A 72,089-nucleotide genomic window follows, 5' to 3' on the forward strand; every position below is an offset into this window, starting at 1 on the left:
GACGCCGAAGAGTCGGCATCATACCCAGAGGATCGATGGCCCGACCAAAAGAGAGGGCTTGTAGGTGAGTAAAGGCCACCTTGAGCGAAAGTCTCATTAATGGGCCCAATAATAGTGCCCACCTGCAAAAAGTCATTAGTGGCATCTTCAAAAGGGGGGGCAGAAATACTAAACCTTTCATTAACAATGTTGGCGATGTTGCGAAGTTCAACGGACTCATTTTCTTGTTCAAAGCCCACAGCCATCAGCATGTTATCTTCCTGAGGACTCGGCCTATCGTACCAGTTACTAGGCCCCGCCTTATCAAGCCCAGGAGGAGCCTTCATTGCCCAGCCCTGTGAAACCACCGCTTCCAGAGTACCTTCCACATGGGGCAGCCCAAGAGATAACATACTCTCGTGGGCATCCACTAAGCCTTGAATATCCTAGGCTGGGCTGCGTCGATACGACGAGCAAAAAGAGGCAGCTTTCCTCAAAGAACGATGGGCCAGGCCCCAAAACCCAACAAAGATAACAATCTTGCACTACCTTGTTTGGCCGGAGGGTCCTGACTCAACTATGGTGGTGTACTTGCTGGCAGTGGTAGATTAAGGTCCATACTACGAGGAGCTTGCAATGTCCGCCCAGCGGGAGGAGCCGCCGAGCCTTGGGAGGCATGTTCTGGATCATTTCTCGTGTTCCGTGAAGACGACTGATTAAGGCGATTCCTTAGCCATGATGGGGTGCAGTGCCTCATGGTAGAGTTGGAGAAATCAGGAGGCGGGTTAGTGTGGTGCTGCGAGTTGGAGTCAGAATACCTTAAAACGGCTGATGGAGTGGTGCGGGTGAGGCATCATGAAAGATCTCCCCCTCATGGACCGGTACCACTTGATTCCGAGTAAAATGATGTGGAAATAAATACGGATCTTGCCTCGACCCAAATAAAGGGGGCAAAATGTGACAGAGATTCAGGGGAGGATTACGATATACAAACCTATCATTCAAACCCTGAATCATGTTAGTATAAAAAGGAATACCTTCATTAGTGCGGAGAATGAACATGCCTTCCTCTTCCAAGTCGCGGACACGCCGTTGAATAAGATGATTCGCATCATAGGCTGAGAGAGCACATCGACCTGTATTGTGGCCTACGCACCCACACTCTTTACAAAATTTGTAAATGCCTTCATATCTAAACTAGACCCACGATACCCGACCTTTATCAAGCGGTAAGAAGCACCCGGGGATGAGAGGTTGGTTCAGGTCAAGCACCACGCGAGCCCGGAGGTACGGTTGAAGCGGAAGACCCGATCCATAAGTATCTACTTTCTCAACAAGCCCAATTTGGCTCAAGATACGCACCGTCCATTCCGGTTGGAGAAAGCTCCATGGTAAGTCGTGAATACGGATCCAGACCCGGGCAGTGTGGAAGTTAATCCTGGAAGGGATTTGGGTTGAGGAGCTGGATCTAAAAGTGATGGGTTTACCATCTATTATAGTAGTGCGAAGGTGAAGTAACGCCTCCCTATCAGTGAGATTTTGGCACTCAAAGACAAAGTATGGACCTGTACGGTAAATGCGGATCGGTTCCCGCGTGTCCCAATGGTTGTTGACAATATTTATAACAAAGCTGACATTGGGGGGCGAACTATCGAAGAAAACGACCACAACAACGTGGGACCAATTTATAAGGGGGGTGGATGATGAACTGGAGGCGGGTGAAGTAGAATACCCATGCGTTGAAATTGTGGATAGTGTGGTGGAAAAGGTGGGGACTGGGAATTTGTGGAATCTGAGATGAAGTCAGACATGTGAGCGAAGGAGAATAAATGCAAATATGGGAATCCTTAGTAGCTGTGAGGATTTACAGGGTGCGGTAAAGATGATGGATCGTTAATAAAGATGAAAGAGAATAATTTATAGAACTTAAACTGTAAAAGTCGGCTGGGGCAAAGGAGATCGCGCTCGCATGAACACCACTTGGCAGACGAAGGGTGAAAACCTAGACAAGGATAAAGACGAACAGACGGGGGCGTTGCTCTGATTGGCTGAAGTGAAGGTGCCTTGGGCGACGCAAAAGTTCACTTTTCAGTGACGACTCTTCGAGATAGAACATTCCCTACCTTTAGGGTTTTTTTGCTTCACACTATCTCTAATGTGATAAAGAAGAAGTTAGGATTAGAGAAGGGTCAAAACAACTAATACCATGAAGGAAATCAATCCCATGATGCTTTTATTGAAATTTCAAACATCTATACAAAGTTAAAAAGTTACAGTAGTAATGTTGGGCTACAAATAATTAGCCAACTAATCTGCTACAAATGAGGTTACTAATAAACTAAATATATACTAACTAATAAAGATATATACTATAAAGTTGAATATATGCATATATTTTAGAAATAACTAACATACAACCTTTCAACGCATATAAACTTGAAGAGTGGCATATTACTAAAAACAATTACAGATCGACGAAAAACAATGAGTCCATCAGCAAGAAGTCCATGATGCCAAAGCTTGTTGCTATACTAAAAAGTATGGCTCGTCTTTGTAATAGATAACTAAACCTTATATTGATCAAGTGTCCATCCAACCTCTTCTTCCATAACAAATATTAATAAAGTTACTAAGTTAATTACCACTTGTGATATAGCTGTGCATCAAAAATTTGAATAGAATTACTAAGAATGAAAGCCAAAAATCACGTGAAGAAAATTTAAGGTAGCCGGATATAGGGGAAGGTGTTTAGGATTTATGCATTTTGATGTTGTAGTGCAATACAAATATGATTAGGGTATTTATAGTGCAAAATTCAATTTGGTTTTTTTACTCGTTTTATTGAAAAAAAATTAATAACCTTATTGAAAATCAAGAAGTTATATGTAAAGATTGATTGAATCAATCCCTAAAATCAAGTTTTGCAATTTAGGAATGATTGAGATTTAGGTGATCAACTTGCACATGATTTAATTAAGATTGTGATTGATAGACAAAAGCATGATTTAAGGAGGGTTAATTCCTAAACTTATAAAATATCTAAAATTCCTTCTTAAATTTTGGTTTAATCAATCCCTAAAATCAAGTCTTCTAATTTATGAATGATTTTGATTTAGATGATCAACTTGCACATGATTGAAGATTCTGATTGATTATATTTCGAATCATTTAGGGAAGTCATTAAAAATTTCGGACAAAATATGTAGGAAATGCATGACACGTGGCGAGTAATCCTAGTTGGACAATGTTTTTAGAGAAAAAATTGCCACGTGTCATTAATCACATAGATACGATTTCTTCTAAGAAATTCGGATAGTAAGGTTAATTGGTAATTCAAAATTTGAAATCATAATTGATTGGCAATTAACATCCACATAGGCATAAATCAAGGATGATTGAGAAATTATTTTCATTACCATATTTCACTTATCAAGAAATCCGAAAATCAACCAATATGGGATTGATTGCCAATTAACATAAATCATGCATGATTGATATATTAATTTCATTACCATATATGAATTACAAAGGAAATCCGAAATTATAACAATATGGGAGTGAATATTTTTCGGCTAAATTTATATGGGATTGGAGATCATGATATAACTTGCCTTTTTTATTCCATAATTAACGCAAATCATCCATAATTAACGGAAATCATTTCCGAAAACTTTTAAATTTCGGATTCACCAAAAGCTAAATGCTACGTGGACACCCTAGATGAGAGTTTTACATTCCTCGGTGATTGTGAGCTTGACACATAGGATTTTTCATTTTGCTTTAGATAATAATATAAATAGTGCGATCTAACAAATTTTATTACAATCACGACAAAAATAAAGATGACAAATAATGTTAAACATTGTTCAAAAAACTCTAATGCAATCCCGTGCAAAAATAGTATGTAGTGAATATTCAAAATACAATTAGTACTCGAAATTATGTGATTCTACATTAGTTTGTAAACTAAACTAATTTTCACGTTGATTTTATGGCTTTAATTGGTAAATTAACTTAAAAAGTAAAGGAAAATATTAGGAAAGAAATCAATCAAAATTCGAGATCACCTCTTTTTTTATATAACAATTATGGGGATGTAATAATAATAATAAAAAGCTGTAAATTCCTTAGCTTCCTAATATGTCGTTTAGACTATTTCATACAAATTAACTATGACCATAATATCTTTCCAAAAAAATAAAACTATGACCATAATATTATATGTATATATAAATATAAAGAATGATATAGAGGAAACCAATGACAAATTGTATTACAATCACGACAAAAATAAGATGACAAATAATGTTACACTGTTACAAAAAACTCTAATGCAATCCTATGCAAAAATGTTAAGCAACTACGTGAGATATGATACACTATTTCATTCACGCAAGCCATGAATAACGAATTGATATTCCCATTTGATGTTGAGACAAATTCACCTTCTACAGAAAATTGGATGTTATTGCAAACCGTGAATGATGCTTGACATATTTTTTTTTCTCAAATGATGTATGAAAATGTGTTTAGGGTTTATGAATTTTGATGTTGTAGTGCAATGCAAATATGATTAGGGTATTTATAGTGCAAAATAAAGATTGTTTTTTACTCGATTTTTTTAAAAAAATTAATAAAATATCATTAAATCACGAATTTTCATATTAAAGCTTAATTGAATCAATCCCTAAAATCATGTCATTCAAATTAGGAATGATTTTGATTTAGGTGATCAACTTGCACATGATTGAAGATTGTAATTGCTTGTTTCCATATGGAGTGAATCTCCAAAATTTTCGGCCAAATTTAAACATGATTGAATATAAAACTAACCATGCCTTTTTTATTCCACAACTTACGCTAATCATAAATAATTACCTCAAATCACCTGTAATTAAGGCAATTTAATTTTTTGAAATATTATAATTTTTGGATTCCACCCAGGCAAATCCTACGTGGACACCCTAGATGAGAGTTTTACATTCCTCATGCTCTAGAATTGCTCGGTGAATGTGTGCTTGACACGTAGGATTTATCATTTTGCTTTAGATAATGATATAGATTATCATTAACCTCCCCATTTACCTTCTCTCTCCTACTTTTCCATACCCCACCTCCTATTCTCTCTCCTACTTTCCATATCCCACCAATATCAATAAAATAATTTGATTCATCCCATTAATTTTAGATAATATTAATTAAATCGAAATATGGTAATTATAATTAAATAATTACCTTATAATTAATCGGATTAATTCATCAATACCTAGTTTCCAAACCCTGTAACACCCCCGCCGACCCGAACCCTTCTTTATTCGATAAAACTCGGGTTTTGGGGGAAAATAAATCCATGAGGGTTCGACTCGACAGGTGGCGCTACCGCCGCACTTATCTCCTTGGAAATAAATGCAAGGCTAAATTAAAAACAGACTAAACTCAAATTCATTAAACTTTACAACCAAGTAAATCGTTCATTAAACATTACTAATACTTAAGAGTTTCAAAGTTCCAATGGAAGCTAATCATATGCTAAGTGGATGACAACTCTAAATGATCTCCCTTTTTGTTCCCCCGATCGATCACCCACCTGCACAAATACATTGAAAAGAGACAAGAGAGACAAGCTCCCAAAAATTAGAAAAACTGAGTAATTCCAACTCCATCCCGTAAAATACTTAAGTTGAAAATACTTTGTAAAATAGTAGATTAATAGTTTTTGGAAGTCATAGCACATATACACATATATATACACTGAATAATCATATCATTAAGTCAATTAATCCAGTTATTCAAGGAGAGGAAAGAGAACGCCAGTAAGCCAGGGTCAATCCCATGTAACCACTTACTTCAACATTGTAGGCTGGGGCAAACCCCTATAACCACCTACTTGTAGGCCGGGGTGAACCCTGTAACCACCTACGGATATCATAATGGCCATAATAACAGAGTCCCTAGTGTGCACACCCCTTCTACTTGGATCACAACAAGATAGAAGGAAGACAGTAACAGAAGAATCAGCATAGTAACCAGAGAACCTGTAGGGACCGCTGAACCACTCATACAGGGCAACCTATTCATCATTTCCCTCCGATATTTCACTTTACGTGATTAGCATCTTTTAATCAAGTCATCACATAAATCACATACACATTTACGTCATCTTGTTCAATCCAGTGTGAACATATTCAATCCATCATAATCTCACTCCATTCATAGAGATTTCAATAAGTCATTTCATAAACATAACCATCACTTGAGTTCATTTATCACTTCAAATTCATAATCATATCATAAACACAACCGTCATTTGAGTTCATTTATCACTTTGGATTCATAATCATTTTATTATCACAAGTTCATAAAATCTCAATATTAATAACAAATATAATATTCATGATAATCCATAATGATATATAGTAATAATAATAAATATAATAATCATAATAATACTTATAATAATAATAATAATATAATAATAATAATAATAATATTCATAATATTATTAAATGATATTAATCGATTTTAATAACGTTATAATAAACATCGTTGTCATATCGTACATCGTCCATCATCATTATTCATAATTCATAATCGAAATCCATAGTCATTGTCCATTTTTTCATTCATATTCATAATCCGCATTAAGTCGATAATCCATAATTATAGTCCATACTCATAAATTTTATAAGCACATAATAATCACATAATCAATTCGTTTTATGCTAATGGGATCTATGTTTAGATGGAATCGGAGATTACCTCGTGACGCGTGCCCAAAAGTTAAGTTCACCGAACGGATTAGCACTCTTGATATTCCTCGTCTACGAAATAAATCGGAATCTACAATAGATGTTAACGAGATTTAAGTTAGTTCCGAAATAACCCCTTTTTATATACATATATAAACATTTTAAATAATCCAAATAACTTAAAGAAATTCTTAATGATTTTAAGAGAGTTATAAATCAAAGTAAATCATTTATGAAATCATTTTTAAGTACTCCCAAAATTATTTCAACTTAACTTTCATTAACTTAAACAATTATTTTAAACATAGAAAACTAACTTTATTATACTGCTTATTTTATTTTACAAAATCAAGAAACATTTTCAAGTTATAAAAGATTAAGTGAAATTAAAACATACTAACTTAATTAATGTAAGCTAGTTTATGAAGTTTATGGATTTTGGCTTTAAAAGTAAACTAAATAAAAATAATTGAAACTAATTAAACTTAAAAGAAAAGGAAAAGAGATTGGTTTTTAAAAGAAAACACTCAGTTACTCAAAATGAGAGAATAAGGAGGAACGAAAGAAGGAAGAACAGGGGAGGCCGAAGCAGGGGAGAAGAAGGAGGAAAGGGTGGTGGCGATTTTGGCCGGCGCACGACGAGGCGGAGGGTGGCAGAATTCAGGTGGGGTTTCGCGGTGGCTGGCGCGGAAGCTGTAACGACAGCAGGGGCGTCGCGCGAGAGAGGTAAGTCTGGGCTGCGATGGGTTTTGGGGCTGGCAGTTGGCGGTGGTCGGCGGTCGAGTGATTTCTGGCGATGTGGTGGTTCGAAGGTGGTGCGGTGGTGAAGAGAAGCAGAGGAGTTGATAAAGCAGAGGAGTTGATAATGGTGGATTGAAACTTGTGTTTTTAATTTTCAAAACAAAATTCAGAAATTAAGGAAAAAAGAAATGAATTGAAGCAAACCTTTTGAGACCGTTTGCTTGAGTAATTTGATGAGAGTAAATCAGTATTTATAGGAGAGTTTGGTCAGAAATTTGGAGCTTTGGTCAAGTTTCATTGATGGAGGAAGTGAGGTGTGAGGGCTATGGTGTTTAGCCTTTGAAAATTTGGCCCTAAAATCTGATATTTGTGGACTAAAATTCAATTCGCACTCACAAGGCTGAATTTTGGGTTGAAATAGCTTCTTTTGCTGCTGAATTTCAGACGTGAGAGGAGGGGGTGAGATGAAGAAATTAGTCTTCATCTTCATTCCTTTTTTTGTTTTTTGTTTTTGTTTTCCTTTTTCTTTTTGGCTAAAAGACATATCGGTTTGGTCTTGGCATTTGGGCTTTGGATTGCTGATATGGATTTCTCAAAATGGATGGACAATATGCACAAGACTACAAGGATACCCACAACCAAATTTAAAGAGTTTAATTAATTAGAAATAATGAAATGTACAATATAACAAGTAAATGCTTTTAATTGAAACTTGTTAAATAAATCAAAACTAAATGAATTCATTATTTTAATAAACATAGTTATCAAATAAAATTGTATTATCATAAAATAAATTTTAAATGGAAATAATATTAAATCTTAATAAATAATAAAATAATCTTTGAAAATTCGGGGTATTACATACCCCACCAATATCTATTTCTATAATTAGGATGATTTGGATCCATAATTATTAAATAAGATTTAAGAAGTACTTAGTGAGAAATAATGAATTTTTTGAAGTGTTGAAAATATATCAAGATTGGTCTCTATTTATAGAGGATAAAAAATATGGTCGTTGGTACAATTTCTTTTATTATTCATTGTATATAAAAAGTTATGGCAGTTTTAATAACGGTAATATCACCGTTCGTAATATAACACATGGCGCGCAGCAATTCGTTCGGGGAAAGGGGATTGCAGAGCATGACACATTGTCGCGCTCTGATTAGTGCGTTGTAGCTTTTTTTTTAAAAAAAAAGAAAAACTCATACGCTGCACATTGATACTTCAGGTGGGATTTGTATTCCCAAAATGATGTACAATTGGCGCTCTTTCATTCGTCCTCAATATTAGAGGGTTTTCTAATTATGGGTGTTCCCCATTTTTTCTCCATTATGAGCAACATACCTCCATTGGTGGGAAGGTTCCCATTTTCAATTTTTTACAAAGGAACTTCATTTACCTACCAATGTAGGTGCTCTAAATAGTGCATAGCACTATTGGAGTTGTTCTTAGCCAAAATGTTGGATTCCACACAACGACTAGCTTTTCTTTTTTTTTTTTTTTGACGGTGACTAGCTTTTCAATAAGTGATAATTTATATATATAAAAAAGATAAAAAGGTGATTGTAGGATCTACTTAAGTAACAAATAATTTAGCTAAATCTGTAAGTATAATTATACTTAACATGTTCATAAATAATTTGAATTGAACATGAATTGCATGGGCGGAAGCTTTAAAGTAGATGAGAATTACCTTCAGCATTGCTAACTTGTTGTCTGCTTCTTCTTGCACGAACTAGTGTACCCAATTGATTGTGATTTTCTGAATTTCGGTGCCAAACCCTCACTCTCTCTGTATAGATGGTGTTCTTTTATTTTTTAGAGAGTATATTTAGTGACCTTTATTTTCAGAATAAAACACCTATTTTTATATTAGAGTCTTGCCATCAAAGAGCCCTAAGAAAATGGTGAACGTTATGAGTGGTTAGCAGAAGTGGGGAGAGAATCATGGGGTTCCTTGATCATGGGTAACTATCCACATAAAATGGACCACTAAATATTTTGAAAACTAAATATTAATTAACAAAATATATTTAATTTTTTCAAACTTTCCAACATTCTCCCACTTGGTCCATTTTAACGAGAAAAACTTCATATATGAATCATGGCGATAAAATTCCCTGTAGAACGAGAATCTATCTTCCATGTATCACAAAATACTTTGTCTTTCACCACTCTTACTAATTAATGAGTAACTTATGTTTACGCAAGGTCAAACATAATGACATTTCCTCAAATAACAAAAACAACATGTACGTACATAACTTGAAAGAGAAATATCCAACTGAATGAAAAGTTACAACATAACTCAAATAGTGTTTTAAATGATAGGACCAAGTCCCATGCTCTCTACATGACCCTTGAAAACTTTAATTTGCATGCCTTTTGTCAAGGGGTCAGCAATCATTAATCTAGTGTTAATATGTTCTATGATCACTTTCTTTTCTTGAACACGTTCTTTTATGGCTCGAAACTTAATGTCGATGTGCTTACTTCGACTTCCACTCTTATTGTTCTTAGCCATAAAAACAGCAGCTGAATTATCACAAAACATTATTATCGGCCGACAAATAGAGTCAACGACTCTAAGTCCAGATATGAAACTTTTCAACCATACACCATGTGAGGTAGCCTCAAAATGAGAGACGAACTCATCCTCCATAGTTGAAGTAGCAGTTAAGGTATGTTTTGCACTCCTCCAAGAAACGGCACCATGTGCTAACATAAACACATATCTAGAGGTGGATTTTCTTGAGTCAATGTAGCCACCGTAATCGGAGTCTGAATAACCAACTACTTGGAGATTATCAGTCCGTCTATACATAAGCATGTAGTCCTTAGTACCCTGAAGATATCTCAACACTTTCTTTGCAGCCTTCTAGTGATCAGGACTTGGATTACTCTGATATCTTCCCCTTATACTCCAACAGCATATGCAATGTCAGGTCTAGTGCAAACCTGAGCATACATAATGCTTCCAACAACTGAAGCATAAGGAACATTTTTCATCTCCCTCTCAATATCATTCATGGGGCACTAGTCTAAACTAAACCGGTCACCTTTCACAATGGGTGCTACACTTGGTGAACAATTTTTCATATGAAATCTATCAAGTACTGTAATACTCCGTATTTTTATACTAATTTCGTACTAATTAAGAAAATATAAAAGAATTAATAAAAAGGTATTTTAATTTATTTACAAATTAATAGGAATAAATTATTAGTAATATGAATTTGTTAGGAATTTCCGGAATTTTAAAAGAGTAACCTAATCGACCTAGGGTTACTACCTTTTGGAAGGGAGTATAAAAAGAAAAGGAGAGGGAATTTCAGAAAACCCTAAACCCTTCTTTCTCCCTCTCCTCAGCCGACATTTTCTTCTTCTCTCTCTCCTTGGCCGATCTTCCCTTGTCTTCTCTCTCTCGAATTTTTCAGCCAATCTCTCTCTCAGATTTTTCTCTCTCTCGAATTCTCTCTCAATCTCTCGCTGCTATTCCTCTCGCCTCCTCCCTCCCGTCGCGTTTTGTGCGTGAGTGGTAGTGGTGCGAGACGGAGTTCCGTCGAGGTCTTGGGCGAGTGGTTCGAGGGCTGTGTGCGTAGCCGTGTGTGTGAGTTCGAGAGTTTTTGTGCGAAGAGTGTCGTGGTTCGTGCGAGTGTTGCGCGAAGAGGTTCGAGGGTTGTGCGAGGGTTGTGCGAAGGACGTTCGAGGGTGTCGTGCGAGTGTAGCCGCGCGACAAAGCCGAAGTGGTGCGAAGAGTTGTGCGGTGTTCGAGGGAGTCGTGCGTGTGTTGTTGTGCGTAGGTCGAGAGCGAGCGAAGGGTGCGTCGCTGCTGTGCGCGCCAGCGAACCGAAGAGGGCTCGAGTGGGGCTGTGTGGCGAGCGAAGGCCACCGGAGTTCCGTCGCCGGAATTTTGTGCCGGCGAAAGTCAGTGGTATAATTTTGTACTTAACTTAGTATGTCAGTTTATTAACTATTCTTATATTTACTGTTTTCGTAGTTAAGAAAGGTTTGTAAATTATAATTAATAATTAGAGTGTTTAGTAATTTATTAGATTGTTAACTAGTTAAGTTATTGTTCTGTTTTTAGTATAAATTCTGGTTAGGTTTGTAATTGGAATAAGTTGGAAGTAGGAAAATTGTGTCTTATTATTAGTTACAGTTATTATTGTTTCATGAGTAATCTGTTTCATGAAATCTGACTTTGGACATGGAACTTACCTTTTGGACATGGAACTTACTCTTGGACATATGACTTACTTTGGACATATGACTTACCTTGGACATATGACGTGACTTTTGGACATAAGACAGGCTGGACTTATGACATTTTGGATTGGTAAAATAGTGGACTAATGTTACTAAATAATTTAGTTATTCACTAATTCTGACTTCTAAAAGACGTTAAATTCACTAGATTAGAATTATAACGAAAGTTCAGAATAAGGTTTTAACTATTGCGTAATTCGAATCGATAGATCGTTATGGTCTTAGTACGTAGTAGTTGTTAGTGTTATCAAGGACGTAACACTAAAGCTTTGTTTTAACGATTTAGGTCCCAATTTCATAAGCGGTCGTTCTATTAAGTCAGCGAAAATTCTCCGTTCAAGGTACGTACGCGTACCAGTTTACTTTCAAAGCTTAGTATCATGTTTAGGTTGCAGTTCATGTTATTGGAACCTAGTACCATGATAGGGAACATTTGATTGTGATTGTTTGGTTAGACGTTTATAACGTGAAATCAATATGATGCATTGAAATATGTTGCATTGAAATGCGAAGTTCTATCGTAGTGTAACATCAGCATTATTATCTGATCTATAGAGTAACAAGAGTGTTACTAGGGATAAGATTGAGTTTGGTAATTAAGAGAGTATGTAAATGACTCCTTAAAGTTATAAAAGAATGATTGGTAATAAAAGAAGATTATGGCGATACTTGTAGTTGGACTCCCTACAAGTATAGAACAATGGGGGGAGTGTAGGACTTGTCCTACACTCCTACGCAGGCCTACTGTGACGACAGTAGTGTCCTTATATTTTGATAACTCAAGTAGGCGGAAGGTTCCGTTCGATCTTGGGGTATGCATACTAAGGTGATGGGTGTGAGACGGAACAAAACCGTATTTACTTTCATCTAATAGACCAAGTCTCTATTAAGGATTCAGTAGCCCGTATGATTCTAGTAAGATGACGGTGCCCGTTCGATGCCAAATAATGAAAGATTAAAGGATGTGAGATAACGTAGGTTCATGTAACAGTTGTAATGTATGCATCATTTATGTTCATATAGTTTCATGGTTCATTACGTACTCAGCATAGCTGACCCTGTGTGTTATTATGTGTTTGTTGTCCTGTGATGAACTATTGATACTTCAATGGGGAGCAGACTAGGTGAGCTGGTGCTGCTGCATGACATCAAGCATATGGGGGCTAGACTGTAGTTTGAAGTTAACTTTTGGTTTGATCATTAATGAATTTTATAGAACATTATTACATAGTTTGAGTTTGATAAAGAGGGGTCTACTATGATTCCCGAGTTGTATTTACATTTTCTATTCCGCTGCAATTTGGTTTTGAGACAATGAATTTGAGTTACCGTATTTCTAATTATGCCTTGCGTTCCATCGCGGCGGTAACACTCCCAAAGTCGATGCGACGTAGCTTTAGACGTGTATGGATTTTGGGGGTGTTACAAAACTGGATTCAGAGCCAGAAGCTCCTATTTTCAAAGACGTTTTCGAAACGATTTCAAAACGGGTAGTATGGGCTAGGAGCATATAGATCATGTCATGTGCATTAAGTCATAGGCATGTTATCATTGCACTTTGTTTGTATCTCGAACTTGTATGTGCTCTCTGTGTAATTGAAATGGTGAAAGATTCTTGAAATCTTCAAATGTGACTAGATTAAGAGAGTGTACAAAGATAGGTCTAAATTGATTAGACTCAAAACTTATTTAAGTATAAAAACTATTTTATTGATCGAATGAGCTTGATTTCACTTGTGGATTTCAAAGTTAAAATGAGCATTTACCTCTTTACAAAAACTTAGACTATTCTATTTTGTTTTTACTTTCACAGATGGTTCACGACATAGGCTGTAGGGACTTTTTGATGAAACAAGTAGGGGAAGACTGGGATATGTGGTTCTTTAAAATGAAGTCTGCTATGGATTACAGAATTATCAAGGGGAACAGTGGTTACGATCTGAGGGCTCTAGGATACACTTCATGCTTCGTTATGTTCCAGATATAGAGCCATATAGATTTGTTCATCGTAGGTATGGGGATATGTGGACTCCAGAAGGGTATTTCAATAGGAATAAGCATACCTACGGATTCAGAACCTGCCTTCCGAAAAGCACTTCCTCACTGACCTTAAATACTGCGAGAATGAGTGGAGGGTTCGTAGACCAGGGGTCAAAACCCTTCTACTTCATCTGAAAGGGAAAGTTCGAGCAATAGGGCCATAGATGGGAATTCTGAGAACCCAGGGGTCATACCTGAACCGCCATCAGCACCTGTGGCAAAGAGGCCAAGATACCAGCCATTTGAGGATGAGTTAGTGCCGATGACTTTCAGAATCTTAGGACAGTCACTTACGTCTCTGATGATGAAAGGAACAATAGGACCTTCATTATAGTGTTGGGTGGGGTCCAGGTTGTACCAGGGTTACATGGGGAGGATGATGATGATGAGCCACCTCCACTAGAGGATATACCAGTTGAGGAGGAGGACCCTGCTGAGAATGAAGACCCTGTTGAGGATGAGAATCCTGTTCAGGAAGAGGATCCCATTGAGGCGGAGGATCCCATTGAGGCGGAGGATCCCATTGAGGAGGAGGATCCCATTGAGGAGGAGGATCCCATTGAGGAGGAGGATCCCATCGAGGAAGAAGATCCCGAGGAAGACCTAGGACCCATACTAGAGGATATATTCTTTGAGGACGGCGAGCCTGAGGCAGATGAGATTGACCTTGATGGAGGGATGGAGGATTCTGGATCAGAGGATGAAGCTCACCGTCTTGGCCCATAGTTCTTTTGAACATATATGTAGGATTAGGATTTTTGTTTTATTTTGATCGTTTTTGTTCATTTGTTATGTTAGGGATAATAAGGCTTGCATGCCGATTAGGGAGTAACATTATTTGATTATATATATATATATAGTATTTCTTTACAATATTACATTCCCATTTTAATAATAGTGCATAGTATTATCTTCTATTGTTAATTATGGCATCTTATTTTGGATGATTGTAATGCAAGTCAGTACAGACTTAAAGGTGTTCACAATATATGCTTACATGTTAAATGTGTATTCGTTGAATAAGTTAAAACAAAAATTATGTGTAAGTCACTGAAATAGCTACTATGTTAATTTCAGCGCAGAATGGTTCGATCGGGAGGCGCCCCTGACACCTCTCTTAACATCGAGCAATCGATACGTGACCTAGTACAGATTACAGCCAACTTAGCCCAAGGTCACAGCCGGGATGTGACCTATCTGAAAAAGTGGCCCGTAGGAACCCACCTATACTAAATGGAAAAGGGGGACCTGAAGAGTTGGAAAACTGGGTTGGGGAATTTGATAAGCTTTTCTTCACCCTAACCTGTCCTGACGAGAAAACAGTGCCCTTAGCTAGTTACTATCTGCAGGGGGATGCCCATTTCTGGTGGACCCAGGCTAAGGACAACCTTCAAGCCAACCGGGTTTCGGGTGGGAAACTTTTAAAAAGGCCCTAAGAGACAAGTACTACCCTCCGTATCTTAAGAAAAAAAGCCCAAGAGTTCATGATGCTGGAACAAGGGACCATGTCGGTAGAGGAATATTACCGAAAATTTATTGAACTGATGAGGTTTGCCCCAGAGATTGCCCCTACTGAGGAGGCTAAAGCCTCACGTTTTGAATTGGGACTTACCCTTGACCTGCAGGGTAGACTGGGGGGAGATACATTCACCTCTCTGGACCATGTGTTTGGCAAAGCTGCCCACCTTTATGCTATCAGGAAAAGGGAGGAAGGGGGTAAGCTGGGCGAGAAACGTAAGGATAACCCAAACCCTGAGGGTCAAAAGTTTGAGAAAAAGCACAACGGGAACCAGAATAATCAAAACCCTCAGAGAAATTTTGGTAAGGGACCCAATAATAACCATAATCCCAACAACAACAACAACAACAACAACAACAACAACAACAACAACAACAACAACCGCAGCAATAACACCAATAACCGCAGACCTGAGCGTGTATATCGGTGTAGAAAGTGCCCGAACAACCACCCTGGTAAGGATTGTGAGGGTAACAAGGTTGAATGCCGGGAATGTGGGAAGATGGGGCATAGAGCCTATGAATGCTATTCGAAAAACAAGCTAAACCCCAATGGCCAAAGGAAGGGGAACTATGGGGATAAGCCCCGAAACGGAAATGGTAACGGGAATGGTAACGGGGGAGGTAATTACAATGGGAATTCTAACTATTCCAAGCCCGCTGCCAATACCAGCAACCAAGTCTCTAATGTTAACAATGCAACTAGTTCCCAAGATAAGGGCAAAGGGAAGCTGTACATGATGACGGCTAGTGAAGAAGAGGCTCGTAGAGACGTTGTCACGGGTACATTTTCTATCAACTCCACTCCTGTTAAAGTTTTATTTGATTCTGGAGCATCCTTGTCATTTATTGCCCATGCAACTGTTAGAAATTTAACATTGGTCGAGTCTGAGTCGATTTCTATGCCTATAGTCATTCCATCTGGGGAGACTGTTAATTGTTCTAAAAGATTCCTAAAAGTGCCATTAAAGATAGGTGAGGGATACTTTCCCTCTGATCTGATAGAGTTTAACTTATCAAACCTAGATATCATTCTGGGGATGGATTGGCTTGGGAAGTACAGGCTAAGATAGATTGCGATGCGCAAAAAGTGGAACTAAAGGACCCTTGGGGAAAAGAGTGTCATATAGGAGGATACCTCGAGAACCAGGAATTAAAGTTATCAATGCGTTACAACTTAAGAACTACGTAGACAAGGGTTGGCCCCTATTTATGTGTTCAGTGAGAAGAGTGGAGGATGATCCGTTAAGGCCTGAAGATGTGCCCATAGTCCGGAATTCCAGGATGTCTTTCCTGAGGAAATACCTGGTATGCCTCCAAGGAGAGATGTAGAGTTCACCGTTGACCTAGTACCTGGGACTGGACCCATTTCGAAAGCCCCGTATCGGATGGCTCCGGCAGAAATGAATGAGTTAAAGAACCTTAGAGGAACTTCTAGACAAAGGGATATTAGACCTAGCATGTCGCCATGGGGAGCACCCGTCTTATTTGTGAAAAAGAAGGATGGTAGCTTGAGGTTATGTATAGACTACCGGGAGTTGAACAATGTCACCGTGAAAAACAAGTATCCATTACCTAGGATTGATGATTTGTTCGACCAACTTCAGGGTGCGGGGATGTTCTCCAAAATTGACTTAAGGTCTGGTTACCATCAGTTGAGGATTGTTGATCATGATATCCTAAGACTGCCTTTCGAACCAGATATGGCCACTATGAGTTTACGGTTATGCCTTTTGGGTTAACAAATGCAGTTTTCATGGACCTTATGAATAGAATTTTCCGACCCTACCTAGACAAATTCGTCGTAGTATTCATAGACGATATCCTGATCTATTCTAAGAACAAGGAGGAACATGAGGATCATTTGAGGGTCATTTTGCAGACACTTAGGGACAACCAACTATATGCAAAGTTTTCGAAATGTGAATTTTGGTTGGAAAGAGTGTCATTTTTGGGTCATTTTATCTCTAAGGAGGGTGTATCAGTCGATCCTGCGAAAATCAAAGCCGTGAGTGAATGGCCTACTCCAAAGAATGTCACGGATATACGAAGTTTCTTGGGTTTAGCCGGTTACTATAGGAGATTTGTGAAAGACTTCTCCAAAATAGCAAAACCTATGACAAACCTGATGAAGAAGGATTGTAGGTTTACCTGGAATGAGGACAGTGAGAAGGCCTTCCAAACACTCAAGAGAGGTTAACCTCAGCCCCTGTCCTAACCTTGCCTAATGGGAACGAAGGATATGATGTGTATAGTGATGCATCCAAAAATGGGTTGGGTTGTGTTCTGATGCAAAACGGGAAAGTTATAGCTTATGCGTCCCGACAGTTGAAGCCATATGAAGTCAATTACCCAACACATGACCTAGAATGGCCGCCATAGTATTTGCACTCAAAATCTGGAGACACTACCTCTATGGGTAACCTGCCGTATCTTCACCGATCACAAAAGCCTTAAATATATCTTCACCCAGAAAGACCTCAACATGAGGCAGCGCAGATGGTTAGAGCTCATCAAGGACTATGACTTAGACATCCAATACCATGAGGGTAAAGCCAACGTTGTTGCTGATGCGTTAAGTCGCAAGTCTAGCCATAGCCTGAATACATTAGTCGTTGCCGACAAACTTTGTGAGGAATTCTCTAGACTTCAGATAGAAGTTGTTCATGAAGGGGAGGTAGAAAGATTGCTGAGTGCCCTAACCATCGAACCTAACTTCCTAGAAGAAATAAGGGAGAGTCAACCTGGGGATGTGAAACTTGAGCGAGTCAAGGCAAAGCTTAAGGAGGGCAAAGCAGAGGGGTTTGCGATCCATGAGGATGGAAGCATACGATATAAGGGTAGGTGGTGCGTGCCACAAAAGTGTGAAGAGCTGAAACAAAAGATAATGAGCGAGGGTCATAACACGACGTATTCTGTCCACCCAGGGGGAGATAAGTTGTATAAGGACCTCAAGAAGATGTTTTGGTGGCCTGGTATGAAGAGAGCAGTAGCTGAGTTTGTTTCCAAATGCTTAACATGCCAGAAAGTCAAAAGTGAACACAAGAGACCTCAGGGAAAGATTCAACCCTTAGACATTCCGACATGGAAATGGGACTCGATATCCATGGACTTCGTTGTCGCCTTACCTAGGAGTCGGGGAGGCAATAATACCATTTGGGTGATAGTGGATAGACTAACCAAGACAGCAAGGTTCATACCTATGAAAGATACGTGGAGTATGGAAGCCTTAGCCAAGGCTTATGTGAAAAATGTCATTCGATTGCATGGAGTACCCACAAGTATAGTATCAGATCGAGACTCTCGATTCCTGTCGAATTTCTGGAAAAAGGTCCAGGAAGCATTTGGTAGTGAGCTATTAATGAGTACAGCCTTTCACCCAGCTACCGATGGTCAAACAGAACGAACTATTCAGACCTTAGAGGACATGTTGCGAGCATGTGCTTTAGAATACCAAGGGTCATGGGAAGACCATTTGGACCTCATAGAATTCTCATACAACAACAGCTACCATGCTAGTATTAAGATGGCACCATTTGAAGCGTTGTACGGGAGAAAGTGTCGTAGCCCTTTGTGTTGGAACGACATCAGTGAGACTGTAGTGTTAGGACCTGATATGATTCAAGAGACGATGGATCAAGTGCGAGTCATTCAAGAAAAGATTAAGACTGCACAGGACAGGCAAAAATCCTATGCGGACCAGAAGCGAAGGGACGAAAATTTCGAAGTTGGGGAAAAAGTGTTGCTTAAGGTGTCCCCAATGAAAGGAGTGATGCGATTCGGGAAAAAGGGGAAGCTAAGCCCTAAGTTCATAGGACCCTATGAGATACTGGCGAGGGTAGGGAAAGTTGCTTATCGCCTGGATTTACCCAACGACTTAGAAAGGGTCCATAACGTGTTTCACGTACCCAACTCCGGAGATACGTACCTGATGCGTCACATGTCCTTGAACCTGAAAACGTAGAATAGACGAAACTTTGTCCTATGAGGAGAAACCTGTCCAGATCCTAGACCGCAAAGTGCGAAGTACGAGGAATAAGGACGTCAGAATTGTCAAGAGTGTTGTGGAGAAATCAAACTACCGAGGAAGCCACATGGGAAGCCGAAGATGCAATGCGTCTGAAGTACCCTGAGCTTTTCCAAGAGGTACGTGAGTTACGGGGACGTAACTTTTCTTTTAAGGGGGGAAGAATGCGATAGAATTTCGCGCTTTCACCCTAAAGTATGTTAATTATGTTGATTAGTTAGTTATATGCTAGTTATGTGTGAAAATGCTTATCTATTGTGTGAACGTTAGAAAACGCTTGTGAAATTTGGGACTTAGAAGTGCAAAAGATCGTCGTTAAGACGGGCTACCTCAAAGTTTCGGGACGAAACTTCTTTTAAGGGGGAAGCCTGTAATACTCCGTATTTTTATACTAATTTCGTACTAATTAAGAAAATATAAAAGAATTAATAAAAAGGTATTTTAATTTATTTACAAATTAATAGGAATAAATTATTAGTAATAGAATTTGTTAGGAATTTCGGATTTTAAAAGAGTAACCTAATCGACCTAGGGTTACTACCTTTTGAAGGGAGTATAAAAAGAAAAGGAGAGGGAATTTCAAAAAACCCTAAACCCTTCTTTCTCCCTCTCCTCAGCCGACATTTTCTTCTTCTCTTCTCCTTGGCCGATCTTCCCTTGTCTTCTCTCTCTCGAATTTTTCAGCCAATCTCTCTCTCAGATTTTTTCTCTCTCGAATTCTCTCTCAATCTCTCGCTGCTATTCCTCTCGCCTCCTCCCTCCCGTCGCGTTTTGTGCGTGAGTGGTAGTGGTGCGAGACCGGAGTTCCGTCGAGGTCTTGGGCGAGTGGTTCGAGGGCTGTGTGCGTAGCCGTGTGTGTGAGTTCGAGAGTTTTTGTGCGAAGAGTGTCGTGGTTCGTGCGAGTGTTGCGCGAAGAGTTCGAGGGTTGTGCGAGGGTTGTGCGAAGGACGTTCGAGGGTGTCGTGCGAGTGTAGCCGCGCGACAAAGCCGAAGTGATGCGAAGAGTTGTGCGGTGTTCGAGGGAGTCGTGCGTGTGTTGTTGTGCGTAGGTCGAGAGCGAGCGAAGGGTGCGTCGCTGCTGTGCGCGCCAGCGAACCGAAGAGGGCTCGAGTGGGGCTGTGTGGCGAGCGAAGGCCACCGGAGTTCCGTCGCCGGAATTTTGTGCCGGCGAAAGTCAGTGGTATAATTTTGTACTTAACTTAGTATGTCAGTTTATTAACTATTCTTATATTTACTGTTTTCGTAGTTAAGAAAGGTTTGTAAATTATAATTAATAATTAGAGTGTTTAGTAATTTATTAGATTGTTAACTAGTTAAGTTATTGTTCTGTTTTTAGTATAAATTCTGGTTAGGTTTGTAATTGGAATAAGTTGGAAGTAGGAAAATTGTGTCTTATTATTAGTTACAGTTATTATGTTTCATGAGTAATCTGTTTCATGAAATCTGACTTTGGACATGGAACTTACCTTTTGGACATGGAACTTACTCTTGGACATATGACTTACTTTGGACATATGACTTACCTTGGACATATGACTTGACTTTTGGACATAAGACAGGCTGGACTTATGACATTTTGGATTGGTAAAATAGTGGACTAATGTTACTAAATAATTTAGTTATTCACTAATTCTGACTTCTAAAAGACGTTAAATTCACTAGATTAGAATTATAACGAAAGTTCTAGAATAAGGTTTTAACTATTGCGTAATTCGAATCGATAGATCGTTATGGTCTTAGTACGTAGTAGTTGTTAGTGTTATCAAGGACGTAACACTAAAGCTTTGTTTTAACGATTTAGGTCCCAATTTCATAAGCGGTTCGTTCTATTAAGTCAGCGAAAATTCTCCGTTACAAGGTACGTACGCGTACCAGTTTACTTTCAAAGCTTAGTATCATGTTTAGGTTGCAGTTCATGTTATTGGAACCTAGTACCATGATAGGGAACATTTGATTGTGATTGTTTGGTTAGACGTTTATAACGTGAAATCAATATGATGCATTGAAATATGTTGCATTGAAATGCGAAGTTCTATCGTAGTGTAACATCAGCATTATTAATCTGATCTATAGAGTAACAAGAGTGTTACTAGGGATAAGATTGAGTTTGGTAATTAAGAGAGTATGTAAATGACTCCTTAAAGTTATAAAAGAATGATTGGTAATAAAAGAAGATTATGGCGATACTTGTAGTTGGACTCCCTACAAGTATAGAACAATGGGGGGAGTGTAGGACTTGTCCTACACTCCTACGCAGGCCTACTGTGACGACAGTAGTGTCCTTATATTTTGATAACTCAAGTAGGCGGAAGGTTCCGTTCGATCTTGGGGGTATGCATACTAAGGTGATGGGTGTGAGACGGAACAAAACCGTATTTCATTTCATCTAATAGACCAAGTTGTCTATTAAGGATTCAGTAGCCCGTATGATTCTAGTAAGATGACGGTGCCCGTTCGATGCCAAATAATGAAAGATTAAAGGATGTGAGATAACGTAGGTTCATATAACAGTTGTAATGTATGCATCATTTATGTTCATATAGTTTCATGGTTCATTACGTACTCAGCATAGCTGACCCTGTGTGTTATTATGTGTTTGTTGTCCTGTGATGAACTATTGATACTTCAATGGGGAGCAGACTAGGTGAGCTGGTGCTGCTGCATGACATCAAGCATATGGGGGCTAGACTGTAGTTTGAAGTTAACTTTTGGTTTGATCATTAATGAATTTTATAGAACATATTACATAGTTTGAGTTTGATAAAGAGGGGCTCTATGATTCCCGAGTTGTATTTACATTTTCTATTCCGCTGCAATTTGGTTTTGAGACAATGAATTTGAGTTACCGTATTTCTAATTATGCCTTGCGTTCCATCGCGGCGGTAACACTCCCAAAGTCGATGCGACGTAGCTTTAGACGTGTATGGATTTTGGGGGTGTTACAAGTACCTTGTTGATATAGGTCTCTTGAGACAAATCCAAAATGCCTCGGGATCTATCTCTATGGATCTTAATGACAATGACATAAGATGCCTCACCCATATCTTTCATATCAAAGTTACTTGAAAGAAATTGTTTCACTTCATATAACAACCCTTTATCATTGGTTGCTAGCAAAATATCATCCACATATAACACAAGGAAACAAATCTTACTCCCACTGACCTTATGGTATATACATTGATCCATGATGTTTTCTTCAAAACTGAATGAAGTTATAACTTGATGAAACTTCATATACCATTGGCGAGAAGCCTGTTTCAATCCGTATATGGATTTATTTAGTTTACAAACCAACTGCTCACCCTTTTTAGAGAAGAATCCTTCAGGTTGTTTCATGTAAACTTCTTCTTCTAAATCACCATTGAGAAATGCCGTTTTCACGTCCATTTGATGTATCTTATAGTCAAAATGAGCTACTAATGCCATAATAACTCGAAGGGTAACTCGAAGGGAATCTTTCTTTGATATAGGAGAAAAGGTCTCCGTGTAGTCGATTCCTTCCCTTTGAGTAAACCCTTTAGCGACGAGTCTAGCCTTATGTTTCTCGATATTGTCTGCTGAGTCTTTCTTTGTCTTAAAGACCTATCTACATCCAATGGCTTTAACACCATCAGGCAACTTGACGCGATCCCAAACTCTATTTGATGCCATAAAGTTTATCTCATCTTTCATGGCATTCATCCATAATTCAGAATCTCTTGAACTTGTGGCTTGTGAAAACGTAATTGGATCATTGTCAGCTTCATCATTACAATCCGATTCTTGCAAATACACCTCATACTCATCAAAAATGGTTGATTTCCTCATTCTAACAGATCTCCTTAAAGGAACTTGATCAATCTGTTGATCATCGAAATGTTCCTCATTCTCATTATGATCTATTAGATTATCATCAACATTTTGTGGAATTTCTGTCACTGGTTGTCTAACGCCTAGTTTATCTTGAGGAGCGTGAACAACAACCAGCCTATCACTTAAAATATCACTCAAGTCAAGGGGTGAAACTTTGTCGTGATCCTGTTCAGAAACAATGTCCCGAATTTGATCACTCCCATTAACTAAGTCATTTTCAATAAATTAACATTTCTTGATTCCACACATCTGGTGCTGTGAGACGGACACTATAATCTATAACCCTTAGATTTCTCGGGATATCCAATGAAATACCCACTAATAGTTATCGGGTCAAGCTTCTTTTCATATGGGTTGTAAACTCTTACTTCTGAAGGACATCCCCAAATGCGCATATGACGCAAACTTGGTTTCCATCCTTTGAATAACTCAAAAGGCGTCTTTGGGACTGCCTTGGAGGAACCTGGTTTAATATATACGCTGCCATCTTAACAGTTTCAATCCACAAAAATGATGGAAGTTTAGTGTTACTCTGCATACTTCTCACCATGTCCATTAGGGTCCTATTTCTTCTTTCTGCTACACCATTTTGGTCTGGAGAACCAGACATAGTGTATTGGGCAACAATCCCATTTTCTTGAAGAAATTTTGCAAATGGTCCTAATGCTTGTCCATTCTCGGTGTATTTACCATAGTACTCTCCACCTTTATCTGATCTCACGATATTAATGTCCTTACCACATTGTTTCTCTACTTCAGCCCTGAACAATTTAAAGGCATCTCAAGCTTCGTATTTGGAACGAAGTAAGTAGAGATACATATATCGTGAATAATCATCAATAAAGGTGATGAAGTATTTCAGATCTTTAGCGTTCATATCCGGACAACAAATATCCGTACGTATGGTCTCTAATAGGTCGGAGCTCCTCTTAGCACCTTTTTTAGATTTGTTAGTTTGCTTTCCCTTAATACAACCAACACAAGTCTCAAAATCAACAAAGTCTAGAGCATCAAGTACTCCTTCCTTTACCAATCTCTTGACTCTTTCAATGGAGATATGTCCAAATCTCCGGTGCCTCAACATAATGGATTCTTCATTCACAATACAACACTTCAAACCAGTATTAACATGCAAGGAACTATTAGTTATATTATTTTGCAATTCAAGACGATATAAACCATCACACAAAATACCATAACCAATAATTCAGAATCTTTAATTAAACTGAAACCATATTGTAGCTCAACTTAAGGACTTGGAAGTTACCACGAATACTAGCATTGATCTTAGTCTTTATGAACATAACAGAGAGGCGATTAGACCTCTCCCACTTTTCACAAAGATCAACTACACCTGGAGTGCTAGTCTCTGTAATGCCAAGCGGTTCGTCTTTCCTAATAGCATAGTCAACATCCATCCATCCCAACTGCAGTAGCACTCTCTCATTCCACACCTTATCACCCTTTAATTCAGGAATGTCACATTTGATATCAAAAATATTCCCATGTAAAACTACTGCAAAAATAAATTACAGTTAGAAATAATCATGCTTATTAATAAATTTGAGACCTTTAACACTAATCATGTTTTACCAATGTAAATCATGTAAAATATGAATCTAGTGACATAAAACTTACCCGTGGGCTAAAGTTTACTCAATTAGATTTATAGTAATAACCATATGGTGAAACTAATAAACTGTATCAATTTCTTAATTTATGTGGGATGCTTAAGAAACAAAATTTACATTTACCCCCAATTAATTATTCAAATACAATAAAATTCTTGTGGGTAAGTTTTATTCTATCATATATAATTAATTACAACAAAAATCTAATATCCACATGTGATTCCAAAAACAAAATTTTAATAATTAGAGGTGCCATGGCTACTCCCCAACTAATAAAATTTTGAACCACTCAACTTTTACTTGATTTTATATACTAAACACAATGTATATAAATTATCTTTGGCCGAAAACTGAATTGGTCTAAATCTCCAAATTTTATTTTATTCTAAAACAACATAGTATTATAATGACCGTAGAGCCTAAATTCATTTATACTCCAAACCATTCAAGGTAAAATGCCAAAAGTACAATATAATTAAATATAGTAACAGTTACAATATAAGGAGCAATTCGCCAAAAAGGAATATCAATAAACTCCAGAAGTCAATATGAGAAGAAAACAAAACAATACTATATAATACTCAGGGCTCAGGGACCAATATTAAAGCAACACAATTAGTATCCAAAAAGTCACAATAACATTCACAGGGCATAATAAGAAGGAAAACGAATAAAAATCATGTTTTGACTTCAAGTCATCAGTTTCATGGTCTCATTGCTGTTGCATATGAATAGGGCTATAAGGAAACATAAAATATTGACGTCAAAAGAAAGTTGGAAAACAATCATACAAGTACATCAAAAAGACGCAAAGGCCTCTCGAACTCAATTCAAAAAAAAATCCAATCAAAAGCCCACCGATTTAACAAATACGCAACACAATTAATATATGCAGACTGTTAATGGAAAGCAAGGCAGAGGAAAACACGACTCTGATACCAAATGTAAATAATTATACTTAACATGTTCATAAATAATCTGAATTGAACATGAATTGCATGGCGGGAAGCTTTAAAGTAGATGAGAATTACCTCCAGCCATTGCTAACTTGTTGTCTGCTTCTTCTTGCGCGAACTAGTGTACCCAATTGATTGTGTTTTTCTGAATTCGGTACCAAAGCCTCACTCTCTCTGTATAGATGGTGTTCTTTTATTTTTTAGAGAGTATATTTAGTGACCTTTATTTTCATAATAAAACACGTATTTTTATATTAGAGTCTTGCCATCACAGAGCCCTAAGAAAATGGTGAACGTTATGAGTGGTTAACAGAAGTGGGGAGAGAATCATGAGGAGTTCCTTGATCATGGATAACTATCCACATAAAATGGACCACTAAATATTTTGAAAACTAAATATTAATTAACAAAATATATTTAATTTTTTCAAAATTTCCAACAAAATCACTAAAGAGAAGTGGGCTAAGAACAGAATTAGGCAATTAGCTATCATTTTAGCTAACTATTGAGGTTGATCTTACTCTTTGCTCCAATAAACTTGCTTTTTAAAATTGATCAAGTCGCGCCAATCCTCTCTTGAAACTCAGATGGTTAGGGCTTCTGAAGTCTCGAATTAGTGTTTGAATTCTCGCACACATTGAAGAGAGAGAGAGATTGCACAGAAACGCGAAATTGCTGATACACTAAAAACTGAAGCTCAAAAATCAATGGCGGGTATGTTGAATCATCAACGAAATTCATTCACACTAACACCGCATAAAGTGTCAGTTTGCATTTTAATTCAAATCTATGCAACTCCTGGTCCTTTCTTTCTTCCTGAGCTTTTCTCTTCAGTATCCCACCACAATTCGTTCGGTTTGTTCTTGGTCGCTTTGATTAAGGTAATACTTCTGAAAACTTCTCTTTTTTCGCTTCGCTTTCTTTTTAGTTGTTCTACAAAAAGACTGTCTTATATTACTATATGAGCTAAAGGGATCGCTTAAAACGTAGCATAAACAAAAAGTGATTCCTAGTGAGACTTTGTTGGGAATGAGAGAGTGGAGGAAAATGTTTACAAAGGAATGAAAACCTCTTTTCCACCTTAGTTTTCCTTTTTAAATCTCTTATCTAACTAAAATAACAGGAACAAACGAAAAATGCCATTGATACTAAGCTGTTGCAGTTTGCTAGAGTCGTAACTGGAAAATAGGTGTTGTCTTGTGTTCAATTCGTTGATGAAAGGCTAGAAAGGGGTTGTTAGTTGAAGATTAGCTTATCTAAAAATTGTCTCCTTTACACTGTAGGAGTGTAGGAGTGTTTAAACAAAGTTGTTCACTTCTTATAAGTTTGTTTTGGACGTTACTTGAGTAAATGTTAACCCTATCTTGGGAGGATTTCAAGTTGATTGTTGCAAATGGTTTACTTTGGTGTTAGACATGGGTGATTGTAGCCGAGGTTTTTAGAAGATGAATGAAATTCTTTTGTTTTAGATAATCATCTTTTTCTTATTAGGAAATGAACGGATGTCTTCTTCTAGCAGGCTTTAGGTTCTTGTTCTTGCTTGAAACCTTGAATCTTGTCTTTAATCTTGCGCTTCTCTTATATCACTTATAACTTATTCTATTTGAAAAGTTCTATAAATGGCTTGTGCCTTGGTGTCACTACCATGAATCTCTTTTATGATCTTATAGGCATGGTTTTTTATGTACTTTTCCCTCAATTCGATGGCTGCACGATATTTTATCTATTTTTCCGTTCTCTTGGATTGACCTTCTTTATGTGTCTTTCTGCCCATTTTGAGTGGGTTGCATATTGTTTCTTTTTTGAATTTGTTTCCTTCAATTAGTGCATTATCTTTCAAGTTTCACAATCTTGCATCTTTTTCTATTTTATCCTTCATATTTGTATGCGTGCTCAACTGCTCATCGTCAGTTGCTTTTCCATTTACAATGTTTCACCATTTTTTCGTAGAAAATATGCTTTGTTCCTTGTTACTCAGAATTTATTATATCTAGGTTTGGTTTATTGCTGATTTTGATAAGTAATTTATCTTACATTTTTCATTTATTATTTAGCGTACACATTAACACTGATCATGTCACTGATGGTGCTACAACTTTTGTCAAGTCTTATGATAATATTTTGGAGCCAAAGCTAGATGAACTTATCTCTCAGCTAAGGAAACTTGGTGGGTTGCTTGACCAGAGATTAACTCACAGATTATCATCATTATCTTCACCTGATGAGTTGTTCAATATTTTCAGTGAATTGCATGGTGAGTTATTTTCAGCTTAGTATTAGACTCTCCATAGCACATGATTTTATTTTGTCTATTTTGTAGTTAAATGGTTCCATTTTGAATTATGAATGTGAAATTTATGTTTTTCTTGTTCAATGCTTTTTAGGCATCCTGGGGGATGACTCAAATACTCTAGAAGACGATCAAATTAGTCTGGACCCTAGTAGCAACCTTGGAATGTTTATGCGTCGATGTCTACTCACTTTCAGTGTACTATCATTTGAGGTATTAAATGATCTTTATTGGTTATCAAGCTTGAGCAGCCAACATGAAGAGTTTCATATTCTACTTCAGGAAATACTGCTAAAAATAAGTTAAATATTGTGCATGTGCAGATAGCAGCACAACATTTGATGATTTTTTAAAACAACACAAATGGTTATGTTGGTTGCAAGCAATGACATGAAGTCCATTGACACTTGCAGATTTTGTTCAAAAGCTGATGTCTCCAAATTTTGATTTTTAAATCGTTAAGCTGTTTTCAATTGAAAATAGTTCTTTTTTTGACATTTATTTATTTGTTTTTTTGCTTCCACTTGTATCTCCCTTTCTCTAATCTTTAGTCCTTCCTCTTCCACGATGAAGCTAAACCCATGAACCGCACACTTTACCGTTTCTATCAACTTCCCTGTTCCCCTCACTGCAACGCCACTATCAAAACTCAAAAGTGAACACCACCACCACCATCACCACCAATTATTTTTGGAGGATCAGCGTAGTTTGAGCTTTTGCAAGGATCTCTTCAATTGTACCAGACGTGTCAAACCAAATTTCTTTTCTTCCTATGATGAGTATTTTGTTTGTAAACTACAAGAAAAATTTAGGTTTTAATGTCTAATGATGATGTTGATGATGGTGAAGAGAGATGAGACTGAAGTTAATGTTGGATTGTTAATATGGGCATATGTAAATTGTAAGATCATTATTAGAAGAGTAGAAGAAAAAAGATAGGAGAACCCATTAAAGGTTGGATACTTGGAGGGTTTATTAGAAGAGAAAGGGAAGAGAGTATTTAAAGGGATGGGGAGAAGATGTGTTAAAATGAGATACAATTCTTGTTCTTATTTGACATATCAGCTTTTGGGAAATCTTTGGTGACTGATGAGTTTCGTGTTATTACTCGGACCCAATATAGTAATATATGATTAAAATATGCGTCAAAAGTTAATTATTCATATTCGATGTGTGCCTTGCTGAAGAAAATGTTTTAATCTACTTTTATAATTTAAACTGATAGGTGCTCTGCACTCCAAAACTGCCCTCTAATCTGGTGATTAGACATTCAAAAACTAACCTTTTGCCTTCTGTTTAATTTTCCCTGTGTATCTTCGTGGTTGCTTTTTCATTGCCTCATGCATGCTCTTTGTGCCTTTTGTTGTTAAAAATCATAATGGTTTGATTAGTTTTTTTTCCCTATCTTCTAATGTTATCCCTCATTTAGCAAGATATCTTTTGTGCGTTATTAAAGTGACAGCAGGGTTGTGGAACATGCCTTTGAACAATGTCTGATAGTTCAATTTAAATGTGCTTTTTTTCTTCTGCTTATGCAGGGAGTATGCCATCTGCTGTCAGATATTGAGTCATACTGCAAAGAAGTACTTTCTGGTTCTCCGTCTTTTGATTTGACATGTTTAGATGGTTGTAATGATGAAACTGAGAGATTATCAGAATATGAGAACATGGACCTTGATAATATTGCTTGTCAAGAAGTTATTGAAGAAGCTGAAACAAGTAAAAGAGCTGGTAAAGGAATTCCTTTTCATCTACATGTGCCAGAAGTCCTTGATGAGCTGGTTGAAGGTATATTCACTGGCGGCGTTTTTGTACATTCTGTAGTGGTGGCTTTGTGCAAAGATGTACACAGGCCCATGATTTTTTTTACAAGGACTATCTTTATACATGGGGCTGTGCCTCCAGTATTGTCATAAAGTGATAAAGGTAGCTTAATTAATTACTCAATTTATTGTTGTTTCTAAGACCATATCATGAGAGCTGTCAGACAGGGTAGTAGCTGTGATTCTATGTAGATGAACACAGAAAGCACTAGAGCTGCAGATACTGGTCTGATGGTGGATTTGCTTAGTTTCCTACTTGAAGAATATGGCAACCATTTGTGGAGAGCTGTCATTGGACTTGACAAAGCTGTGACTTTGTCCAAAAAAAGGGGGTGAAATATCCACATTGACTTCTAAAACGTATAATTGCTAACGTCTACCATTTTCTGTCTTATTCTTTATATTTAGCTGACTAGGATATAATCTGAAATAAATAGTTGGAGCTTAAAATTTAGGAGTATGATTCTAACGGATATTGCAGGCGACAAGGCTGTGATTCTCATCATGACATTATGAAACGACATTTCACGGAACGGCAAGTTTAAAATAGGTTACATAACGGGCATTACGTAATGAAATGGCCGAGTTCTAATTCCATGCTGCCAAGTCTCTTGAATGATCATGGACTTTTAACTGGTTTTTAGTTGCTTCATTTGGATGTATACTTGTCATTAGCTATTTTGAAACGAAGAATTGTAGATTGTAGTTAACAGTACAGCATATGGTGGCTAATAAAGTGAATGGTGTTTTCAAGTATAGGTGTTGAGGTTTCCGCAGACCTAAAACATGGTGCTAAAGCCAGAGAATCAAGCCCCTTTATGCTTCCTGATATTGATGCATTGGATTCACTTGAAGGCAATGCTGGTATATATTTGCGTTCAAATTGGCAAGTTCATGGATACTTGCTACAGCAAGCTGATGAGATCGAAAAGTACGCATTTTTTGAGGTTTCATGCCTTTCAATTCATTCATTTTATTTTGTTAAACCTAAGAACTATGCATGTTCCAGGCATGGAAGTTCATTTCCTTTGAATACTCTTGAGTCTGTTCTCAAGCAACTGCAGAAATTGGCACCTGAACTACATCGTGTAAGTTGTAAATTGCTTTCTTCTTTATGGCCATGTTGGAGATGGGAATATTTAAGTTATACTGACTCATCGGCCGTAAGCTGTATACAAAGACTTGATTTCAGGCTAATAGCTTTCTGACCCGTTTGCAGGTCCATTTTTTGCGCTACTTGAATATGCTGCATCATGATGATTATTCTGGTGCTTTGGAGAATCTCCATCGTTATTTTGATCATAGGTAATCACTCAAAGCCTTCTCTGGGTTCAAAATGCTCCTGTTAACTTATTCTCACCTTCAGTCTCTATGTTAGCCTTCTTTTACCGGAATTTCTATTTCTTGCCGTGGCACTGAAGTTGGTTGATGTGAACGACAAACCCACCTAAGACAAGGAGAAATAAAAGAAAAGCAAGAAGCTTCAAATGGAGGAGGTCGAAAACTTTTGGACCAGCAAAAAGTTGTTTTAGGAGGATGATGTGTCCGCAATTTTAAAGGATTTGAATAAGTTGTTTTCTTTTGGTGGGATGTAGAAAGTTTTTGCTCCACTTAGCGGGATAAAGAGGAGAGTTATATGTAGGAGAAGAAAAATTATCTGTGGCATGGTGCTGTGTACACTTTATGAATGTTAGTGGCTTAATGGCTTGCTTTCTTTATAACAGACACCATGATGGTATTACACTCATAAAAAAGGCCAAACAGAATGGGAATAAGAGGAAAACAAGAGGAAAAGGAAAGAGGATATCAGCAAAAATAGGATACTATAGCACTTTTTGTCCCTTTGTCAGTATTGAGCTGCTGAAGTGTGATATCTTTCTGTTGGAAAAAAGTACTGTTGCAACTGTATAAGTTACAAGTTTCAGATAATTCAAGTGAATTGCCTGATCCGTTGTAAGCTGGATGGCATCATGAGCTCTATTCTAAAGAAGACACCTTGTGAATTTTATGAACATTTTTTCAATCTTATGCTGTGAAACTAACACGCAATAGTGTGAAAAATTATGAAATTTTTCGCAGAAGGGTGTGGGAAAATGTTGTTAGTGGTCACTGCTAGACCCTCTACATACGCTACCTAACCAGCAATTTGATTGAAATTCTTGTTGTTTTACACTGTCGCTATTTACTTAACCTTCAAAGTTGGGTAGTCAAAGCTACAATAATTATTCCCCAAGGCCCAATTAAGATGACAGAGTTTCTGTATATTCTTTATTAGCTTAATACTCCTTTTGTTTCATAAGGACCTCCCTTGCTATTATAGATTGTAAAAGTATTTTTTTCTGTCGACTTTGAGGTGGGGAGAGAAAATTGTTAGAAACATGAGTGTAATTTGATGAACAAGTAAACCCACGTCGTGCAGTGAAGGAGGGTAAAATAGGGTAAAAGAGGGAAAAGGGTTCGTAAATAGTGGAGGAAGAACTATATAGAATCCTGTAAATGAAAAGAGGAAAGGTCTTTTTGGGAGTATTATGTCTTGGTTTGCTATAAGATTTTATATACATTGCAAGTTGTATAAAGGCTTATCCAAAGTAGGAGTGGCACCTCTTGGCTGATGTCTTGAGGCCACAAGTTTCACAACATGGTACTGTATTCAGTAGAAAATGACGTTGTATATAAGATGAGAATTGTATTAGTACATCTTTTATGTACTTTCCAAAATTTATGTATAGTTAATCTTAAGAGGGGTCAGCTGGTCAAGACCTGTTCATTATTTATTATAGCTTATAACAAAATTTTAGACCCAGCAATTCGTCACTTTAAGATAGTATCATTTTGTCAGTAAAAGCTTTGTTTCTGTATGAAATAATTTGTACAAGATTCATGCTATTTGCTTGTTGCAGATGTAGTTCATAAATTGCTAGGTGATTATTTTTCAGTTAGTAGTCCATCAATCTCAAAGTGATTGTATTGTCCTACATCCTTTTTCTAATACCTTTGACTCTCTTGAGTAATTAATTTATGCCTACCATTCGCTACACTCACTTTTGTTTATAAAGACTTTTCGACATTCTCTCTATGGTAACATGCCATTGGCTCAAAGCTGCGCATTAATCATGCTCCTGTAAACTCTAAATGCATAAAATGCTTACCAGGATAGTCGTTATTCACTGGAGGTAGTTACTTTGCTGTCAAAGTGAGCATTCCTTCGAGTATGTGCTATCCTTTTTTTTAATTAATCACTGTAACTGAAGTGGGATAATGTGTGAAAGTTTTCTAAATATATAAAGGGGTTTCCTGGATTTTTCTACAAGCGAACTGACATGACAAGTGGAGAAACTGCAGTGCAGGGATGGAGGGTTTTGATCTTTGCTCATCTTCCACTGATGGCAACTGCTTTGGAAAATATGAAATTGCTTTGTTATGCTGTGGAATGATGCATGTTCATTTTGGCCATCCTAAACTAGCTCTAGAAGTAAGTATCTGTAAGTCATAAGCACATGATTTTAGTTAGCATTTCGTCATTTGAAAATATGTTTACATATTCTTGTTGGGAAATCTTCAGGCTTTAACAGAAGCTGTCCGTGCTTCTCAACAGGTAACACATCACTTCTCCTTGTCTAAGTTATAATTATATTTATATGCTAATTTTCCTGCACTTCTCAGCCTGCATTTGCTAGCCTACTGGGTTTGCTTTGTCCTCTCTAATTCACTAAGATTCTGGGATTTCTGGACACTTTTTTGACTAAGATAAAACACAATTTTGTCAGAAGACAGAAAGTAGACACTAGATGACAAAGTGCCTTTACAAGATATTAGTACCACAAGGCTATTCTCTTAATCTATTGGACGAGCTGCAAAGTTTGAAAGGAATTTGTTGACTAATTCAATTAAGTTCACTTCATTCTTACCCAACTTCTTCTACCTGTTTGTCTTTGAAAATATTGGATTCCTCTCTTACTATATATGCCCTTCGTCCCATATCTAGTGCTTGTTTCTTTTTTACATGGTCTTCAAGATGGTCATTTGGCCTTGGATATCTTCAATTCCTTATCAATAAAAAATATGAAAAGTTGATATTATGAAACTACACATTGAAGCGAATCTGACAAGATCCCACATGAGTATGTCTTTCTATATATATTAATGAGAATATTTGGTCAAAGATTTAAAGTTTGACCCACTAAAATGGAAACAACGTTATATTGTGGGACAGAGGGAGTACACTGCAAGATGTCTGTAAAACTAATAAACCATAGTGCCTAAGTAATTTATTTGCTTGATCAGACCCAATATAACCAATATCTCAGTCAGTCATGCTCCAATATTCTATCTAGATAAAAGATATATGTTAATATTAATGGAATTAAAATGAGGAATGGCCTGGTCTCCAGAAATTAAATATATACAAAAATACTCAAACAGTACTATACCTCTCTGTGAATCTATAAAAGATACTAGAGAGAGAGTCTTGAGAGCATGTGGACCAGGAGATGCAAAATCATCTTCTCTGTCCCACTAGCATGTGAAATATATTACCACTTCTTCCCAAACAAATTAACCATATGGTAGTCAATAGAATAAGCTTGCAGATGCTACAAAATGAGTGCAAATATGTTAGTGAATTGCTTGTTGGTCATTCAAAATCACTCCTGCATTTCCTGAGCATAATATGTTACTGAATTACAATGGCAACAAGTCTGTTTCTTAAACTGCTGTCTCAATATTATATTTCTTGTATTTTTATTGTCCTTGCGAACTTTCTGTTTTCTTGCAGCACAGCAATGATGCATGCCTAGCTTATACTTTGACAGTTATATGCAACTTGTTGTCTCAATTTGGTATAACTAGCGCATCAAGAATACTTGGATCCTCATACTCACCTATGACCAGCATTGGTTCTTCTTTAACCATCCATCAACAATTATATGTTCTATTAAGAAGAGCTCTTGCTAGATCTGAAGTTCTCAAGCTGACACCATTAGTGTCTGCAAACCATCTAGCAATGGCTAAATTTGACTTGATGGTAAGAAATTAGACCTATGTGTATAATTTGTTCTGTTTTATGCTCTTTCAAGCTTCAATTTTTGGCTCATGAGTTGAATTTTTTTGATAATTTGACTTTATCTGTTGTCCCTCGCAAGCAAAAAATACTTTTTTCATTGGCTTAAACAAATCTTCATATTCTCCTAGCATTGGTTCTTCTTTAACCATCCATCAACAATTATATGTTCTATTAAGAGAGCTCTTGCTAGATCTGAAGTTCTGAAGCTGACACCATTAGTGTCTGCAAACCATCTAGCAATGGCTTAATTTGACTTGATGGTAAGAAATTAGACCTATGTGTATAATTCATTCTCTTTTGTGCTCTTTTGAGCTTCAATTTTTGGCTCATGAGTTGAATTTTTTTAATAATTTGACTTTATCTGTTGTCCCTCGCAAGCAAAAAATACTTTTTCATTGGCTTAAACAAATCTTCATACTCTCCCTCTGATCCAAGTACATAATTCTTTCTGTTTTCAATTGGATGAGACCAGTGTAGAGCTGGGCTATGTTTAGATGGAGAATAGAATTGGTAAATGAGAAGAAACCTATTTAGAGGGTAAGTCCAAAGGTAAACTTGTCAGAAGCCCTTTAATTTCTCGTCCTCGAGGTTCTATTGTGATCCAACTATATAGAGTGTGATTAGTTTGGTTTCTTCCAGGTCCTTCCATACTCTAGTATGTTTTCTAGTTTTCTTTTTCTGAAAAATGTTGGGGGATTTTCGTCTTATAGTTAGTCCTAGTTTCATGGAACTACTATTGAGGCCTCTTCCTTTCCAGCTCAACAGTTTCTTTTTGATTTGTCGATGATGACAACATTTTGAATGCTGTAAAACTATATTCCGTTTCGCCACAATTTACTTAGGTGCTGTTTTGATGTATGTGCAGCATGTCCAAAGACCTATGCTATCATTTGGTCCCAAAGCATCTGTTGACCTTAGAACACGCCCAGCTGATGTTTGTCAGGTATACTAATTAGCAATAACTTTAGTTTCAAGAATTCTATACAGTAACACAAAGCACAAAGTTCTTAACATTTTCCCATAATGTTTTATCTCCAGGAGCTGAGGTTGAGCTCCCATGTGGTCAGTGAATTCAGTAATGAAGGCTCTTCAATGTCTCGTGATGGTGATTTTGCTACTGCATGGCTTAAGAATCCGCATAAACCGATGGGTCCTCTAATGATAAACTCAGAAAATGGTTCAGGAAATGATTGTAATACATTTGAGTTCTGTGCTCAACAGAGCTCAATACCTAAGGCTGTGCTGCAACAACTTGGTTCTTCATTTTTACTCCGCACCACAGCATGGGAAATGTATGGCAGGTTAGAATATATGATGTTTCATACTCTCATCACTTACCGAGCACACATGTTTCTTTTTTCTCTCTCTCTCTCATTCCAATCCTTTTTCGGTATTTTCCCAAGCTTTGTATTCTCTCTGAAATGAAATGCATTTTTTTTACTTGTTTTTACTTTTGGTGACTTCATGATGAGGTTTTTGTGTTCTGAGAGGGATGGTGAGTTATTATATTGAGAAGCTTCTTATGTGAATTAGATATTTACAAATTGTTTTTGATGCTTTACGGTTAAGGTGGAGGGAATTTCATCCACTTTTATGTCAATTGTCAACATAGCTTTCATGTATATTGCTCTTTGGATGAATTTGGGGATCTGTCTTTGTTGCAATTTGTAATTTGTCAGAAAGATTACAGAACTGACTTTTTTGACCTGTGAAATATATTTCTACAATTTTTATTATCAGCAACTCGCTTGCCAGGATAAATGCCCTAGTTTATGCCACTTGCTTTGCTGATGCTTCAAGGTAATTATCCTACTTTCACCCAAGCTGATGGTGTTAAGTTTATGTATGCAAATATCATCATGAAGTTACTTATGTTGTTTATTGTCAATGTCCTATGGGATGCATCAGCTTGGATAATCTTGCCTTGGCTTGTGCGAAGCTTGTTCAACAACTCGCTGCTTATAAGGGCTACAGGGGTGAGGTCACATTTAAATTTCTTCAGTCAACATTTATTAAGCTCAATTGACTGTAGTATACATGTGGTGCGGGGTGCCATATAATTTCTGATTCTAGGGTTCGGGTAATTGTTCTAATAGTGTTTTTTTGTTGTCAAAATACATTACTTGTTCGTATGAAAAACAGTCATGATTAGAATGTATGGTATATAATTTTATGCAGAAGCATATGTCGCATTCAGAATTGTAGAGGAGAAGTTCCATGTCATCTCAAAATCACGAGTCTCGCTATTGAAGCTTCAACTTCTCCACGAACATGCCTTGCATAGGTTTGTCCTCTGTGGAATAAGTGGGCATGGATCCATGTGAAATTTGAGTGATACATAATAAAAAACTTCAATCAATCTAAAATAAAAATTCTGAGGGGTTTTTTGTCAGAAACAACCTTTTAAAAGTGTCATTTTGTCAAAAACAACCTTATAAATTTTTTTTTGTGAGAAACAACCTTTAAATGCGATTTTCTTGTCAGATCAGACCCATTGACCATTTTCCGGCATTGACTAGATTTTTCCGGCGAAGACTTTTTTCTTTTACCCTCTTCCCTCTCTTTTTCCCTCCAATTTCTTCCTCCTAACCCCACCCCAACCTCCAGCCTCACCCCATTCTCCATCCTCCATCCTCCCCCCCATTCTCCATCCTCCATCCTCACCCTCTCGCCTTCTCCTTCGCACAAGAAGCCACCACATCGGCAGTGGCCGGAAGCCTAGGGAAGAGTCCCCTATTTCAAACCTAAAGAAACCATTCTCTCTCTCCTCTCTTTCAAATGTCATCCCCCGTTTGAATCTCTTGTGAACTTGTCATTTCATCTCTTTTCTCTCATTTCACCATGGTTGCACAAAAAAATTAGCTTGTTGCCATTAACTAGTAAGAAACCATGGCCCTCCAATGTTGCTAACCTAAGAAAATCCCCCCCCCCCCACAAGCTTGTTGCCATTAACAATAAGATGGAGACAGAAAACAGAGGCGACAAATTTGGGAGAGAAGGAAAGAGGATGAGCAGCAATGGCGGTGTTCAGTGGCACTGTTCAGCGAGGTGGAGGAGAGAGAAGAAGAAGGCGAGAGAGATGATGCGTGAGAGAATGAGGGGTCAAGGAAGGAAGTGAAAGAGAGGAGAGATAATGGTTTGCAATAAGAAATTGGAGGGAAAAAGAGAGTGAAGGGGGTAAAAAAAAAAGTCTTCGTCGGAAAATCAAGTCTTGGCCGGAAAAAATCAAGTCAATGCCGGAAAATGGTCGAAGGGTCTCATCTGACAAGAAAATCCCATTTAAAGGTTGTTTGTCACAAAAAAAATTTTATAAGGTTGTTTATGACAAAATGGCACTTTTAAAAGGTCGTTTCTGACAAAAAACTCAATTCTGAGCTGGTAATTTGGCTAACATCACTTATATTGGAACCCTTATACAGAGGTCATTTGAAGCTTGCTCAACGAGTTTGTGATGAGCTTGGTGCTTTGGCTTCCCCTGTGACTGGTGTTGATGTAGATCTAAAGACTGAAGCAAGCCTTCGTCGAGCTCAAACATTGCTAGCTGCAAACCAGTATAGCCAGGTCTTAATCTTCTTTCTTCCTTCCACTAAGCAGTCTTTATCTTGTATTTAGAATGGGTTTATCGGTACTTAAGTCTTGATCAATGTCAAAGGTGCTGTTATAAGTATTGTCACTGTCATAGGTGCTTTTAAAAGTATTCTCACTGTCAAAGGTGCTAAGCCACCACTCTGATAAATCTTATCAATAATGGTATATATTGGCTACTCGTCTGTTAAACTGTGGAGTATTACTTTGTCATGGTGGGAATAGATACATAGTAAGGTAGAGCTAACAGACCTTACACTGTTTAAAAGTTATAAATTCTGAATCTGTATAGATGTATCCAATTATAACTTATCATACATCGTACCAGTGGCATTTTGGTGCCTTAAAAGCTAAGGCTGTACCTGAATAAGAAGTACGTGGATGGCATTAATCTAACTGGACCTTATGGATGCGATAGTTTCCATGAACTTGAGGACTTTTCAGGTAGGTTTCTTTGAGCTGATGACTTTCTTGTGTGTAACTTTCTAAAGCTATTATACCTCTCTGTGTTAAAGGGGTGTGGATACCGGCTTTATTATGGGGTTTCTTGGTACCTTTGTTGCAGCTTACCAGTATTTTGGTTCTTGAATGGATATCAAACGTATTACTTAGTAGAAATACTAGATCCTTGTGGTCTATTTCTTTTGTACACCTCCCTCTGGCCCCTATAGAGAATTGAATCATATTTTTTGAGCGTGATGCTCTATGTGTCTGCTTGGTTGGAGTTTTTGACTTCTTGTAGTTTCAGACATTGATTATGATGGTTCTGTTTCAGTACTTACTACTGCCACCAGGAGCTTGTTTAAATGAGGCAAGAAGAAGAAGAGGGGGGGGGGGGGGAAGTCAACACTCTAGTTTTTATAATAAGGTTGGGGAAAGGGAGGGAAAGGAATGGAGGGATCCAATTTTCTTCAAGAGTGTATTAAATGCTTTTGGAAATATTTGGGATGAAATTGCATATCTATTACTCCTCTCCTCCCTTCCCTCTCCTTGTTCTCATCTTTAACTTCCTTCAACATTTTACCCAAACCATGGTTCGAATATACAGTTTCGGTCACGGTCTCGAAAAAGTTTGCGGTTTCACAAGAACGGAACGGATAATTCAATGCGGACTGCGTCGTGATTTCTCCCACCAATTTGTTATTACAGTCCATTATAGGTGGTTTTTAGTTTTTGAGCATACCCCAATATAATGATAGTATAGTAATAAATTGTAAATTTGCAACGTCATATTTCCTAGTTTGTAATATTGTTATTTCATGGTATGGAGCAATGGGTAAGTGGGAATATCTGAAAAAAGTATGAAAAAACGATATGAAAAGTAGTCTTGGTACCGGAAATGCCGGCGAAATTGCCTTGTCACGGTCGGTTCAGTTGAAATTTTGGCTTATTAGAACCCACTGTGTTGAACTGCAAATTCGGATTGCCAATGTTGATAATCGTTCTAATACGGCGAACCAAACTGATTTAGGCGCTTTTAATACCATGAGCGAAACTAACTCTAGATGTCATATTTGCTGCAGGCAGCGCAAATTGCACAGTCCCTCTTTTGCACATGCTACAAGTTCCATTTGCAAGTAGAAAATGCAACAGTTCTACTATTGCTTGCTGAAATCCACAAGGTATTATATATTTTGTCTTTGTATTTATATCTGTTACAAAGATATGTATTGTTTGCCATTTTGAAGATTTCCTGTCTGCCCTGCATTGTTTATGCTATCAGGAGTCAGGACACCCCTAAGACTCTCTATAGCTATCCCTTATGAATGTTGTCTCTGTTCTATATTGTTTATGCTGTTAGGAGTTAGTACTTGGGAGTTAGGACCCTTTCCCTCTTCTTTAAGCCTTCCACCGGCCTAGACGCTAACTGAAGCTTTTTGCTGGCATCCTGGTGGTAGATTTTGTCCGGAAGGTTGGGCATTGTTTATGCTCAACTCTGAGACAATTTATGAATAGCGATGGAGAGTTTGGTAGCATCCTCAAGACATTTATTATGATTTTCCTGGCCATGCCCCTTCCAGATATACTCATAACTGGAGTTCCCCTGCCTCTTGTGTGCTTGATTTCAGTGGACCACTGGTCCCCCTCTTCTTTATTTATTCCTGTGTCTGCTCCTCTGGAAATGCTCTTATCTATGTAAACAAGGATATAGTTGATATTTTTTCTTAATTACTATCACAGAAATCAAGAAATGCTACCCTCGGCCTTCCTTATGCATTGGCAAGTATATTGTTTTGCCAGTCATTTAACTTGGACCTTCTTAAAGCATCTGCAACCCTCACACTGGCTGAGTTATGGCTTTCCTTTGGACCAAGTGAAGCACAAAGAGCTCTGTCTCTCCTTCATGGAATCTTCCCAATGATCCTTGGCCATGGGGGGCTCGAGCTCCGTGCACGGGCTCACATTATAGAAGCTAAATGTCATCTTTCTGATGCAAATTATTCAGGTATCATACCTCTCTCTCTATTTCCTTATCTGTCTTTTTGTCTTCTTTACTTGGTAACACTCATGTACTTTTGTAAAGACTGCACAGTAGGGGAAACAAGCATCAAGTGCATATAGAATTTTCATATGCATAGTACTAGTCTTACATGCACGCAATGCGTGCGATAGCATGTGAAGTAGAAAATAAAAAATTAATTGGGTAAAAAACGTCTTTTTTTTTTACGGAGTAGAAAAACCGTCTTTACATTTTGTTTTTTCAAAAAATTGATGTTTACTTTAAATGTCCTACTTTCCCCCTTTTTTTTTCATTCAAATGAAAGAGTTAGTTATGTCTCTATTTTTTTTTTCTTTTTCTATTTTTTGGTGTCCCCTATGTGTTGCCTTATATAATAGAGATAGTTGATGTTTGAATATGAACCTGGTAGTTCAAACTTCAAAGGCTATTTAGCTGGAGACGTAATAGTGTGTTCCTGTTAAAATTTTTGGAACAGATTGTAAGCTGGTTTTATGGGGATAATTTCGCCCCCATTGCTTAATGTGCTACTTCACCTGTAACTAGATGTTGCTAATTTTGGTTTTGCATGTCCCAAGTGGGTCAAGCACCAGAGGCTGTACTCAACCCTTTACAAGAAGCCTGTGAGGAGCTTGAACTTCTGGAGGTGAGTATTCTTACAGTTCACCTTATTATCCACTCTGAAGCATGACGGTTCGTAGTGGTCTCATTAAACTGTCTGTTGCTTTTAGTTCTTCCCCTATGCATTCTTTTTACTCAACAAAAGCTTATGACAATATTCTTGTTACAGTTCTTGTTTCAAAAGCTTATAGATTGTAGATATGCTTGATTTTCTAAATCCCATGCATCAGTAGATATAATGTACAGATGGTTTAGTATATGTTACAATCATCATATAGGTTTGAAAACCTGCAGTGATTTCTGAAGTGCACATGACTTAGTACATGTTGTATACTGCAGTATCATGAGCTGGCTGCAGAGGCTTACTATTTGATGGCTATGGTGTATGACAAATTGGGCAACCTACACGAGAGGGAGAAAGCTGCAGCCTCCTTCAAGGACCATATCATTAGTTTCAGAAATCCTCAAGATTCCGAGGACGACAAATTAAACACATTATGTAGACAAAGCACATAGAATACCATTGCCTTTTCTTTGTTGAAAGTAAGATTCGGGCTCAACCGGATTTTCAGTTTAAGCATAAGGGAAAGTCTTGAAACCCTCTTGGAAGAGTCGCCTAACCTGAATTAGGAACGGACCTGATGGTCGGCAAACCTGCTTCTAATGGATGGACGAGCCAAAGTATCGCACACTCGACCTTTTCCTGTGTGATAAAGCCAAATACTTGTATTGCTACCTCCGTTGGTATATCACTGTTACAGAAGCAGCAGTTCTTGAACCTCCCCACTTCTTACAATTAGTGGTTTTGGGTGGTTCTAACTGAAATAGGAAGCCAAGCGGCTTTTGTAATTAGCTCCTCGAAGTTTCTCCATTTTAATGTAAACACGATAGAGTAATACCCAGTATCCAACTTTTTTTTTTTTTTTAATAACAGAGTATCCAACTTACTGCTAGTTTAGATGATTTAATACCCTGATATTTAATGGGAAACTTAGATAAGCAAGGCCCTGTGTAATTTTGAAGTTGATGCATGTAATTTTAGAACAAAATTTTGGAGTGTTTTCTCATCTAGTAACACTTACTTCTATATCATGACTTTAAAGTTAAAACAAAAAGAAAAGAAAAAAAATCGTGATATTAAACCGACCTTTTAGTTTCCCGGCTACAAAGTCCAAGTTCTACTTCCGGCAAGAACAAAATTTTCCGGCTACCAAGTCCAGTAGTACATCTGCTAGGAGAGAGAAGAAGTTTCAAAGAGTAAAGGGTAATTTTCTGAGGTGAGAATTATGAAGAGAGAGAAAATTCATTAGTTTAGGTTATATGGGACCATAACAAATTTAAAATCAAATTTTTAGATTTTGGTTTGAAATTCAAGTGAAGATAAATGAGGCTTCGATCGTTCAAAATTTATAATTTTTCAAAGCAATTTGAATACTTTAAATACTTGTAATCCATGCTTTATAGTTTTATGAGTTTTACAAGTCCAAGTAGCAATTCGTAACCAATGTATGAATTGAGAAGAAAATACTTCAAAAAAAGTTTCACCTAAAAAGTAATGTTATCCTAATATTTTTTTAATCGTATCCAAAGGTACATTAGTATCACAAAAATAACCATATCCATAAAAAAGTTTCTAATTTTTCGATTAAAATTCAGTACTAAAAATTACCTCTAGCAAATAAACCAAAATCCATACTCTTAAAGCTGGAAAAAAGTCAACAAAAGAAAAAAAAACTATTACTTCCCCCGTTTCTAAATAAGTGTAGCATTTTTCATTTTAGGAAATGTCATAATAAGTGCAACATAGCTTAAAATGAAAAGTTTTTTCCTTTTATTTACAGAAATGTTATAACTTAATTCCCTCAACCACTTAATTAATTTGTCATCTACCAACCTAAAAACTATTAATTAATCAACCTACGCACCCTCTTCTCAACCACCCATCTCTCTCTGTCTCCTCAACTCAACCACCCTCTCCATCTCCTCAACTCAACCAACCAACCCCACACCACTAGCAACCCGACGCCACCACCAAAACACCACCAACCCGACACCACCAATTGGCACACCACCATCCTCAATACCACGGGTTCTTCGTGTGTGAAATTGGTATCTGGGTTCTTCGTGCCAATTCGAACCTGACACCACCAACCCGACGCCACCAAGGGCTGCTCATTTGACGGGTTCTTGGGGTCCGAATTGGCATTTGGGTTGCTTACTTTGGGGGATTTTAAGGGTTTATTGACTGATTCATGTGTGAAATTGGAGGAAAATTATTTGATTTTTCTGGGTTAGAGATCTAAGAAGAATTCTGTTTTCTGGGTATTGATGGTGGTCGGCGTGTTGCTGCAATGGTGGTGATGGGGAGAGACAGAAGATGCCGGTGGTGGTGGTTGATGCGTTCGGTTGAAAAGGTGGTTTCAGGGGTGGTTTAGAAGGGGATGAGGGTTGGTTTAGGGGGTGGCGTAGTGGTGGGTGACATGTGGCAGGTGGAAGGTGGTGGGACAGAAATTTGTTGGGTAATTAATTTAGTTTTTTATTAAGTTGCCTAATCTCTCTTTTAAGTGTGGTCCCAAACTTTCTCTCTCTAGATGCCTTGGTCTGTGTGCCACTTCTCTATGTTGCACTTATTTAGAAACGGAGGAACTATGACAAAGAGAATATAGAAAAAAAAATACTTTCACAAAAAAATAATTGAAGTGAACTAATACATGATATTTAAAAAACATGAATCTTTCAAAACAAAACTAAAGATTAGTTATTTTCAAGCAAATGGGTATAGGGTTGTAAGTGGACTTCGAAAAGTCCAAAGGCCAATCCAGTCTAGTCCAAATTTCTCGGCCTGGGCTGGACTGGACTGGACTGAAGAATATTTGGATTGACCTTGAACTCAAATCGAGTCCAATTTTTTTTAATTAGGATAGATTTCAATTCATCCATTTGGAGTCCAATAAGTCCACTCCAGTCAAGTCCAAAGAATATTTCAGCATATAATATATCATATGTTTAGTCCAAAACATTTCACTCGAAAAAAATATTCTGTAACATTTTTCTTTTGAAATTTAAGACTTTTTAACATTCCCACTTTAAATGTTTTACCCAGGTCAAAATTTGCACTTACCGTCCAAAAGTCCAATGTGGGAAGTAAAAATTCAAAAGCAAAAGTTACTTTAACCTGTTTGGCAGCGCGGGGTGTAAGCGGACAACGAGAAGTCCAGAGTCCAATCCAGTCCAGTCCAAATTTGTTGGACTGGACTGGAGTGAAAATTTTTCGGACTGGACTCGGACTCAAATTTTCGAGTCCAAATATTTTTGGACCGGATTTGGACTCATCCCTTTGGAGTCCAATAAGTCCAGTCCAGTCCAAAAATATTTTTATATATAATATATATTTAATACATATATAATGTATATATTAAAAAAAATTGATACTATTATTAAAATTTTGGAGTTTTCAATCTTCCCTCTCTAAATATTTTAACTGGCGCCAGATCAATTTTACTTGGCGCCAGACTATTGCACTTAGCTCCATTTTTTAAATAAGTAAATTATACTAGCAGTACTGCAGTAGTAGGCTAGTAGCCGACTAATTCTATCTCACTTCACTCCTCAGTCTTTACTACTCACTTCCTCTTACTCTTCATTTTCTTTCTACCTCGCTGTCTCAACTCTCGCATTCTCTATTTCTCCCTCAAATTAATTCTCAGTCTCTCTGCTTCGTCTCAACTTAGATCAAGGTAAGCATCTAATTCAACTTTTTATTCATAGTATTTTACTTTATTTTAAGCTTTCAATCTAAATTGTGGATATTGATAATTGAATCAGATGTCAAATGCTCAAGCATCTCAAAAAACGTTGTGAATCATTGAATCTAAATAGGGAAAAAAGATATAATAATCGGACTGGACTTGACTGGATTCGGCAAGAAAAAAATTATCGGACTGGATTGGACTGGACTCAAAAAATATTTCGATCAGACTTGGACTCAATATTTCGAGTCCAGAAAATTTTGGACTGAATTTGGATTTGGCAAAGTCCAATCCAGTCCAACCCACTTACATCCCGATTTGGCGCCAATTTGGTATTATGTAGTTTGCATTTTATTTGACTTTAAAGATATATGTAATTTACTTTATGGAATGGATGTAATGTGATGCGGATCCAAAGGCATCAAGTCAAGTAGAGCCAATTTCACTTCTTATGGAACACATGGGATTCAATTTGAAGAACAACAATGCATTTGTATCATGTGTCACTTGGCTCGAAGAAGAAGATTAGTTAGCATTTTAACTTAGTGTCATTATTAGTTAAAATGTTAGTTAAAGTAGTTGAGTTGTTAAATCTTCGTCCGAAAATACTAGTAGAATTTCGGATTCCTTAGTCTTAATATCATGGTTGTATTTTAGGAAAGAGATGCCTTGCATACAAGGATGTTAGTGTGGAAAGGCGTGTGAATCATGTAATTAAGGAAAGATTTGCTATCTTTCCTTAAAGCTTTTGTTTCCTTAAGTTCTAGCTAGATTCTAGGCTAGAATCAAGGGAGAAATCTTTCCTAAAATACTCTATGTTGGCCGAATGGCTTGGTTGATTGGAGGGCAAGTTGATTCTTGTCATTATAAATAAACATGTCATGCTACCTTACAAGAGCATGAATGATTTAGACAAAAACCTTTGTTATTGATTTTAATTGTGCCTTTACAATTATTTTCGTCCACTAATTAATTCTCAGGAGTGTTAATTAACTAGTGTTTAATCTACTTAATTCCAGGAGTGGTTTGAGTGAGATTAAGAGTTAACTAAAATATTCAGGAGTGTTTATTTTAGTTTTCATATCCAAAATTCTTTGTGTTGTTCGAAACTCTTGAGTGTTCAACTATCTTAGTTGTGCATTCATATCAAGTGGTATCAGATTTTCCAGGAGGGTGAGGATAGAAGGGATTCTACTCTCTCAAGATCCAAGTAAGTTGTTACTTTCACTCTTTAAAGTTTCTAACTTTCGTGGGGTTAGGGTTATTGTGCTTCTTTGTGGCGTACGTTGGTGGCACTGTATTGTCTTGTGTGGTGACTGTTGGTGGCACTGATTGTTATGGAGCGTGAGTTGGAGAAAATCACAAAGGCTCTTGCTGACTTAACTAAGCAACAATTTGATTTTCAAATTAAGTATAATGCGGATTCTACTAATGTTAGTAGACTTGAAACTAGAATGGATGCTATAGCTTCTATAATCACAAAGAAGCTAGATAAAAATAGTATTGAGTACATAGGGAACTCGGATGGGGAAGATGTTGAGGAAGTAAAGGTTGTAAAACCTAATTTCAATGATGATAGAGGGTTGAAATTAGAAGACTTACAGGAGATACTAATCCAGAAGATTTGCTTGAATGGATTAGACAATTGGAGAAGGTGGTGATTATAGGGGATTTGATGATGAAAGGAGGTTCAAGATTGCTTCGGTTAGGTTAACCAAGTATGCTGGAATTTGGCTTGAAAACTTGAAGGCCAAGCGTGCTAGAAGAGGAAAGGAGAAGCTTAGTAGTTGGACTAAGCTAAAGGAGAAACTCAAGGAGAAGTTCTTGCAAGTGATTTCGAGAAAAACAATACATCAAGTTGACTGCTTTGTGCCAAGATACATTGAGTGTACATGAGTACACTATGGAGTTTGACAAACTATGCCTTGTTTGTGACTTGGACGAAAAGGAAGCTCTCAAAATTGCTCGTTACATCAAGGGTTTGAACCGTGCCATAGCAAGGAAGGTAGAAGTATCTAGCTATCACACTTTCGAGGATGTATGTAGATTGGCTCTCAAATTCGAAGCTCATGAGAAAGAAGAGAGGCCGAAAGTTTCCTATGCAAAAACTGGTAATTCTTTTAAACCTTCTTCATCTTATTCTTATTCATCTTCTAACAAGAATTATGAGGGTTCTAAAAAGGATAATACACCTAAGGATGATAAAAGGGTGGAAAAACAAAAGGTTTTCGTGCCTAAGGAGAAATTTGAAGAAAATAGAAAATGTTTTAAGTGCCAAGGGAGAGGACATATTGCTAGTAATTGTCCAACTAAGAAAGCACTCACCATGAGACAGTATATGGCACTGAATGAAGAAGAGGAGAGGTATGAGTTCGTACCTCAAGAGAAGGAGATGATGAATATAGTGAGGAGGATGCATATGCCGAAGATGATGGTAAGTTAATTGGTGTTGTTAGGAGGGTTTTACATGTTGATTGCCTTCCAAGCAAAGAACAAAGGGAAAACTTGTTTCATACTCGTTGCAAGGTGGGAGAAAACACTTGTAACATGATCATTGATAGTGGTTCTTGCACCAATGTAGTGGCGGCAGATGTGGTGAAAAAATTGAACCTTAGTGTGAGGGAACATCCACACCCTTACAAACTAAGTTGGCTTGATGACACAGGGCTAAAGGTGAAGAAACAAGCACTACTTTCTTTTTCCATTGGAAGCTACAAAGATGAGTATGGTGTGATGTACTTCCTATGAGTGCTTGTCATGTTTTATTAGGAAGGCCATGGCAATTTGATAGAAAGGTGATTCATGAAGGAGATTCCAATGTGTATTCTGTTTTGGTTGGAACAAAAAGGGTAAAGTTACATCCTTTGGCTCCTAATGAAGTGATTCACAAGAAGGAAGAAAAAAGGAGTAATGTGTTGCTTTCATACAAAGAGTTCGAGAAAGAGGTGGAAGAAGAGGGACTGTGCTATGCTCTGTATGTACAACATGCTGTGAGAGATGAAAAAACACCATGTGATCCGAAACTTGATGCACTTATGGAGGAGTTTAAAGATGTGTTTCCAGAAGAACTTCCACAAGGGTTACCACCTTTGAGAGGGATTGAGCATGCTATAGACTTGGTTCCAGGAGCTCCTCTACCTAACAACCAGCTTATAGGTGTGATCCAAGTGCTTCAAGGGAATTACAAATACAAATTGAGGAATTAATTGAAAGAGGGTATGTAGAGAAAGTATGAGTCCATGTGCGGTTCCTGCTTTACTTGTGCCAAAGAAAGATGGAACATGGAGGATGTGTATTGATAGTAGGGCTGTGAATAACATCACTGTGAAGTATAGGTTTCCCATGCCTAGATTGGAGGACATGCTTGATGAGCTTAATGGAGCTTCGGTTTTTTCGAAGATTGATCTTAGGAGTGGATATCATCAGATGAGGATTAGAGAAGGGGATGAGTGGAAAACGGCATTCAAGACTAAGCAAGGTCTTTATGAGTGGATGGTGATGCCCTTTGGGTTATGCAATGCCCCAAGTTCTTTCATGAGACTCATGAATGAGGTACTTCGTTCCTTTTTAAACAAGTTTATTGTTGTTTACTTAGATGATATCCTTGTTTATAGTAAAAATGTTGATGATCACTTAATGCACTTGAGGAGTTTGTTTGAGAAACTTAGGGAACAAAAATTGTATGGCAAGATGGAAAAGTGTGAGTTCCTTGTTTCAAGCATTGCATTCCTTGGTTACATAGTGTCGAAAGAAGGTGTACATGTGGATCCTTCAAAAGTCCAAGCAATTTCTTCATGGAAAGCTCCTACTAATGCTCATGAGTGTCGAAGCTTTCATGGTTTGGCTTCCTTCTATAGAAGATTCATCCGAAACTTCTCAACTATCATGGCTCCTATCACTGCTTTGTTGAAGAAAGGAGAGTTTGAATGGTCTAATTTGCTCAAAAGGCCTTTGAAGAGGTGAAAGAGAAGCTATGTAGTGCTCCCATACTAGCTTTACCAGATTTCAATAAGCTCTTTGAGGTGGAGTGTGATGCAAGTGGAGTAGGAATTGGTGCGGTTCTACTTCAAGAAAAGAGACCTATTTCCTATTTCAGTGAGAAGCTTAATGGTGCTAAGCTAAACTACTCCAACTATGACCGAGAGTTTTATGCTATTGTTCGAGCTTTGGATCATTGGTCACACTACTTGAGGCCTAAACCTTTCATTCTACATTCAGATCATGAGGCACTCAAGCATATTCATGGACAACAAAAACTCAACCATAGGCACGCCAAGTGGGTTGAATTTCTACAATCTTTCACTTTTTCTTCTAAGTACAAAGAAGGGAAAAGTAATGTGGTGGCAGATGCACTTTCAAGAAGATCTTACTTGTTGGCCATGGTAGATGCAAGAGTATTGGGGTTTGAACATCTTAAGGAGTATCACAAAGATGATGAAGAGTTTAGTTCCATGGTTGCTGCACCTAAGGGTATGTTTGTGCTCTCAAGATGGTTTCCTCTTCAAGGGAAACAAACTTTGTGTACCAAAGTGTGGAGTAAGAGAACTTTTGGTTCGAGAAGTTCATGGAGGAGGCGTGGCTGGTCACTTTGGCATACAAAAGACACTTGATACTTTGAGTGAGAGTTTCTATTGGCCTAGCATGATTAAGATGTTCATATGGTGGTGAGTAAGTGTGCTACTTGCCAACGTGCCAAAAGCACATTTCATAAAGGACTCTACACTCCTTTACCTGTTCCGGAATTTCCATGGGATAGTGTGAGCATGGATTTCATTGTGGGGTTGCCTAGGACTCAAAGAGGCAAGGATGCTATCATGGTAGTGGTGGATAGATTTTCAAAGATGGCTCACTTCATTCCCATGCATAAAACAGATGATGCTTCACATGTTGCTGATTTGTACTTTAAGGAGGTGATTAGGCTACATGGAATCCCTAGAAGTATTGTATCAGATAGGGACTCAAAGTTCCTTAGCCACTTTTGGAGATGCTTATGGAAGATGGTGGGAACAAAGCTCTCTTTAGCACTAGTCATCATCCTCAAACTGATGGCCAAACAGAGGTAACAAATCGAACTCTTGGCTCCTTGTTGCGTGGCTTGGTGAGTAAAATCAGAAAGATTGGGATGTGAAGTTAGCTCATGCAGAGTTTGCTTATAATCGTTCTCACTCATCAACTACCTTACGTTCTCCTTTTGAGGTAGTTTATGGTGTTAATCCTTTTCTCCCATTGATCTTGTTTCTCTCATAAAAGTGAGATTCATGCGGATTCAAAGAAGAGATTGGAAGCTTTTAACAAGACTTGTTCTCAAGTAAAAGCTCAAATTGAGGAAGATGAACACACAATACAAGGAGAGGGCTAACAAGCATAGGCGCCAACCTAAATTCAAAGAAGGTGATTGGTGTGGATTCATTTGAGGAAAGAGAGGTTTCCAAGCAAGAGAAAGAACAAATTGATGCCTAGGGCAGACGGTCCTTTGAAGTCATTGGAGTCATTGGTGATGGAGCTTACAAGATAGACTTACCTAGTGACTATGGAGGGGTAAGTGCTACTTTCAATGTTGGTGATCTTTCTCCATATCATGATGATGAGAATTTGAGGGCAAATTCTTTTGAAGAAGGGGAGAATGATGCGGATCCAAAGGCATCAAGTCAAGTAGAGCCAATTTCACTTCTTATGGAACACATGGGATTCAATTTGAAGAACAACAATGCATTTGTATCATGTGTCACTTGGCTCGAAGAAGAAGATTAGTTAGCATTTTAACTTAGTGTCATTATTAGTTAAAATGTTAGTTAAAGTAGTTGAGTTGTTAAATCTTCAATAAGTCCGAAAATACTAGTAGAATTTCGGATCCTTAGTCTTAATATCATGGTTGTATTTTAGGAAAGAGATGCCTTGCATACAGGATTAGGCGTGTGGAATAGGCGTGTGAATCATGTAATTAAGGAAAGATTTGCTATCTTTCCTTAAAGCTTTTGTTTCCTTAAGTTCTAGCTAGATTCTAGGCTAGAATCAAGGGAGAAATCTTTCCTAAAATACTCTATGTTGGCCGAATGGCTTGGTTGATTGGAGGGCAAGTTGATTCTTGTCATTATAAATAAACATGTCATGCTACCTTACAAGAGCATGAATGATTTAGACAAAAACCTTTGTTATTGATTTTAATTGTGCCTTTACAATTATTTTCGTCCACTAATTAATTCTCAGGAGTGTTAATTAACTAGTGTTTAATCTACTTAATTCCAGGAGTGGTTTGAGTGAGATTAAGAGTTAACTAAAATATTCAGGAGTGTTTATTTTAGTTTTCATATCCAAAATTTCTTTGTGTTGTTCGAAACTCTGAGTGTTCAACTATCTTAGTTGTGCATTCATATCATAATGATTCCAATTTTTTTAATTTCAATAATCCAATCATGAGAAAACATTGTGAAACTAAATCGACAAAAAAATTAATATGTTAGATAATAATCAGATTATTGATTTGGACTCAAGAAAAAATTCAGACTGGATTGGATTGGACTAAAAAAAAGTTTGGATTGCATATGGACTCAGTTTCTTAAATCTAAAAAACTTTGGACTAGATTTGGATCTGGCAAAGTCCATTACAGTCCACTTACACCCCGAAATGAGTATATTAGTACCACAATTTTAAGTTTCTAATAACACACACCTAAAAATTTCAAATTTTGACGATTTAAATTTAGTAGTATTTTTTTTTAGCAGGAAAAAAAACTAGGGTGGATTCCAATTAATGGGCCACACTAAAGCATCCTTACGGATGATTATGGAAAAGGAAGGATCATGAGACTCAAACCAATAACTCAGATTTGAAGTAGTATGGCCACAATTTGCCATCCAGTCAGACGCCGCATTGACTTCACGAAAAGCATGATGAATAGTTTAGGCGTCAAATTTGCCAAGATCCAACTCCGGATCACAAATAAGAGCATTAATGGACCACATAATTTTCCAAATTCTCTTAATAGTTTGGATAACAGATAAATTATCCCCCTTAATAATGATAATTTTAGCTCCCAAAAACAGCGCACCCCTGATCCCTTCTCTTAAACCCCAAGCTTCAGCTACTAAAATAGAAGAATGATTCGAAATGCTATTAGCACCACTAAGAAGCAATTTACCCTCCGAATCTGATAACAAAACCGTAAACTGCACGTCCATCCTATAGCTTAGAACAATTAAAATTGATTTTAAGGCTTCCACTTTTGCAAAGAGTCAGAAAGCACACTACTAAAAGGTAAATTCTTAGCCTTCTCGAGACTAAGACAATAAGAACGAATCATATGCCCCAAATTTTCGGGGGGAACAGATTCTTGACGAAAAACAACACTATTCCTAGCAAAACAAATAAACCACCACACTATGGCAAAGAACCTAATATCTTTCACCGAAGAGCTATCCCTAAGCTTAGAAACATACTCCACAAAAGAAATAGAATCACCATAAGTAGGAAGAGGAGAAAACAAACCTTGATCATTGACACTTTGTAATACCCCCCATGATTGCTTTAAAGGGATTGAGCAGTCTACTCATTCCAACAAGATGCATCTTTTTTTTAGGGAGCTTATTTCCTTAGTTACTCCACAGTTAAGCGTGCTTGGCTGGGAGTAGTCCAGGGATGGGTGACATCCTGGGAAGTTTCTCAAGGTGCGCATGAGTGAGGACAAAATGTGCCGGAAGAACTTGTGTTGGTTATTAAGGACAGTTGTTGGCCCTGGATGCGCATTGGTGACAATATACTCGACTCCGTATGGGTCAGGGTGTTACAAATGGTATCAGAGCAACCCTGCGACCGCGTGTTGAGGCGACCCTAAGGCCATCAGGCCGAATATTAGGAGTCCTCAAGCGCCTAGTGAGGGAGGATTCTGGGGCTGCATTATCATATAGAACGACCCAGAGGTCGTCAGACCGAATATCTGGAGTTTCCGGCGATCAGTTTCCAGGCTGGGGAGACCCACAGGTCGTTGTGGCCGAATATGTGGAGTCCTCAGGCGCAACGAGGGCGTTGCTGTTCTCAAGTGGGGATGTATGTAATACCCTCCATGATTGCTTTAAAGGGATTGAGCAGTCTACTCATTCCAACAAGATGCATCTTTTTTTTAGGGAGCTTATTTCCTTAGTTACTCCACAGTTAAGCGTGCTTGGCTGGGAGTAGTCCAGTGATGGATGACCTCCTGGGAAGTTTCTCAGGGTGCGCATGAGTGAGGACAAAATGCGCCGGAAGAACTTGTGTTGGTTATTGAGGACAGTTGTTGGCCCTGGATGTGCATTAGTGATAATATACTCGACTCCGTATGGGTCGGGGTGTTACACACTTGCTACCACATCCTTGCCAAAAGGGCGTTCTAAGAAAAGATGCTGAGCATCTTCTGTATGGAAATTACAGAAAGCACATTCTAAAGGAAGATACACATGACTATATACCAATCGTTTCTTAGTGGGGAGGCCGTTTAAACAAATTTTTCAAAGAAAAAACTTAATCTTTGGGGAAATATCCAAATCCCAAATCCAAGCATACCCCACCTGGAAGGGAGAAATTGAATTATACCATTGTGACAAACCTACACCTGACTTAACAGTATAGTCCCTATCTGAAGTTAATCCCCAAAACAACTTATCTACTACCCCATTAGATGGAAGAAAGATTTTACAAATATCATCTACTATATAAGAGGAACAACCTGGGCCAACAAATCACAATTCCAATTGCCAGAAGAAGAGATAAAAGACTTAACCTTAATATTTTCCGAATCACCCCTAGAGATATTCATCGAACATCGTAAGATAAGCGGACAATCGTAAACCTAGTTATCATGCCAAAAAGATATGGACTCCCCATCCCCTACCAACCACCTTAACCCTCTCCTAAATGGAGCACGCAGAGACATGAGTTTACGCCACTGCCAAGAAACATTAGCTTTAGGCTGATATGAGAATAGACTATCCTGTTTTAAGTATTTCTGTTTAACCAATTAGAAAACTCCCATCAGTTTCACTATCTAACGCCGCTCCCTCCTAAAAACATTAATCTCCTCTCTACCTCACCGCATCTTCCCTTCCTCCGTTGCACTCTCTTTCTCTCTTCTCTTCGCCGCGATTATTGCTATTCGTTGTTCTATTGTTGATGTTTGAGAAGCCACCATAAAAAAATCGCTTCTCCCATAAAAAAAAACCAGATCTTGAAACTGAAGAGCAAATATGGGATTTGTAGATATTATCATTCCAAAACTCAAGAACAGCGAAGGGAAATTGAAGAAGAACAAATCGCAATTTGAAGGACAACAAATTGAAGAAGAGCAAGAACTCTAGCGCAAGTTAAACTAGATCTTAACCTTCGACGAAAACATTTAATGGTAATTAAAGCTAATGATAGATATTTAGGGTTTTCTAGAGTTTCTTTTTTTTTGTTGTTTGAAAAGTTTTTGAGAGATTTGTTTGTTGTTTTAGAGAATTCGTAATTCTTATTAATTTCTTTTGGGATGAGGTGCAGATCTAAACCTTCCCTTTTTAATCTCTTTTGTTTTAGATTTGGTTAATTTAATTTCTGAATTGAAGTACATGTTTCGTTGTTTTTGCCAATTTCACTATCTAAGATCATCATAAATTTCCTCCACCTTTGTTTTATTATGACATTATAAGATACAGTAATTAAAATTATTAGTATTGTTCATTTTTTGGTGTGTGATTTTTATTTTTCACGTCAATTATTAGCACAACAAGAATCCGCCTTTTTAGCGTCTGCATTTAGCGTCTGACGATACAGGGATGGATTATGAAAATTAATGTAAGGGGATAACTTAGCACAATTGATGTAATTAAGTACATTTTGGAGATCTGCCAACATCGCTTGTTGATCTGTTATTTTCCGAATTGCCACAAATCCAACTTGAATAGAGTAACAGAATTTCTAAATAAATTCGACCAGTTCTTCGGGTTCTATCAGAATTTTTTTTAAAGAAAAAGAACAACCATTTGCGTCGTTTATGGTAGTCTATCTGACGCAAATTTGGGCCTTTTGCGTCAGATGTTATGTCATACGCTACACAGATGGTACGAATGGTTGTAGCCCTTCTCATTATTTGCGTCAAATGGGACATACAGTCCGACGTAAATGACACGACTTTTGCGTCGAACTTATATCCGACACAGATTAGTTATGCACAATTTACGTTGAGAGGTCTCGCGTCGGACGCGGATCCGACGCAAATAGGGGTCTGGGATCTGACGCAAATTGATGTTTCCGTACTAGTGCTCCCTTGGAAATCCCCATTCCCATCCCTGTTTGTCTTGAAGTTACCCTGATTTCCCCAAGCATTGAAATCTTTCCTTTTCTCACCTACCACAACATTCTTTTTATCCCGCCTCGATTGGAGTCCATAAATGTGGGCGGCTCTCACATACACAATGTTTAGGGATGTAAAGGTCTCACCTCCTGACCCCAGCTGTATCTCATAAGTCAACCCTGCTCAAACCACTGAGCCTTCAACTCCTCAATAGCTACAACCTCAGGTACAAACCTCGATATTGCTATAAACTTGCTGTAATACTCAGAATTGGTCATACTACGCCTCCTAAGGTTAATAAACTCCTGGCCCTTTTGTTTCCTCATAAACGCAGGGTAAAAATTCCCCATTAAGGCAGTAACAAAAGCATTCCAATTGAATGCTTCCACAACACTCAGTTTCCACCATAAGTCAACCTCATCATTCAGATACAATGCAACTTGACCTACTTTCATACCTTCATGACAATTCACAGCCCCGAAAATCTTTTCAAACTGCATAATCCAACTCTCTAAGAAGATAGGGTCAGGTTTCCCCTTATAGTACGACGATTTAATCTTAGCTAGTCTCTCAAAGATGTCCCCAGCAGGATCGGAACGCTCAGCTCTTTCTTGAGTCAAATTTCCCCGCCAATTGGCGAATAGCAGAATCTAAGGCATCATTGTTGTTTGACACTCTACTTCGCGACCGAAATTTAACGTAACTCTATTTTGGTTTCAATTCACAACTTACTTGTCATTCTTTATAAGGCAACATTTGATTTGACCATAAAGATCGCATCAACAAACAATTTCTCATGAAGTTACAATAACACTAAGTTCACACATTATGAACCATAACAATCATAGACTCACGCATGCATAAATATTCACATTGATGATCACATAAATATCAAATGCAACCAATCACAATAATTATAGAAAATATTACCCTTTTCATGTACTAAAATATATTCTCACTCAACTCAAATAGCTAAATAATAACTTTCATTCCTCAAACGATAATAAGAATATTTTTCCAATCTAAAATAACCAACTTATTCCTCAACAATATAAAGATGCTAAATAAGGAAATTTAAACCATTGTAGCTTAGCTACTAATTCAACTACTAACCTTAAAACACAAATAAATACTCTATGGAGTTACATTACCATTCATATCCTTATTTTCTTTATGCTTTTATGGAGTAAACATTTCATCTTCAAAGTCTCCATAATAATAATAATAATAATAATAATAATAATAATAATAATAATAATAATAATAATAATAATAATAATAATAATAATAATAATAATAATAATAATAATAATAATAACAACAACAACAACAACAACAACAACATGAACTCCTAGATCTAGTAGATCTTCGAATCCTTTTGGGTTGATGTCCATTTTCATCCACCTGTGAATCACTCACATCGCTCAGATAAGGTCTCCAAGTAACACTGTAGTTGTCCTTTACGCTCTAGTTGATCAAACTCTTGAATTACTTCATATATCGCTAACATGGATGCATACTTTTAACACATAACGCATAATGATCACTAGACTAGTGTAGCTATTACTGCTAGACTCATGACCTCCAACACTCTCATCATCACTCAACACAATAGGGTTGTAGTAGCTCCCTACTCTAGTATCTTCTCTATCTGACATGGCTAGAAATCTAATAAATATAACTTCTATAAGCAATTGATACTCTCACTTAACGCATATTCCCAACAATAACCAATAAGTAAACATAACCAACAACATAAGCATAGAAATATAAACACTTAGCAGGGAAGAAAAATATAATCATGCTAAACTAACTATTTAACGCAGACATATAATATTTCTATCCTATGTGCCCTTCCTTTATTACCCATCTCTCACGACACAATGAAGTAAATTAAAAAACTAGAGATATTAAAATAATGAATAATTACATTTATAATTTTCGACTAATAAATCAAATAAATAAAATAAAAAACGTCGAACTCAACAAAATAAAAAAAAAAGACAAATAAAAAAAAAATTCGAACCTTAAAAATTTTGAGTTATTCTTTTTTCGAATAAATTTTTTTGAATGCTAATTTAAAAATAATAACTTGTTTCAAAAATAATTTAAACACCACGAATAAGTATGGGCTCAATTATAAGAAATTCATTTAAATAACTAGCTAGTTAGGCGCCTAAAAATTTTCAAATAACCTAAAGCCCTGATACAATTTTGTAACACCCCGATAATTCTCTCTTTTCCAAAAATACTTTTCAAATATAAACTAGAGAATCATCAAAGCATTATCGCCCGTGTGATAACGTATCGGCTTATTTAGAATTTTGCAGTGGAAAACATATAACTGAACTTTAGAATTGAAATATTATAAATCACAAAGTAACTTTAAAACCAAACAACAATGTTAACTTTAACTCCAAACCAAACTCAAATATAATGTATCTACTATAAAACAAAAACTAATCAATATGCTACACAAGCTCTCCATTCCCGAAACCCCATGATGCATCATCTGCACACCTGTAGATGTCAGCACTAGAGAAACTTCTCACCAAAAATTGATCATCCTAGGATCAATAATAAGGCAAAGCCATGAGCAACACATACAAACAAAGCACGTAGTTAGCAAAGCCGAGTACAATATAAAAATAATAAACATTCTTAACATGATACTAATAAATATTAAGCAGGATTAGATAACAAGATAATAATCTGCAGATAACTTTGACTGAACTAAACTTTAACAACCTTTTTATTACTTTAATGGAATAGTCAGTGGACAGACTTGTCTAACTAAAAACAGCCTTCACTTAGGAAGAAGAAATATGGGCGGGACTCCGTATTCCAAATGACCTATGATATCGAGGATCCTTGTAAATAAAAATAGGAATGTTGATCAATCCGATTCCTAGAAAAAGCCATGGCACGCTCACCATATACCCCAACTCCCGATTGTCCAACTTCAGACGTGCACCAGTCTAAAGTTTATCACTATCCAAGTTTCACTTTATATGATTTACCAATTATTACTTGTTATGACACACAAGCAACACATATAAATATATAATCAAATATCCACAACTTTATTTCTTTTATCTTAGGATTAAATAAGTGATCATACAACTTACAATCCAAGATTAAATTCTTCTTTAATCAAATTCTCTTATTTGTTGAACCTAGCCAACAACCAACTTACCTTTCAAAGACATAAATTATCAACTTACCAAATAAGGCTCACACTCCTCATAGAGTAGTGAAAATAATAAAGGGAACACATGATTCAATCATGATCCAACTAATAAATATATTAATTCCTCCAGGTGAATTAATAAATAAAGTTCCCAACCAACATGCTTGCATAAATATTCCATACAACCATGATATAAATCTCATAATTAAATCTCATACTTAATATGTTCGCACATATGCATAAAACATGTAAAATTCAACATAATAGCAATCACATATGAACTCGCAAAGTTCCTACATGATACTATATTACTACATAACTTTTCATCCTAAAATCATGATACTATATCAAACAAAACATAGGTATGTACGTACCTTGTGTAGACAAATTGCCAGGCCACTTTAACAACTTTAGAAGTCGCCTACGGAGAAATCTCCGCCTAAAACAACCAATAGAATTTATAATAAATACTCCAAATAAATTCCAGCAACTTTAAAATCCTTCAAATTCCCTTTTAAAATATATAAAAGTTCTTTTCATCATTAAAACTTGAATTACTTATCCTCCCTAGCATAGTATTATTATACTAGTCATTAAAATCCATAAAACTCCATTAATAACAACCTTTCTAAAATTCCAGCAACTTATAATTTATTAACACTTCCTTTAAACATACTTAAACATGCTTAAATTCATAAGGTTAATCAATTTCAAAAAAAAACATGCTAATATGATTTTCCAATTTTTAACACCTTAAAAATCCATGCTTTGATAATTAAAATTCCAATTTAAACATAATAATCAAATCTGAATTTTTTATTCTTTCAATACATAATTTATATAATCATAAATTCATCATTAAAACTGTAAATTAAAGCTTCTAATCATAATTAGTACTAAATGAAACATAATCTTTAATTAAAACTTGAGGAAGAAGAATATTAATCAAACCAACACAAGAAGGAAGAACAAGAGGAAGAAGTGCCGACCAAGGTTAGCAGCAGCGGAGCAACATGTGGTCGGTGGTGGTGGTGGTGTGGAGTTGTAAAATTTATTGTTGAAGAAGAAAGTGTTTCTTGGAAGAGAAGAAAGAAGAGGAAAAACGTGGATGAGAGGAGAATTAAGGGTGGCCGATCATCTTGTATGGAAGGAGAGAGAAAATATTTTTGTGTGGGTAAAATATTTGGGTTCAAGGTATTTATAGGAATGTTTTCCATTTGGACTTAGGAAAACACAATTGGGTTTTAAGTAGGATTGAATGATGAATAAGATTGATGAATTAAAACTCTTAACATCACTAGAAAGTCATTTTCCTAGTCTAATTAATATTTGGATTTCTCAAGCCCATTGGAACTACTTTTTCAAATCCAAATAGTATTTTAAATATTTTTCAACGCATGCCTTGACAAAATATTTTAACTTTCTTAAATCCATAGAATAATTCCTTTGACTTTCAATAGTCAACCTTTTAAATAAATAAATTTTAAACTAAATTATATTTAAATATAATTATATATATACTAAAATATATTTATAAAATCCATAATTTTTTGGGGGATTACAATTTTGGATAAGTGAACATTACATTCTGATTTTAGATAAACGAACTAAATTATTTTACTATGTAAATTAAATATAACTTTTGTTACAAATTCGCAATATTATATTTTTTCTTACCATGGTGAGTGCTCGAAATATGTTTCAAAATAAGTTTCATATACAATATATTTTTACAACTTATGAAGATTTATTTATTTGGATGCAAAATAACGTATTATTTATTCTGTATTTTAATTACATGTAAAAATAACTATAAAAATAGTATATTATATGTGGGACAATATCAATTACATCTTTGAAAATCATACTTTTAAAAATTGAGTTATATACAGATAAAAATCCATATTTATAATTTTGAACCTATAGCATACTGTTGTAGCCTAAAGATCAACGACTCTTAGCCGAACACGTGGGTTCATCTGGAGCGTCCACGTGTCCTTTACATGCAAATAAAAGTACTGGGCAAAAATGAAATAGCTGAAGTAAAAAACTTAAATCAGGGAAGTATTTGCCCATCTTTTTGTCCTGATATGTACTTAGGCCTAGAGTCCCAAAAGGACACCTGCATATGATCGGATGATGTGTACCTTCCAATCATTGTCTGCCACGTGTCATGTTTCCATTGCTTAACCAATCATGTCCTCTAAAATTAGGGTTACCTCAAGGTACTACAATCACCCCAAAAACTATAAATAGTCCTTGAAATTAGGAGAAATGTACGTTTTTCAGTGCAGTGTACAATTACTCTGTCATAATTCTCTCTCTCTCTAAAACTTTCCTTATTACTCCTGATACCTGAATTAAGCTTCAGAGGGGGAACCACCACCCAAACCTCCAGGGTGGGTCCCTTTTTGAAGGTTCGGGAATGAAGCTCGGGTTCGGGATCTTTTGATCAGGGTATTGTTGCACAAGTCTCCATTAGAAGAACCTGTTGTGGAATAGTAGTACATTTACGAGTAAAGTACGTAACATTTGGCGTCGTCTGTGGGGAGACGCAACAATGACTGATTGCCACTCATCCAATGTAGCAAGAAATAGAAGTTTTGAGGTTTGAGTAGAGGATACAGTGGATGATGAAAGACCACCGCGAGGTAGGGATAGTCCTCCGACTATTATCAATCTCCACAGACGAAGTCGAGAGCCTGTCATTCAGGAGAACCTTGAGCATCCTGTGACTGTTGCCCATCTAGAGAACGTATTGAATGATTTTCAGACTAAGATGGTTGTAGTCGTCCAAAAGCAGATCAAGAGTAATATGCTATTTTTTTAAGTAAACCTGGATCCAGCTGCTATCAACCCTCTAAAGGCGCATTCTCAGGAGGGTCATCTCGGTCCAAGTCGGTCTGCTCGTCAATAGCTATCTAAAAGGCTCGCCAAAGGAAAGCAGCCAGAAGTTAGTGAGCAGCGAAGGAAAATGGACTAGAACATGGTATCCAAACTCACATTCATCCAAGTGGGCATAGGATGGAAACAGATGCTCGAGAGTATCTGGAGGCAAAAAAGGTTACAGCTTTGCAGCGTTCGGCCACAGGGTCCACCCCTTATCGAAGGGATCCTCCGTTAAGGCTGCCGTCCAAAACCGAGGGAAGAAGTTTTGGACCCTCTGTTGTTCAGCCAAGAGAGGGGAAGACAGTGTTACAACCTATGGTGTACAGGCGATTAGGGCTAGCAAACACCTTCATTAATCCAGTAGTAAAGGAATATCGTAGGGAGCACATGCCCATTGAAGGGAAGTCGGGAGCTCTCCGGATTAACTGCCCAACTCCATTCTCGGCCTGAATCATGGAAGCACCCCCTTTCCCAAAGGTTAAGCTTCCTATAATAGATCCTTTTGATGGAATCATTGATCCTGATGATCACTTGTCAGCATACAAGCACCAAATGTATGTTCAGGCAATGGATGATGCTACGTGGTGTAAGAATTTCCCAGCCACCCTAAAAGGTGTTGCTAAAAAATGGTTTAACAATCTTCCCGTTAACTCAGTGAATAATTTCACAAAACTTAGCTATCTTTTCACTAGTCACTTTGTGGTAAATCGACAAGAACAAAAAAAAGAATGCACTTGGGGTAAGATCATCCAAGGACCGAAGGAAGCTTTGAGAAGTTTTGTTAAGAGATTCGATTTGGAGGCATTCCAGATTCAGGATCTCAATGTTGGGGTGGCCTTTGACGCCTTCATCAGAGGCTTGAGGCCAGGAAGCTTTAAATTCGATCTAGTGAAGAAGAAGATCACTACTTTAGCTGAGGCTCTTAGAGATGCTGAAGCATTCATTCATGCTACTGATGTCTGTGCAGAAGGAAAGCATTCGGAGACCAAGAAGGTCGAGGAAAAAATTCAACCAAAGAAAAATAATCCTAAGAAGGTCGAAACTTGGGCCCTGACTTCTACGACCACTTCGTCCCGACAAAGCAAAAGAAGAGAGTCTGAAACTCCAACAGTGCCCATAGCATTCAGCAAGGATCAATACTCCATTCTTATGGAGATTAAAGATCAACATAAGCTCAAGGCCCCGGCCGAGATGAAGAATCCCTATAAAAACAGAGATAAGAGCAAGTATTTGCCACTTTCACAAAGATTATGGCCATGAAATGAACGAATGTAAGCATCTCAAGCGAGCTTTGGAGGGTTTAGCTCGAAAAGGAAAGATGAATTCATACTTTCCCCAAGGGGAAGAAAATTCCAGAAGAAAGATGATTGTCAAAACAGAAAGAAGGAAAGTGAAAGTACAAATGAGGATGTAGTTTCTTGTTATATCAAGAGGATTTGCTACGGGGGAACTGATGATTTTTAAAAGTAATACCGCAAGTGCACGGTGTCCGTTATTAGCAGATACTTAGCAACTACATGTCGATCCCACAGGGAGAGGATTTCTATCGATTTTCGCTTAATTATAATGAACTATCTCAGAAAAACGAATGATTTGAATAATAACTAAACTAGAACCAAGAAATATCAAAATGTTGGCTTGATCACTAAATTAAATGTCTAGGACATATGTTCGGTCCAACATATTCATAACATTCAAAGAATACAAATCAATTCGATAGTAAATAAACTAGACGGTGAGTAATTAAAGAAATGGTTAATCCTTCGATCGGGTATTAACAATTTTTAATTCAACCTATGTAGTACGATCGCTAACATATTCAGAATTGCCAATTGTAATGAAGCCTCTAAGAATATGATCTTTTAATTCTAATTCCTATTAGCAAATTAATAAATTCTGGATATTGGCCAATTACAAGAACCAACCTATTTAAAACTTATCAATTGGAATTACTCACAACCCTAATCTACAAATAAATCAATTTCAAAGTAAAAATATCATGGTATAAACATGACTTCACTAGTGGAAAAAAGCAGAAGGGCTGCGCTGAAAATGGCATGTAGGGCTGCGGTTTTTGACAGCAGCCCTTTCCATAGCAGCCCTTCACTTTTCAAGTAGGGTTGTGCTAGTCCAGCGCAGCCCTTATAAGCTAAAAGGGCTGCGCCAGTTAACAAAAAGCGCATCCCTTCATGTAAGAAGGGCTGCGCTAGTTCTAAAAGGCGCAGCCCTTCTTGAATTAAGGGCTGCGCTTTTTAACACTAGCGCAACCCTTCTCAAACCTTTTTTTTTTTAATTTACCCTGCACACACCCCCCATCCCCCCACCTGCTGGCACCCCCCTCCCACACCTGCTGCACCCCCCTCCCCCACCTGCTGCACTCCCTCCCCCACCTGCTGCCCACCCCACTCCCCCACCTGCTGCCCACCCCCCTTCCCCACCTGCTGCCCACCCCCTCCTGCTGCCCACCCCTCCCACCTACTGCCCCCTCCCCATCTGCTGCCCCTCCCCCCACCCCCTCATACTGCACCCCTCCCCCCACCTGCTGCCCCCCCCCCACCTACTGCACCCCCTCCCCACTTGCTTCCCCCTCCCCCACCTGCTGCCCCCTCCCCACCTGCTGCCCCCCCCTCTCCAGCCCCCCCTGCCACCCCCCTGCCACACCCCTGCACCCCCATCCATAACCCATCCCACCCCCACCCAAAACCTCCCTTGGACAAAAAAAAAGCGCAAATTAAAATACGATAATATATGACAAGTGGAGAAAGGTAATAATTAACTTCATATATATTTAATAATGTAAAAAGTGTACATAGGATTGATAGAAACTAGTACATTCGAGCTAAATCTCATCCTATGCAATCATCGGTAATGTGGGACGCCAACTTATCCCGAACTTCATCAATTTCTTCTTTGGTGAAGTTCCTCAAACGTGGTGTGGAATTCGCATAAACCTTGCAAAACAACCAAGGAATAAACACATATATAAAATTCATCATTTTACCGTAGTTAGTACTTCTAAAAATGACATATACCTTCCCGAAATTCAATCAAAATCAAATGCAAGCCTAAAAGTCTACACACTAGTTATAATATATCTCATATAATCATGTTCAAAGAAAATTTGGGGTTAAATACTTAATAAGTACATTTTGGGAGCGAAAAGGCCAAAATAGGCCGGAAATGGCCTTTTCGTTCCCGAAATGCAACCAACAACAAATGCAAGCCTAAAATCTACATACTAGTTATATTATGCCTCATATAATCATGTTCAAAGAGAATTTGGGGTTAAATCACTTCATAAGTACATTTTGGGAGCGAAAAGGCCAAAATAGGCCGGAAATGGCCTTTTCGTTCCCGAAATGCAACCAACAACAATGCAAGCCTAAGAATCTACATACTAGTTATATTATGCCTCATATAATCATGTTCAAAGAGAATTTGGGGTTAAATCACTTCATAAGTACATTTTGGGAGCGAAAAGGCCAAAATAGGCCGGAAATGGCCTTTTCGTTCCCAAATGCAACCAACAACAAATGCAAGCCTAAGAATCACATACTAGTTATATTATGCCTCATATAATCATGTTCAAAGAGAATTTGGGGTTAAATCACTTCATAAGTACATTTTGGGAGCGAAAAGGCCAAAAATAGGCCGGAAATGGCCTTTTCGTTCCCGAAATGCAACCAACAACATATGCAAGCCTAAGAATCTACATACTAGTTATATTATGCCTCATATAATCATGTTCAAAGAGAATTTGGGTTAAATCACTTCATAACTACATTTTGGGAAGCAGAAATAGGCTAACAAACAACAATTGGAAACCTAAAAGTTACATACCTTTCGAAGATCACCAACATCTTTGCAATAGTTGACGATATCGAGCATGAACCTCATGACGTAATACCCACACGCAAGTCCACCTTCTTGTACCGGACACTAAAATTCACCAAAGATGCAATAAATGACATGTTAGATGTGTATTATGTGTTTCTATAAAGGATGCAAAAAATTACTCATGTTACCTCGACTAAATACCAAAGGAGGTTTTCCTTGTCGAAGTCCAGATACAGTATCTTTTCATCACACTACATCAATAGATTATTATAAGATTAGATGTACATATATAATAAGCTAAGTGTGCATATAGTTTCGATTAGGCTACCTATTTAACAATGATTTGACTAGTAAGGACCGTATTGTTCCTTTACGCAAAGAATCAAAGTGGTAGACTTCGTTACGTGACAAACATATTGCAATCAGTGTCCAATGGTTCCTACAACAATAAAAATGTTATTTTATCGTAGAACAACTAATAGGTCAATTTAATTAATAATAAAAAGTGAGTTTAAGAAGCATACGATTCAATGTAAGGAAGAAGAATGATCTTATATCCAACTACGAGAACATGCGTTCAAAGAATCCTTGAGATATGCTTTCACCTCCTTTTCGTTTTGTACGCAACTGTTTCTCGTACAAAGCTTGGACATAACCAACCAAACATTGGCTGACTAGATTGCCTCAAATCATTGTATAATAGCCTGAGAATTCATATTGATAAAAATAAAACTTACTTATATGAAGTTATTATTAGTTGGATTGAATACTACTTAATTAAGGCATATATGTATATTTATTAATTTAATATACTAATAAAGTATTACCTCATGAATGTTTGTATCATGGAAACATTCAACTCTCCCAAGTAAGAATTCTTTAATATCAACCTTAGAAAGAAGGTCGATGTTTCCTCAATGTAGTGGAATTGGTGGTCCGACAACTTAATCTCAATCATTGCTTCATCGTCTGCATCGCTAACGCACTCATGTAGCCAGAAGCACGGTTGAGTAAGGCCTTGCACCACCTCCATATCCGTAATGAGTGGAGACTTTGCCGTAGAAACATTTACTTCACTTGGGCACGTCGGCCTCCCGAGGTGAAGCTACCTTCTTTCCCTTCCTGTCGGCCTTCCCCGAACCCTAGTAATTAGTTAAATTAAAAGATATTACTGACAATCATATATAGGAACTATAAAAGAAAACTATGTATATAACTTATGTTAGACATTGTACCTGATCTGATAACCGCACCAATGCACGCGGCCATAGAATATAACTGCCAAGGGCATCAGACAATAACTGTACACAACTCCTGCATTCGGCAGCGGAAGAGGAAATGCTTCGAAACCGGGCACAATGTCTGAAACGCTGACCACATAGTGAATATCAGCGACTGGCTGGTTGTGCAATCGTACCCGGTCCCTAGGGGGCTGTACAGATCCATAAGCCACGATAATGAAACTACCATGACCATCTCCTTGATTTAGTAGCTCACATGGTGTCTCTTCCTTCAAAAAAAAAACTCTATTCATAGTTAGTCTATGAAACAACATATTTAAGAACAATAGTTGTGATATTAAATGATTACCGTGAACTCCGGATATGGATGAGGCTGCGTAGGAACAGGCTGCGTAGGAACACTGCCCTGCGGAAAGCACCAAAAGTCGGTAAGCCCATCTGCGCCAAAATGGCGTTGAAATTCTGAGTCATCTCCGCTCTGAGCTCCTCCCGAAGCTGGCTTTCATAGCCTCCACATCTATGGAAGTGTGAATTGACACTAGAGGCACTGGATCTTGACGTAGAGGTGTATTGATCACCATACACCTTTCACCCCGAGGCGGACACCTCCTACGCCCCTCACACGTCCATATGGTCCCGTCCTAGAGTCTCGTGTAAGGCATCAACTTGTCCTCTAGGAGTGAACTCACCAGTTGCCTCCTTTTCCTTCAAGCCAATCTGCATAAGGATAAGAGAGAAATACTCGTGAGCGCACAAGTTATATTATTATGTAAACCTTATCAAAAACTTATAATATGTACTTACAATGGCATTAGCTATCTGTTTTGTTGCGGATCAGGTATGACTCTCTGTCCCTTTGCATCAACCCCATGCATGGAACACCACCAATCGAGCGCTCTATCTGGTTGCCGCTGTGCAACTGTCGTCGTAGAGCTAGTGCCCATGCGTGGTCGACGCAATCGTGGGGTAATGGTTACATCCACGATTCTCTCGCTCTGCATACGACTGAGACCCAGATGGTGATAGTGCTTCCTAGCTTTTGCATTCGCGCTTATTTTCTCACGAGATCCTGACACACAAATATAAACAAAGGTTAGATATGTGTTATACAATAATATTGGATCTAAAAGTATTAAATCTTAGCTAGTAAAAAATTCTTACAAAGCTTCTGGGGTTGTTTTTTGTGCAACAAACTATGCCACTCCTCAGCTGTGATATGCCTCCATATCTGATATGGAAGCTTGGAGGGTCCTCAAATGATGTGTCCTGTGAAGCCTCAGAAGAAGGTGTTGCTCCCCCGTCGTAGATTTCTTCTTCTTTGTTCCCCGACTTTTCTCCGCTTCGTGATCCACCCCGACACTAGCTTGGCCTTGAAGTCTCGGAACCTCTGGGCAACCGGGATAGAAACAAATCTTCTTCGCTTCATCATTTGGAATATGAATTGATTCTACAAAGAACGCATTTCACAAATTAGTAAATATTACATAGTATATTTAACTAAAGTGTTAAGATTCTAAACGTAATGTACGCGAATCTTACCATAGTATCTTCCCAAATCATCTTCTTCAAAGTTCGGGGACCTCTTTCCATGAGTGGAGAATGGAGAGCTTATGCATGCAAATCCCAACTTGCATGGCATACTTTTGACGCCATTTTCCACAAGGTTGCCCCAAATGATCGTAATCCAAAGTCATTAGGGTGGTTTCCCTAGTGACTTTGTAGGTCCCCTTCCTTTCCTCTTTTTCGTCTGCAAGTTCTTACTTGGCTTTGTAAACCTTTTTTTCACGGCGAGCCATAACCAATTGCCCTGTTCCTTTCTCTGATCGTAACACTCATCCTCGGTAGTGTGTTCCGCACTCGTATCCGTATGCACCTCCGCCATGTCCCTGAAATTGTAAACATACGAATTAATAAAAAATATTAAAAATATAAACATACGATGAGGGGGTGTGGGGGGGAGGGGGTGCAGGGGGGGGGAAGGGGGTGCAGGGGGGGTGCAGGGGGAGGGGGGCTGCAGGGGGGAAGGGGGGCTGCAGGGGGGTGCAGGGGGGAAGGGGGCTGCAGGGGGGAAGGGGGTGCAGGGGGGTGCAGGGGGGGGGGAAGGGGGGCTGCAGGTGGGGAGCAAGGGGGAGGGGGGTGGGGGGAGGGGGTGGCAGCAAGGGGGAGGGGGGTGTGCACGGGGAAGGAAAAGGCCAAATAGGCCAAAATAGGCCGGAATTGGCCTTTTCGTTCCCGAAATGCAACCAACAACAAATTAAAGCCTAAAAATCTACATACAAGTTACATTATACATCATATAATCATGTTCAAAGAAAATTTGGGGTTAAATCACTCGATAAGTACGATTTGGGAGCGAAAAGGCCAAAATAGACCGGAAATGGCCTTTTCGTTCCCGAAGTGCAACCAACAACAAATTAAAGCCTAAAAAGCTACATACTAGTTACATTATACATCATACAATCATGTTCAAAGAAAATTTGGGGTTAAATCACTTCATAAGTACATTTTGGGAGCGAAAAGGCCAAAATAGGCCAAAATAGGCCGGAAATGGCCTTTTCGTTCCCGAAATGCAACCAACAACAAATTAAAGCCTAAAAATCTACATACTTGTTACATTATACCTCATATAATCATGTTCAAAGAAAATTTGGGGTTAAATCACTCGATAAGTACGATTTTGGAGCGAAAAGGCCAAAGTAGGCCGGAAATGGCCTTTTCGTTCCCGAAATGCAACCAACAACAAATTAAAGCCTAAAAATCTACATACTAGTTACATTATACATCATACAATCATGTTCAAAGAAAATTTGGGGTTAAATCACTTCATAAGTACATTTTGGGAGAGAAAAGGCCAAAATAGGCCGGAATTGGCCTTTTCGTTCCCGAAATGCAACCAACAACAAATTAAAGCCTAAAAATCTACATACTAGTTACATTATACATCATACAATCATGTTCAAAGAAAATTTGGGGTTAAATCACTTCATAAGTACATTTTGGGAGCGAAAAGGCCAAAATAGGCCGGAAATGGCCTTTTCGTTCCCGAAATGCAACCAACAACAAATTAAAGCCTAAAAATCTACATACTAGTTACGTTATACATCATATAATCATGTTCAAAGAAAATTGGGGGTTAAATCACTTCATAAGTACATTTTGGGAGCGAGGCCAAAATAGGCCGGAAATGGCCTTTTCGTACCGAAATGCAACCAACAACAAATTAAAGCCTAAAAATCTACATACTAGTTACATTATACATCATATAATCATGTTCAAAGAAAATTTGGGGTTAAATCACTTTATAAGTACATTTTGGGAGTGAAAAGGCCAAAATAGGCCAAAATAGTTCGTTACAAATTGGAGAAATTACACAGACCTGAGTTTATGTCTCATGATTTATTGAGCTTCCGCCTTTTCTTAGGATCCTCAAGTACATGTATCCCTTCCGTGTGATCTACACGCACATAGTTCTCCGACATATTTACATCATCTTCCACACGAATTTCAGGATAGGTAAAGGGGGGAGGTCCTCAAATGCATCATATTCTTCCTCATTATCAACATCACCAATACTGAGGATACTCCTTTTACCAGGTACAACAATTGACCACTCATGATCAGCAGGATCAATTACAAAAAATACTTGATTGACTTGTGATGCAATTACAAATGGCTCCTCAGTTTCACGTAGACGACTAAGGTCAACAAGAGTGAAACTGCAAGGATCATCGTTTCTTACACAACGTGGATTATTGTCAACCCACGTGCAACACAAGAGGCAAATATTAAAAGTACAGCAGGGCCGGGGCTAAGAATTTGGAGGCTCTGTTCAGAGTCATAGGATGAGGCCCTTGATTTTCAAATATTTTTTTATTTTTTATTTTTCAAAATCACAATAATTACACAAATTAAAACAAAAACTAAAAAAAAAATAGCAAAAAACCCCTTTCAAAAAATAAAAGTTTGAAACATTGTCAAGCCATATGCGAAGTATTTTGTTGTTGTTGTACTGATGCAATGCAATTTTTTTTTTCTGTAATATGGTATATGTGGTGAGATTAATTTCAAGAAAGAATTTAATTTGCGTAGAAAATTGTGTGGTTGTTGGAGAATAAAAAAATTAAAGGAAACAAACTTGGCCCAAAAAAAATTAAGGGAGTAATATTTAAGATTAGTGTTGGAACAATAAGTTAGCTAAAGGTAACCATTAATGGTTTACCTCGTAAAAAAAAAAAAAATTAATGGTTTACACTTTTTGATGAGACAAGAGGAGAAGTCATATTTGAGAATTAAAAAATTGACAAAATGACAATATCAAGGTTCGAACCCTTGTTTCTTGGGAAATAAAGCTTTGCTCAAACCATTCATCTACATTCTGCTTTATGTAATATTATCATAACAAATAATATATATCTGAAAAACTGAGGCCCCTGTTTGGCGGAGGCCCTGCGCCGTCGCGCAGGTGGCGCTGCCCCTCCGCCGGCCCTGAAGTACAGTAGTCCAGCTCCCATATTTCTTGTATTCGCCCATAATAGTTGCTTTTAGCATGTACATGCAACTTACCTTTCGAGCTTGCATATTGTGTAGACGACGCCACAAGTGAAACACCACTATTTTGTTGCGATCTTGACTTGAGATCTTGACGTTCAGTCCAAAAGTATACCCATTAATATCATAACCCTCATAAGAGCGTACAGCTTCACGAGGACCAAATGCTAACCACTTGACTGTTTCAGGAACACTTTCATCCAATCATTGAGTACTCGTTTATGAAACCAATCAATGGAAGCCTTGTTATGCATTTGCGTCAATGCCCTCACTCCTTTTCCAGGATTGCTAACACGTAATTCCTCCATATGTTCACTTAAATAAGGATGGACATCTGGTACGTGATGCAATACAAATAAGTGAGCTTGTTTACGCTTTTCTACGGAAGGTGTCATCAATTTTGAACCAATTGTACCCTTGCCCTCAAGTCTGCCCTCGTGTCGGGATGTCGGAAGTCCAACAGGATCAACACTAGCAAAATACTCAGCCACAAAATTACTGATCTCTTCACCCACAATCCCTTGAATTATACTACCTTCTGGTTGTGCAGGATTCCGAACTTTATCCTTCAAAGTTCCCATATATCTCTCAAAAGGATAGCACCACCTCAAAAACACTGGACCACACAGCTTAATTTCTCGAACTAGATGGACAATGAGATGGACCATAATGTCAAAGAATGCGGGGGGGAAATACATCTCAAATTTGCATAGAGTTTCAACTA

At 37.6% G+C, this 72,089-nt stretch overlaps 3 protein-coding genes and 1 long non-coding RNA gene across 10 annotated transcripts; 3 read left to right on the top strand and 1 right to left on the bottom strand.

The window, feature by feature from the left end:
- Positions 1–15,264: 15,264 nt before the first annotated feature.
- Positions 15,265–22,070, top strand: LOC130590488 (uncharacterized). 5 transcript variants are annotated; one of them, XM_057392942.1, is made up of 3 exons: positions 15,265–16,085; positions 21,131–21,187; positions 21,969–22,070. In XM_057392942.1, the coding sequence occupies exons 1-2, from the start codon at positions 15,269–15,271 to the stop codon at positions 21,160–21,162; spliced, it is 849 nt and encodes a 282-aa protein (XP_057248925.1). In that variant the 5' UTR covers positions 15,265–15,268; the 3' UTR covers positions 21,163–21,187; positions 21,969–22,070. The 5 variants fall into 5 exon arrangements, 3 of the variants coding, with proteins under 3 accessions (XP_057248925.1, XP_057248932.1, XP_057248928.1); XR_008968400.1 differs by lacking the exon at positions 15,265–16,085 and adding an exon at positions 20,332–20,509; XM_057392949.1 differs by lacking the exon at positions 21,131–21,187 and having other exon boundaries at positions 21,969–22,064.
- A 4,172-nt stretch (positions 22,071–26,242) lies between these two features.
- Positions 26,243–42,697, top strand: LOC104884426 (anaphase-promoting complex subunit 5). 3 transcript variants are annotated; one of them, XM_010669069.4, is made up of 20 exons: positions 26,243–26,652; positions 27,878–28,025; positions 28,156–28,274; positions 29,600–29,849; positions 30,644–30,815; positions 30,894–30,972; positions 31,104–31,189; positions 33,227–33,356; positions 33,447–33,479; positions 34,659–34,907; positions 35,812–35,889; positions 35,985–36,247; positions 36,687–36,746; positions 36,855–36,922; positions 37,125–37,230; positions 38,366–38,507; positions 40,055–40,153; positions 40,713–40,977; positions 41,568–41,635; positions 41,950–42,697. In XM_010669069.4, exons 1-20 carry the CDS (start codon positions 26,479–26,481, stop codon positions 42,124–42,126), a joined length of 2,766 nt encoding a protein of 921 aa, XP_010667371.1. In that variant the 5' UTR covers positions 26,243–26,478; the 3' UTR covers positions 42,127–42,697. The 3 variants fall into 3 exon arrangements, with proteins under 3 accessions (XP_010667371.1, XP_048500875.1, XP_048500878.1); XM_048644918.2 differs by having other exon boundaries at positions 26,514–26,652; positions 27,826–28,025; XM_048644921.1 differs by lacking the exons at positions 26,243–26,652; positions 27,878–28,025 and having other exon boundaries at positions 28,385–29,849.
- Positions 42,698–62,192: 19,495 nt separating this feature from the next.
- LOC104884429 (uncharacterized) lies at positions 62,193–62,999 on the top strand. Its single transcript, XM_010669074.1, has one exon. The coding sequence runs from the start codon at positions 62,193–62,195 to the stop codon at positions 62,997–62,999; it is 807 nt and encodes a 268-aa protein (XP_010667376.1).
- A 1,496-nt stretch (positions 63,000–64,495) lies between these two features.
- On the bottom strand, positions 64,496–65,781 carry LOC130592150 (uncharacterized). The gene is made up of 3 exons (XR_008970363.1): positions 65,765–65,781; positions 65,580–65,678; positions 64,496–64,690 (listed from the first exon to the last, which is right to left on the bottom strand). It is a non-coding gene; the product is annotated as an uncharacterized LOC130592150 (long non-coding RNA).
- Positions 65,782–72,089: the final 6,308 nt, after the last annotated feature.

This window comes from Beta vulgaris, chromosome 1 (assembly GCF_026745355.1).
Source record: "Beta vulgaris subsp. vulgaris cultivar EL10 chromosome 1, EL10.2, whole genome shotgun sequence".
NCBI classification, from domain to species: domain Eukaryota; kingdom Viridiplantae; phylum Streptophyta; class Magnoliopsida; order Caryophyllales; family Amaranthaceae; genus Beta; species Beta vulgaris.

Bases quoted from the DNA above. Each gene is read 5' to 3' on its own strand.
- LOC104884429 (XM_010669074.1), top strand. From the start codon at position 62,193: ATGGAAGCACCCCCTTTCCCAAAGGTTAAGCTTCCTATAATAGATCCT.
- LOC104884426 (XM_010669069.4), top strand. From the start codon at position 26,479: ATGGCGGGTATGTTGAATCATCAACGAAATTCATTCACACTAACACCG. The intron at 30,973-31,103 runs GTAAGTTGTAAA...ACCCGTTTGCAG, and splicing joins TGGCACCTGAACTACATCGT to GTCCATTTTTTGCGCTACTT. The intron at 33,480-34,658 runs GTAACACATCAC...GTTTTCTTGCAG, and splicing joins CTGTCCGTGCTTCTCAACAG to CACAGCAATGATGCATGCCT.
- LOC130590488 (XM_057392942.1), top strand. From the start codon at position 15,269: ATGATGCTGGAACAAGGGACCATGTCGGTAGAGGAATATTACCGAAAA. The intron at 16,086-21,130 runs GTACATTTTCTA...TTAACGATTTAG, and splicing joins TCGTAGAGACGTTGTCACGG to GTCCCAATTTCATAAGCGGT.